The sequence below is a fragment of the Carassius auratus genome, chromosome 18 (assembly GCF_003368295.1).
Source record: "Carassius auratus strain Wakin chromosome 18, ASM336829v1, whole genome shotgun sequence".
NCBI classification, from domain to species: Eukaryota; Metazoa; Chordata; class Actinopteri; order Cypriniformes; family Cyprinidae; genus Carassius; species Carassius auratus.
In genome coordinates this window covers 18,532,379-18,603,857 of record NC_039260.1, presented here as the reverse complement: position 1 = coordinate 18,603,857, position 71,479 = coordinate 18,532,379, and the positions used below count along the sequence as shown (strand labels likewise).

Below are 71,479 nucleotides of genomic sequence, written 5' to 3'. Positions count from 1 at the left end.
ATGTCTTTTCACACTTTAAATTGTATTTTATTTTTATTTTTTTGTATTTTTGCAATTATTTGGCAGCTTAATAATAAAGCAGATAAAAAATAAATGGGCATATTTAAATAATCATATTGCTCACACAGTCTGTTAATCACTATTCCACATCTCTGATTTAAATCAGACTCAATTTAAATTATGGACACTTTTATAACTACAGCACAGCTGTGGTAAGTTACCATATTTTTATTTGATTGGTTAAAAGGGTTCTTCTGGCAAACGTTTTCTGCCTAAAAACAAGTTCACATTTACTGGTCACATTTTTTTGGGATTGAAATCCAGTCATTTAAATATTTCCCCATAGAGAAATTTTTTTGGCAATTGAATCCTGACAAAAATTCACAAATGTGGCCATACCTTTACTGCTGGTTTAAAACAAGCTCCAAAAGTTGCGGCACTGCACACAATTTGTGTACTACTAATAGCATAAAAATGCTCTTGCAAAATTATTAATGCAATTTCAGGCTTCTGTACATGAATGCATTTGGTATGAGTAGCTATGAGTAGGACATTATGAATTTAATTTACTATCTGTTTATTATCATTAATAATAATGTTTATAAGAAGAAAAAAAATCAGGTTACAGCAAAACAATCTGTTTTGTCAGTGGAAAAAAAAACTAAAATATTAAACATGTAACAAGTGTTTGACGCAGTCCGCAGTGATGTGACCTTATGTATATGTGAACTATTTTGTGTTAATATCCCTGGAAGCAGTAGAAAACTGAAATTATTTTCCAAATCACCAAATCTGGAATGAGACTGTAATTCCAGAACATGCTGCACTCGTCTCTCTCTTTTTCTTTCTCTCTCTCTTTTCCTGTCTAGTTGTTTTGGTTACCTTGATAAAGACTTTACATGGAGCTAGTTGACTCATGTCTTGACTTGACTGAAATGTTTTGAATGGCTCTCAGAGAGGCTTGACTTGACATGAAACTTGACATTTTAGTCTTGTAAGTGTTGCTACAGAGAGTATTCATTATTTGTTTTTCTATGTTTGCAAGAATGTTTCAAGTATGAAGTCACGTTTTATATACACGGGTTCATTTGAGGCATCTCAGAGTGATTTAAAATATGTAAACCCACCAAATAATCGGCATCTCATCCCACATCTACTGTAAAATTAAGTTAAGTGACAGACTATAGGTTGCTCCTATTGAATTTACTGCTTTGGACTTCAACTCAAGAGTCAACAAAAAAATCAAGAAGCCTGTGTGAACTCGTTATATTTGACAACAATGAATTACTTGGCATGACATGCACGTCATGGGATTTAATGTCCATATATACATCTTAAATTTTTTTTTACCTTGTAATTTTTAATCATAATGTCATAAATAAATCAGACTTCATTTATTCTATTAAAACCCACTAACTTATTTACTTGAAGTAACACCTTTAAGTTACATTTTCAGTAATTTATCAACAAATTTCAAGTTTGTATTTCTTTGATATTGGTCACAAGACATGCAGTTAAATTTAAATATTATTTTTAGTGTTTTATTTAGATTTTATTTTACAATTTGTTTCGTTTAATTAATTATTACCTGATCAACTCACAAATCTAATTTCAAATTGCAGTGTCAAAATAATTGCAATGACTTTGTCTTTTACTGCAGATTAGAACAACAGAGGATGGAGCAGCTGGAGCGAGAGAAACAAGAGAGAGAGCGACAGGAAAGGGAAAGACAAGAAAGAGAACGACAAGCAGCTTCAGGTCAGTTGAAAGTGTTTAACCTCAACAACAGACAAGATTATTTTGTATCTTGCTTTAGATCATTGCTGTCTTCTACAAGTAGAGACCAACTATGTTTTTTTTTTTTTTTTAATGATATTCTATTCTATTAATTTGTACAGCACATTTAAAAGGAACAGACATTGGCCAAAGTGCTTTACATATCATCATCAGGGCTTATGGCATCCCCTTGGTAAAACCACCATCCCCCCTAACTATCCCCTTTAGAATAATGTGTATTATTTAAAACTTACCATGCAAATTAAATCTATAAATTACTTACGATAATTCACAAACTAAACAGCGGCAATTGGCCAATCAGAACTCTGTACTGTAACAAGCTGCTTGTTCCCCCTTTCCATTTTGCGCATTGTTTTGCGAAAATGGTTCATGTGCAACTTTTGAATTACTTTAAAAAGAAGAAAACAGAAGTCTATTTTTTTGTAATTTAAAGACATTCCCCAACATTGTTATTGTGCTGTATGTGAGACGGATTGAGAGGCGATAGTAGAGCTAATATATATAAAGTCACCGACTTTGCAAAAAACAAACAAAAACAAGTTTCTTGAAAGTAAAAAAGCATTCACTACGCGATGAAGCCTGTTAGATTACAGTTAGAATGCCCTTATAATTCAAGCAATAACAGAAAAAAAGTTTGACACTTTACGTTTTTATATTAGTTTGCACAAGCAATGTACTTCTCTGAATATCTTGTAATTTATGCATGAGCACAAATGTGCTATTAATTTTATAAAACAGTGCATAACAACACGGTGTTTCGCTCCTTGAATGAATCAGATTTTGAACGAATCAGGTGAACAAGTGACTCCACAGTCCATTCAGATGGACTCATTTGTTTAGCTTCTATCTGAATCAGCCGTTTTGAACAAATCGTTGGATTCTATATCATTTATTAAAACATGGACTTGCTGTCCCCTACTGGCGGGTTTATTGTCATCAATATTTACCCATTATATTCCTAAACCAGACAAGGTGCCAGCACTACCAGCACAAAAACACATTCAGCAAAATATTGACCAAAATTATTCCATTTCAGGCACCAGAAGGGAAAAAAAGCTTATTCATTTAATAAGGAACAAATATTGAAATCATTATGTAAAATTAGCTATAGAACTATATACAGAAGCACATTTAAAACTGAAATATAATTTATTTTAATTCACGTGTTTCATATAATCTTTCTTGATTACAATCCGCCATCAAAATGATTATTATTATTTTTTTACATATAATTATTCCAGCTGCTGTGGGAACAGGCTATGATTAAAGGGTCCACCTCACATGCGATAGCCTAGTAGCCGGGACAACTTCTTTATGTTTACAGACATGATGTAATGACGCAGTGCCATTACATTATTAGAAAACATTATTATAATCTAACTGTTGTGAATCGGGCTAAAGTAAGGCAATAGTTTTGTACACTGGCTGGTTATTTACTTGCTCAAATATTGATTTTTGATTATTTTAAACCAAATAAAATTACGAACGGCAGCTTTAAATAGAGCATATCATTAAAGGATGATTAATGTTTATTAACATTATTTGCAAAAAATATTGGTTAAAACAATTTCTACCTTTTGTTTCTGAGATGACTAATTTTGACAAATTAAAAATTGTGCTTTTGTTCAACAGTAGTCATTCCTCCTGCACCACCTTTGGCCCCTGGAGGTCCTCCACCTCCCCCTGGACCTCCACCTCCTCCTGGGCCCCCTCCATCTGGACCTCCCCCACCACCTGGACCTCCTCCCATGGGAGGAGGAGCTCCACCTCCACCTGCTCCTCCTCTGCCCTCTTCAGGAGGAGGTGGAGGCGAGAGAGGAGGACCAGGTGACGGTGGTCTCGCTGCTGCCCTGGCAGGTGCTAAACTCCGCAAAGTGCCCAAGGTGAGACAATGAGGGAGAATCACAGTAAGAGGATATCCAGATGTCAAAGCAATGAGTCACTTCCTGGTAATGTTATTTACAGTCTTGGTGACATCACCTGAAAATTTAATTCCTTTTTAGAGGCAGAAGTTTATTTTAACCTGTTATGCTCCTTAAACTCCTTGGCTTGTGTGTGTATGTTAAACATGTTTTAAGAAAGAAATGTGATCAAATCAGTATTTCATGTTGGAGAACGCAGACAATGAAACACTGGGAAATCTAAAACGTTTACGTTTACAATCTTTTACATTTATTCGTAAATACTTAATACTTTATGTAAAACAAAAACAAATACAGGCTAATAAATCCATTCACAAAGATGACATTTCATATAAATTTACTTATTTAGCTTGTTGAGTAGTTAAAATGTGGAGCCTGTTTTCCCATGATGTCCACCACATTGGTTCCTGGCTGCTGTTATTGACTCAGTGCTTCCTCCTGCAGGATGATGCTGGTAGTGGTGGAGGAGGAGGTGGCAGCAGTGCTGCGGCCAGTGTGGCACCAGCTCCTAAAGCAGACAGCAACCGCAGCAGTGTGTCTATGCCCAGCGGAGGAGGAGGCCTGATGGGAGAGATGAGCGCAATTCTAGCACGGCGGTCAGTAGAAAAAAAAAATCACTTCAAAAAAATTCATAAAGACATTATACATACGTCTTCTGAAGAGACATGGCCTCTTTATAAAAGGAAAAGATTTAATTGAGGCTTTTATTCTCTTATTAATAATGATGAATAAATAAGTAAATCACGTCAAAAATGGTAAACAGAATTTCAAACATGCTTGTACTTTTTTATGACACTTGAGAACAATTTTCACTAGTTCTTGCAGAAGCTCAAATGTACTTGCATAATGTGAGAACCAACCTCATTTGCTCTTGCATGTCAAGCATGCATATTTAAGCTTCTATTTACCATATTTGATGTGATCCGTGTATGTGGACTGTTCTTTTTAATCCATCAGTGTTTGGGTGTAATGAGCTTTCATTAGAGGGACATTGTGCTACTGATAAAGTTTTAGACTTTGAGTAGTAAATAACCCATACTATTCTTTGAACTCTTTGCCTTGTGTGTGAAGATGTGCTGTAAATGACTGATGTGTTTAGAACTTACTGTTGTCATTGTGTCTGTTGGCACAGGAGAAAAGCAGCAGATAAAGGGGAGAAGGCGCCCCCTAAACCAGAGGAGCCCAATAATGTATGAACACCTTCCATCTTTTCAGGCTCATTATGGATCATTTTGTCAATTCCACAGACAAGCATTTGTGTTTTTTCCCCTAAACTAAACTTCTAGTTACTTGCTAATCATGTTAACAACATGCTAGTAACTTGCTAATCATGTTAGATACATGCTAACAAAATGCTAATAACTTGCTAATCATGCTAGAAACATACTATATACTTGCAAATCATGCTAGAAACATGCTAGCAAAACATGTTAGCATCATGCTAGTAACATTAATCATGCTAGAAACATGCTACTTACTTGCTAATCATGCTAGAAATATGTTAACAAAATGTTAGTAACTCGTAAATCATTTCAACAACAAGCTAGTAATTTGTTAGAGCTAGTAACATGCTAGAATCATGGTAGAAACATGCTAGTAACTACTAATCATCTTGTTAATGTTAACAACATGCTAGTAACTTGTTTAACATATTAGCATAATGGTAGTAACATGAGAATCATGCTAGAATCATGCTAGTAACATGATAATCATGCTAGCCACATATTAGTGAACTTCGTAATCATGTTATCAACATGCTAGTAAATTGCTAATCACGCTAGAAACATGCTAGCAACTTTGTTAAACCTTCTAGTAACATGCTAAAAACATGTTAGCGACGTTCTAGTGACTATAATCGTGCTTGCAAAATACTAATAACTTGTTAGTCATGCTAGTCACTTGTTAATAATGCTAGAAGCATGCTAGAAACATGCTAATGACATGTTAGCAACTTGCTAGGCATGTTAACGACATGCTAGTCACTTGCTATTCATGCTAGTGACATGCTAGTCACTTGCGATTTATGCTAGTGACATGCAAGTCACTTGCGAATTATGCTAGTGACATGCAAGTCTCTTTCTGGTTTTGTTAGGAACGTTAGTATTATGATAGTAACATGCAAATCATTCTAGAATCATAGTAACAACATGCTAATAACTTGCTTATCATGTTAACATGCTAGTAACTTGCTAATCATGCTAAAAACATGCTAGTAACTTGCTACTCGGGTTAGAAACATGTTAACAAATTGTAAATGACTTGCTAATCATGCTAGAAATATGCTAGTAACTTGTTAAACATGATATAAACATGCTATAATTATGCTAGTAACGTGTTAATCATGCTAGAATTATGCTTGTAACATAATCATGCTAAAATCATGGTAGTAATATTCTAATCATGCTAGAATCATGCTAACAAAATACTAGTTACTTACTGATCACACTAGAAACATGTTAGCAACATGTTAAACATGATAGAAACATGCTATCATTATGCTAGTAACATGCTAATCATGCTAGAATCATGATAACACCATGCTAGAAATATGTTAATCATGTTAGAAACAATGCTAGTAAACTTGGTAATCATGATAATAAAATGTTAACATCATGCTAGCAACATGCTTATCATGCTAGAATCACGCTAGCAACATGTTAGTAACTTGTTAATTATGATAACACCATGCTAGTAATACATTAATCATGCTAGCAACATGATAACCATGTTAGAAAAATGCTAGCAACATGCAAGTCATGCTAGAAACAGCCCAGCAACCACACCAGGTACCCTAGGAATGTGTTTTTGTACCTGTACATTTATATCTGTTTTTTTTCTTGATAGACTGTATTGCCTTGAAAACATTTAAACTTTAATCTTTAAAACTATTTTAACTTTTAAACTACTCAACACTGAAAATTTTCAGATTGCAAGCTTTTAAAACTATTTCAAGCGTTCTTGCTAGGCTTTTTTTAAACCAATGTAAAGTTTTTCAAACTTTACTCATCTAGTTGTGACTGGAATTATCAAATGTTCTTCTTTTTTTTTTGAAAGTCTAACATTCTCTTAATAGTAGACATTGAGTTGATCACTGAAATTGGCTGCAGAGTGGTATTTGTTTGTGGGAAAAATCCTGCAAAAAGTTCCTGTAAAATTCCTCGTAACTTTCATGTAAATCGACCATTTAAAGTGCATGCCAAAGTGTTAAGTTACTTAAAGATGTTGTCTACAGACTTGAGATTGAATATAGCCTGTATTCCTGTAAATGTAAGTACTAAAATTGAGTTAGACTGGAAAAGCCAGCACTAATACTGAACGCTGAGGAAACACTCTTTCATTCTCCTCTTGGTCTGTTTCCTTTCCATTGCCTGATGATCTTCAGGATGATTCTGAAACTCAAGGCCCAGGCGGTAAGATAACAATGGATTTATGATCGAGATTTGTGACATTTAGATACTCATTGAATGTTTTCTAATTATCTGTGATTTTTTTTTTATTAACAGAATTTAAGAGACCATGGGAAAAATCAGCCACCATGCCCAGGTAAACATTCTTTTATGCTTATTAGTTATACATAGCACTGAAAAGTTTGTTTGTATCAAGTTCCACCACTGTCTCCATTAGTTTGATGTTTGAAGAACTCCAGCTGTTGAGTGTGACTGTCCATAGGGCCCTGTAGTTTAAATTTAAAGTGAAGTATATACACAGTACATGTCTCAAACAGGACAAACTCAGCACCCAGAGGTCTGGAGTCACCCTCTTCCTCTAGCCCAATTACCAGGTATTTTTACTACAGTATGCTCTCGTGTGGTTATGGACTAACACTGCTGGCATCCCCAGTTCCCCTGCTTTTACACACACATTTACCTACACATGCAATAAAGTAGTAAACCACTCAAGTCCATGGATTACACTGATATTACATAGTTTAAAAGGGGTTTTAACATATTGCTTTGCATCATGGCCAAGAACACCCTTTAATCTTGTGAAAATCATGTAACACATGGCCCCTTGCAGCTTCTATAAAGTGCGTGTGTGTGTGTGTGTGTATATATATATATATATATATATATATATATATATATATATATATATATATATATATATATATATAGTGGGGATCGAAAGTTTGGGCACCCTTTGCAGAATCTGTGAAAATATGAGTGATTTTCAAAAAATAAGAGAGATCATACTAAATGCATGTTATATTTTATTTAGTACTGTCCTGAGTAAGATATTGTACATAAAATATATTAACATTTAGTCCACAAGACAAAAAAAATGCTGAAATTATTAAAATAACCCCATTCAAAAGTTTGGGAACCCTTGGTTCTTAATACTCTGTGTGGTCACCTGATGATCCAGGACTGTCTTTCTGTTTTGTGATGGATGTGCATGAATCCCTTGTTTGTTCTGAACAGTTAAACTGAGCAGCGTTCTTCAGAAAAATCTTTAAGGTCCTGCAGATTCTTCAGTTTTCCAGCATCTTTGCATATTTGAACCCTTTCCAGGAGTGACTTTATGATTTTGAGATACATCTTTTCAGACTGAGGACATTTGAGGGACTCAAACACAACTATTTAAAAAGATTCAAACATTCACTGATGCTCCAGAAGAAAACAAGATGCATTAAGAGCTGGGGGGTGAAAACTTTTGAACATGATGAAGATGGCCAAATTTGTCTTATTTTGTTGAAATATAATTTTTTTCCATTTAGTTCTGCCCTTCGTAAGCAACAGAAGATACTTGTATGTTTCCCGGTACACAAATTAAGTACAATTTACCTTGATCTTCAAATTCCAAAAGTTTTCACCCCCCAGCTCTTAATGCATCTTGTTTCCTTCTGGAGCATCAATGAATGTTTGAATCTTTTTAAAAGGTTGTGTTTGTGTCCCTCAAATGTCCTCAGTCTGAAAAGATGTATCTCAAAATCATACAGTCACTGCTGGAAAGGGTTCAAATATGCAAAGATGCTGGAAAACTGAAGAATCTGCAGGACCTTAAAGATTTTTCTGAAGAACGCTGCTCAGTTTAACTGTTCAGAACAAACAAGGGATTCATGCACATCCATCACAAAACAGAAAGACAGTCCTGGATCATCAGGTAACAGAACACAGTATTAAGAACCAAGGGTTCCCAAACTTTTGAGTGGGGTTATTTTAATAATTTCAGCAATTTTTTTGTCTTGTGGACTAAATGTTAATATCTTTTATGCACAATATCTTACTCAGGACAGTACTAAATAAAATATAACATGCATTTAGTATGATCTCTCTTATTTTTTGAAAATTACTCATATTTTCACAGATTCTGCAAGGGGTGCCCAAACTTTCGATCCCCACTGTATATATATATATATATATATATATATATATATATATATATATATATATATATATATATATATATATATATATATATATATATATATATATATATATATATATATATATATATATATATCTCACACTGCTATTCAAAAGTCTCTTTAAGCCCAGTAAGGGTCAATTTAGAAAAAGAGTACAGTAAAAAATAAAATCTTGCGAAAACATTAATATGGTTTAAAAAACAGTTTAGAAATACTTTAGTATGTAATTTAAAATGTAATTTAATTTTTAGCAGCCATGACTTCGTTCTCCAGTATATCATGATCCTTCAGAAATTACACTGAAATGCTGATTTGGTGTTTAAGAAACATTATTAATCATATTTTTATAATATTGCTGTGCTGCTTAATATTTTTTCAGCATTGTTTATATAGAATGCTCAAAAGAACTTTATTTATTTGAAATATAAATGTTTTGCAACAATGTAAAAGTCTTTCAGTTTTGATCAGTTTACATTTTTTCTTAATAAAACATAAAAACATTATAAAACATCTACATATCCCATGGTCTGTAGGCTACTGTGGTCTTTCTGAATACTTGATTCTGATTGGCTGCGAGATGTGCATTAAAACCAAAGTTCTATACTGAAGCGCACACACAGAATTGTGTCAAAACTGCCCTTTGACTTTTAGTAATAAAATGCCATCAATACTGAATTTTTCTCAGCAGTGACGTGGTAACATCGCTTTTTTTTTAAATAATAAAACTGTCGATTTGAGGTCCTGGTAATGGTGTTTGTGCCATCAGCCAAAACAGTTGTGTGATTCTGTACAGGATTAAGACAGTCTTTACTACTGGAGGGTGTTTTCATAAGATCAGTTACTGACACGACATCGAGTCAACCAATGAAAGGATAATTTTACTTCATGGGGCACTTTTATTTTTGAGGACATTCTCAAAATCAGTCAGATTTAGCTAACATGTAATTTCTAAGCAGATCGTCCGCAAGTTTGTCACCAGTGTAGAGATAGATTAAGTATACCATACACACACAAACACAGTTGGTTCAGGCAGACTGTACTTAACTTGACCCATCATGTGACTGGGGTGGATTTTAGTTTCTGAGCTTGTTTGGCTTCAACTTGTGGGCTTTGGAAAACTCTTTGGCTTTCTGTAATGTCTGTAGATCTGTGCAAGCACTGTCACAGTATTACATGCTTTTTTCAACAGGATTACATGCTTTGAAGATTTTTGAAATTGCCTTCAGGCTTGGATTCATTTAATTGATTCTGCTGTTGTGCTCTTATTATCCACTGGGGGCTCTCTGTTACTGAATATATTTCTTTTGTTCCCAGATCTGTGTAGGAGCCCATATTAAAGCTGTCTCCACATCCATGACTTTAAACCACAGCATCACTTTTGGTCCAGATTTATATTAACTCTAGATTAGAATTAGCACCCAAAATTGGTCTTCAAAATATGAAGTTAGAGGTGCACAGATGATGGGCATTTTTCTAAATGTATATTCTTGCAAATTTGTCCACTTGAAATTTTCATATATGACCTTTTCCATTGAAAGAGGAATTTCTGCTTTTCAGATAAAGGAATGCATGAATATAGAAATGAACTGCACTCATAGCAGCCTTTTTGCAATAACATTCCAGCTGAAGCCATGGAAGTGGATGAGACTTTGATGTTGGTCTTCCCTTTGAATGAATCTTAAAGTCTCTTTGGGCTTCTTTAGACCGCTTTATTGCATTTAGGGTTGGTGAAGGGAACATTGCTTTTGCCTTGCCTTTTTGTTCTTATTTTTCCTATTCTTTCTTCCTATTTCTATTTAATAAATACTTGTCTTCCTGTATTTTCAGGATGAAACCCAATAGCCAGTCAGCAGAGCCCGAGAGTGGAGAAGGAGAGTCAGAGATGGAACGAATTAAGCAGGTCAGAACTGAGGACATTTTAAATTCTGAACATGTCAATGGCATGTTATTTTTATTTGGTACTGTCCTGAATAAGCTATTTTATATATAAACATCTGTTATATACTCCACAAGAAAAAATAATTACTGAATTTATGAAATGACCCGTGAATCTTAATGCTGTGTGTCGTTTCCTGGATGATCCATGACTGTATTTCTGTTTTAGGATAGTTGTTCATGAGTCCTGCATTAGTCCTGAACAGTTTTGTCTGCTGTTCTTCAGAAAAATCCTCCAGCTCCTGCATGTTCTTTGGTTTTCCAGCATCTTCTGCATATTTGAACCTATTTGAAAGTGACTGCATGATTTTGAGATCCCTCTTTTCACACTGAGGACAACATGAGGGACTCATGTGCAACTATTAGAGAAGGTTTAAATGCTCACAGATGCTCCAGAAGAAAGAAAACATGCATTAAGATCCAGGGGGTGAAAACATTGGAACAGAATGGAGATGTGTACATTTTTCTTATTTTGCCTAAATATTTAATTTTTTCATTTAGTACTGCCCTTCAGAGGCTACAGAAGATAGTTACATGTTTCTCAGAAGACAAAATAAGTTAAGTTCACCCTGATCTTCAATTCAAAAAGTTTTCACCCCTGGCTCTTAATGCATGATTTTTCCTTCTGGAACATCGGTGAGCATTTAAACCTTCTGTAATAGTTGCGTGTGAGTCCCTCATTTTAAATTTAAAATGAAAAGATGGATTGTGTGAAAAGATGAATCTCAAAATCATACAGTCACTTTTGGAAAAGGTTCAAATATGCAGAAGATCCTGAAAAAATTAAAGAATGTGCAAGAGCTGGGGGATTTTTCTGAAGAACAGCAGGCAGTTCTGCTCCGGACCAATACAGGATCATTGTGGATCATCCAGGAAATTACAAAAAGTATTAAGAATCAATGGTATGTAAACCTTTAAATGGGGTCATTTTTAAAAATTGCATATTATTTTTTGGAGTATATGTGTGATATATATATATATATATATATATATATATATATATATATATATATATATATATATATATTTGTTATGTGAAACCGCTTATTCAGGACAGTACTAAACAAAAGACAAAGTGTTTTTCATGTGCTCTCTTATTTAGTTAAAATTATTAACATATTTGCAGATTCTGCAAGGGGTGTGTAAACTTGTGAGCACAACTGTGTGTGTGTGTGTGTGTGTGTATATATATATATATATATATATATATATATATATATATATATATATAAAACCTAAATATAACAAATATCATTTGAACATGAATTTGTTTATGTGTGTCTATCTGATGTTTAGGAACTGCTAGAGGAGGTGAGAAAAGAGCTTCAGAAGGTTAAGAATGAAATCATTGGAGGTAAGAAAATACATTTTTCCTCTGCATTTTTCTTCCCTTTTCAAGTGATTATTTGCTGTGTTCATTTATTCCTGTGTGTTCTTTCACAGCCTTTATTCAGGAGTTACAGAAACGAGGATCTACATAGTCCCACAGAAATTGATGGGAAGGGATTACTTGGTCCTGAGAACCCAGGGATACACACACACACACACACACACATGCACACAGAACACTTAATCACTACCTTTCAGCCCAAGATGAGCTTTCTTGTACCTTTACCTGCCATTGTTTTCTTTCACGTTCATCCATTTCCTTACTCTCCACGTTTAGTTTTACATATTTTGTTTTACACTTAGTGTTTTACATACAGTACACATTGTCACCCTAACGCTTGATTCCTGTAATACAAAGTGCATAAATCCTCACCCAACAAACTCAATACTTGCCTAAACTTATTGTATTCAGGGAATAGAGCATATCAACTATCCCAGTGACTGTAACGGCCATATACAGACCCGCAGAGCTATGATGCAACAATAATGAGGCAAAAACAAGATGGATTTTGGAGAAAAAGACCTGCAGTAGTGCACACACCATCTACCACACACACACCTCATGACCGGACCCTCATGTCAGGTCCCATTCTTGTGCTTTTAGCTGGGAGATTTTCACATCAGACCTGGTTTAGGGAAGACACTTTAATTTGAAGCTCAGAGCTTTGTGTTTCATGTGTGGGGGTGCTTGCCTCTCTTTATCAGTGCCATCTTGTACGTGGTCACCTGACCGCCACTATCTGGTGGTGCGAAACAACTGTTGTCATAGCTTCAGCCCTCATTTGAGATGTTTTTAAACTTTGTGTTGAGGTATGAAATAATATGGCCATGATCATTTTTGTCTGTCGGCCATGCCAAACTGCCTTGGAAAATACATATAAATATAAATATATAAATAAGGTATATATATTTGTTTTGAGGGAAAAAAGATAGACAACTTGAGATAATGTTTCTATTTTAATGAAAATGATCGGTGAATGGGGACTTATTGTGATTATTATGTTTTCTTTTGAGAAATTATTTTCGGATTTCTGTTAAACTTCTGTTCCTTTTTTTCTATAGAATATAGGCTTTTTACACTGAAATATATGAATAAAAATTGCGTAGAGACACTGGATTAGATGCCTTTATAGTCAAATACAGCTGCTTCTTCTACTGCACTTGTGTCTGCCTTTTTTTTTTATCATCGTACAACTACATATACAAGAAACATATTTCATGGCCTTGCCACAAACACATTTGGCTCATTCATTAGATTTTATTCTGTTCATTTAACTGTTGGTTCAGATACGAAAGTGGATCTGACAATACAGGTAAGCTAGCATTGTTACATAGGATGAGAAATACTGAAGTGAAACCTGAAATCAGCATTATTTCAATGCAGTCGTGTATAAATAGGATTACAAAAGTAGAACTTACTCTTGAGCAATGGAAACATGTTTGCAGCACATGTATTGTCATCCACACATACTGGGCATAATAAAAACAGCCTTGCAATGAAATCCAGGAAACAATTTCTTTGACTATATAAATGTTTATTTAGCCGTGGCTGAGAGCAGCAGCAGAAGGATAATGAGCTGTTGTTTCCTGTTATGAATGGACCCAAGTAGAGTTGTCAACAACTGCTACTATCTCACTCCGCGCTTAGTAGCCAACCCTGATAAACACATTTGGTTTCAGAATAGAGGATTAGAATAACCTCAACAACAGACCAAGCGGAGTGCAAAAGCAATACACAAATGTGGCAATTCTTCAGATAATATCTGTTCTTTAGAAATAGTTTTCTTTGTCACGCATATTTTTCACTTGCCACGGGGCCCCGTCAGATGGAAATAAACACGGCCATAAAAAGAAGCACAAATAAGTATCGTGTTAATCATTCGGTACAAAGAGTCCGATTGCCATGAAGTTGCTTTTAGAGACCAGTTCAATAAACAATATTTAAGATAAAATGTAACCTGTCATTGCATAATTATGGCTGCTATAGTCAGTCCTGGGAAGTAACTGATTACATGTAATCTGGATTACATAATCAGATTCCAAAAATCAAGTAGCCTGCTTGTAAATGGAGTATATTTACGTTCATTTTATAATAATAATGCTCATAATCAGATTAAAGTTACTTTTTTATTCACACCCTGGCAGTAAATCATTCATAATTAATTGATTCTTCCTAATTCTTCCTATTTTTATTTTCTTTTAAAATGTAAAATAACGAACCTCCTCTCGAGCAATTGTCATGTATGAAACAAACAATCACGCAGGTTTTAAAAACACTGGTGATGTATAGCTGTGAAACACTATGTCTTAATCATATCCAAACTGACCCGGAGTAACCGTTTATTCGAAGTTGGACTAACATCTTTCAAACTTGAAAGACTTTGGGCATGTGATGGTGTTGTTTTCATGTTTATTAATGTTTGTTCATGAAACGCAGGGATTCCCAAATTAGTTTGTGAATGAATCGGTGTTTTTTGGAACAAATAAGCGAAATCAACGAATCACTCTTCGCTATGTCCAAAATTGCATATGGTGTTTCTTTTAAAGAATTTCATTTGCAACCATGAAAAATTATGTGTATGTGTGTATATATATATATATATATATATATATATATATATATATATATATATATATATATATATACACACACACACACACAGTACAGACCAAAAGTTTGGACACACCTTCTCAAGGCATCAAAACTATGAATTAACACATGTGGAATTATATATGGAATTATATACATAACAAAAAAGTGTGAAACAACTGAAAAACTATCATATTGTAGGTTCTTCAAAGTAGCCACCTTTTGCTTTGATTACTGCTTTGCACACTCTTGGCATTCTCTTGATGAGCTTCAAGAGGTAGTCACCTGAAATGGACTTCCAACAGTCTTGAAGGAGTTCCCCGAGAGATGCTTAGCACTTGTTGGCCCTTTTGCCTTCTGTCTGCGGTCCAGCTCACCCCTAAACCATCTCGATTGGGTTCAGGTCCGGTGACTGTGGAGGCCAGGTCATCTGGCGCAGCACCCCATCACTCTCCTTCTTGGTCAAATAGCCCTTGATACCTTCAGTGTGACTCTACAATTTTCATAGTCATGAAAATAAAGAAAACTCTTTGAATGAGAAGGTGTGTCCAAACTTTTGGTCTGTACTATATGTATATATATATATATATATATATATATATATATATATAGTATTATCTATGTAGTATGAATTAAATCAAGACACAGATGGTGTCATTATTATGACATGAACAGTTTGCTTTGCTGCAGTAGTAGGTAATCTTATACTTTTTTAATGATATCCCTACTATTTTGTGAATACTATGAATTGGTATATACTATCTCTTTACAGTTTTCCCCTACTATATTTTGACTCAAGGAATACCTTTTATTTTGGTTTTGAACTAATGAATTAGTTGAATAAGAGATTAAATGACTCACTCATAAGGTCAGTCTCTTGTCACCATCTAATGATGAAACTTGCATTTCTTTCTTTATTTTTTTTAATTGATTTCTATAATATTCTTACTTGTATATTTTTTAACACATATCTGTTGTGATATTTAACTACCCCTCACAAAAATAATGGGGTGATACCAAGGAACAATAATGGTATCAGGCGATAACCATGGTACCATATAATATTAATATGATATACAGTAGTCAACATTTGAAGTAGATCAAAAAAGTTAAACAAAGTTGTCCTAAGACAAGAACGCATTTTGGTGTTAGGACAACTTTGATGAAAGGTTTTGACCCACTTCAAATGCTAGTGTACACACCTGTTTTTATACAGTCTATGGTACACACACACACACACACACACACACAATGATAATACTCCAATGGTGTGAAACTCCAATGCACTTCAGAAAATAGCAGCAAAGAAATGTAGTACCATAGAGCTTTTTGATTATTTTTAAGAATATTTATAAAAACAACCACAAAAAATGCTCACATTGGAGCATACAAATATTTTATTTTAACTTCTAGCTTTTAACTTTTAAAAATAAACGCTGCACAGGAACTGTGGCAGATAACCAGTAGAGGGAGCTTCTATGCGTTACTACAGTCTATGGTTACAATATTGAAATAGCAACCAACGAAACAATCCGGACATGTATGTTTTTATTATACATTCATAATCTCGCTAGCATTACATAAATGACAAACAGCAACACAAAAAAACGGACTCGGACGTTGCCCGTGACGTCGCGGCGAGGCGGAGCGTGAGCTGAGGTCATTTCCTGTTTGTGTTCCCGTCGAGTCGCTAGACTGTCTATGAGGCCTATCCGCAATACCACCACTACCGTAACATCGCTCACAGACCTACGGGACGGCCACGGCGAGCTTTTCAAAGGCATTAAACGCGTCAAATAAGCGTAGTGGGATGAGTTTGGGCGACCGGGTTCGAGTTTCGGGCCACTGAGGGGTGTTTTGTCAGGAAATTCGGGCGGTTGGGTGTTGTTATTTCTGGGGAAGCTGAGTGGTCATTGGCAGAGTTCAATACACAGCAGCTCGCGAGAAGAATAAACGCATATTTCACGTCTCTGAACACCCTTGTTTCACTCCACTTGCATGGGCTTTTGAGGATTATTACATTTCAGTCAACCAACACATCGCAGGAGAATAAAAGTGGAGGTAAGGGACTAAAACGTGCATCGATGATTGTTGGCTAGCGTGATGTTTAGCCTAGCCCGAGTCTCTATATTTAAAGTGCACTTAAATGTTATGTTTTGTTGCGCTTTGGCATACATTCCCCAAAAACCTGTTTATCAATATATATTTCAGGTTTACCGTACGTTACATATAAACCATATCTCCCGTCGTAACGCATGTTTGTCACTTCGTTTTTCTTTATAAATTAGTTTATTAAATACAAGTACGCTTATAGATTAATTTCAACCCATTTGGCGCTTCTGCTGATCTCTCCCGAGGGGTCCTTGCTTGCTGATCCATTGTAAGTGCATCATTGTGTCTTGACGGAGATGTGTTAAGTTAAATGAGTGGAAGTGAGAGTATATTGTCGATCAGGCCCTTTACACTCTGAAAACCGGCACGATTGATCTATAGTGTGGAAAAATTGTACATGCTTATCGATCAAACTGATGGCTTTTTGTCTTTGATTTTAATAATAGAGCTCCACGTGGATTTCATTGCAATTCTGCAGGCATGTTTAAAATATGGAAACTTTATTGAAGGTTGAAGTAGTCAGATGTTTGACAGATATTGAATGATGCATCTGTCAGGTTTGTGCATGAGGCCTGAAGGTTATTGAGGTTGAGAGAGGTCAGATTTAGGACATCTATGTCTGGAATTATCCACTTGGTTACAGAAAGTGTGCAATCATTAGTTTGCTGAAATGGTCACCGCTCTTGTTTGTCTTTCTACTGTGGACTTCAAAGTGCGTGTGTGTGTGTGTGTGTGAGAGAGAGAGAGTTGTTTATGAAAAAGAGGAACAGGCATACCACTGACCGATTGATACACGCACACTAGATGCATGTATATATGCCAGTGTAGAATCAGATGGCCATCGTGTTTTTAATGCCAGTGCATGTGTTAAGCAGTTGTGTAATGGACTAGCAGGGGCGTCACAAGGTGGGGATTTTATTTTGCAGGGATAATCCAGTGTTGTGCCCATGGTGATGGGACAGCATGCCAGAACTGTGCCAGAGGCACTGCTATGCCAGAAAACTCCTCTGGCACAGACCGATCGTATACTCGCAACAAACAGACAAAAAAAAAAAAGTGCTGTTTTCAAAAGCAAGAATCTCTATTACTAATGTATAGGTCTAGTGATAAGCTGAACATGAAACCATCACATGCTTTTTATCCAGCACTGTTTGTACTACATATTTGATGTTTTTATTAAGGATATTTATTAAGAGATCAATGATCAGAAAATCCCACAGATTAAGACTAAAAAAAGGACTCGAGCCATATCAAGGCACCAGAAAATAAAATCAAGCTGAAACTGGGCTATTTGGACTTGGCCAAAAATGAACAAACTAAAATCTTTAAGACCTTTTCTTGGTCACAACAGCAACAACAGTTAAAAGTTAAAATATTCTGTGACAAGCTGGTATTTTCTTCTTAGATTAAATTAATACAATTTTAAGCTTAGTAGTTATTTATTTATTTATTTTAGAATATATCTGGATTATACTATACACTGACAGATATAATTGAATGGTCAACAGATTAAAAGAGAATATTTTGATAGTTTTGTCCCTCATGTTGTTCCGAACCTGTATAGACTTTCTTTTGCGTTACACAAAAGAATATATTGTGTAAAAGCTTCGGCTACTTTTCGACCATACAATGGAAGTGTGTAAAGGGGTGGAAAACATCACTGGAGCCCACTGACTTCCATTATTAACAAAAAAGAGAGAAAAAAAGGGTTGTTGGAGCTGATAGCCTTGTGGGCATGTTGCAAGTGATAACTAAACTTGTATCTTGTAACTAGTTTTTAACTCTTCCTTTAAGTATTTTTTTAAAAGTTATATCAATATATAGATATTTTGTATTAATATTATATTTATAATGAGTTGCAATGCTTAATAAATTCCCAGAAATGCCTTTGCAATGACCCACAACATCATCTTATACATGTACAAACTATGCTCAGATTTTCTTCAGGTGGGTGAACATTCTGTCCTCCAGTTATCAAGCATTGTTTTTTGCTGTAAAAGCTTGTGCTTTCTAATGTCGCCTCTGAAAACAGCAGGTGTCTCGTCCTGTTCGGCGTACAAAGTGGCACATTCACCTGTGATTCAGATTGGCTTTACTGCAGTCTAATTGGCATCTCCATGGTGATAGAACAGAGCTCTCTCATTTCCTGTCAAAAATGGTCTAAAAACACTTTGCGGTAAAATAAGCTCATCCTTGTCCCATGTTCATTAACTTTGTGTTATTCTCTGCACATGGGTTGTTTTTAAAACCCCAGCATTTACAGTATATTATATAGATTATGAGAGTAAAAGCTTTGGAAATAAAGACAGGGAATGTAGGTTTCACGGTTATTTTCATTATACATTTTTATTTTGGCACACATTTTATATATCAAAGCACAACAACGTGTGAATTAAACATGTTTGTGAATTCAAATTAAGTTCCACAGGAACAAAAAGAAGAACATTTGTATTTGTTCCTTTTTGTAACCGATGGCAGTCTAAACACATGCAAATCAATCGACGTAAATGGTTTTAGAACAAACAGTATAAGCATAATCCCCATCAACATTAGGGTGATGCATTTAATTATGTTAAGCACATGAAGAATATAATCTTATATCAAATATTCTCATATTTTGGTTTTGAATGTAGATACAATAAATGATTCTTTAAAGCATGAGGCATCTTTAAAAGATAATGTGGTGATGTATCTGTCTTGTCTTTTTGGATTGGTTGTGCTTTCCGAATGTCATGACAGATATGAGATTAATATTTAGGAATCCATTTGATTATAAAAGGTGATCAGTTGTCCACTCATAGACTGCACATAGATGACATCTTATTAAAGATGGACAAAAAAAAAAGAACATGGATTATATCCATTAACATCCACCCGGATCGAGACCCTGATCCTTCATCAGCACTTTTATCCCACATATAAAGATACCTGTTTGTGAATAATGACTCAGCACTTTAGATTCATTCATGCAGTGTATAATGGCACTGAAATTTTCCACAGTACATCTTGCACTCACCTCTTTGTCATGAGCGGTTCATTCATTGCTTTCCTCCTGCCCCCAGTTAGATCTCGATACTGGGACACACATGGGACTTTGATTTATTCAGGAAGATGATAACAAATGAGCTGTCCCTCATCTGTTAAATGTTAAATTGAGGCTTATCTGTTGCGGAGTGCTGAATCCTGCGTTTATGTCAAGTTGACATTGCAACCATTTCTAAACGGGTGGCATTCCTGCAGCTTTAGTCAGGTGACGTTTGTGCAGAATCTTTCAGTTGTTGAGTTCAGATGTTTGATACAGTATTGATACTAATAAATTCAAATGCAAAATGCTGTTATTAATGGACTCATTCACCCGAAAATGAGTATTCTGTCATTTATTCATCCTCTTTTACTTTAGTCTGTGGAACACTAAAAAGATACTATGAAAATGCCTTTTTTGCCATACATTGAAAGTCAGTAGTGGGTCTAATGTTGGCATTGTTCTCGTTTTGTTCATAAACACTGTTTGCTTGAGTAACAGAAAGTCTGTTGTGCTTCCTGTGTTATACTTTATTGTGGTTAACATTGGTTTATTTGCATGATCCCAGGTGAGTCTGGCTCTGGTACTGAACGTGTCTGCCTGACCCGAGACTCAACACTCCCCCTTCCCCAACCTCCCTGCCACCCTGCCCTACGCCCTGCACACCCCTAACCCAGCATGAACGAGATCAGCATCGTCAGAGAGGGCTGGCTCCACAAGAGAGGTAAGAAACACACACTCAATCTTTATTACAGTCCATATCATATTTTTGGATTGTAAACAGAGTTGTTGTCTTCCTTGTCTCTGCCTTTTTGTTTTTTCCCTTCTTTCTACCTCCTGCCATCTACTTCCTTGTATCTCTTCCTCCTTCTGTCTGCAGGTGAATACATTAAGACTTGGAGGCCCCGATATTTCATCCTAAAGAGCGATGGCTCTTTCATTGGGTACAAGGAGAAGCCAGAGACGTCAGACCACAATCAGCCCCCTCTCAATAACTTCTCTGTTGCAGGTCTGCCACACTTTACCGCCCCTCTCCCCACACACCAGATTGTGTTTAGTATTCTAAAATATGTGTTTCCTTAAGGTAGTTTAGTTTTTGAGCTATGGGTTTGAAACTATAACATGCAAAATTAGCAAAAATGAAAGAATTCAACTTAATTTTTTGAGTTTGTGTTTTTCAATCAATGTTCGATTGTTTGTTTAAATATTCTAAACCAGTATATAAGGATATTCATACAAGAAGAATTGACTTATTAAGAAAACAAGAAGCCATCTAATCAATATTAAATAGTAGTTGACTTTTAATATATGAGGTTTAGCAACTTTTGACACATTCAGCAAATTTAAATCCAAAATACAGCTTTTCAGAACTTGAATATCCTTCACAGAGTGTCAGCTGATGAAGACTGAAAGACCTCGGCCGAACACGTTTGTCATCCGCTGCTTGCAGTGGACCACTGTTATTGAGCGGACCTTCCACGTGGAAAGCAACGCTGAAAGGTGAGGAGATGAGATGGAGGGTCCTGCTGGAACCAGTGTCCTCGTTGTGAATGAATGAGTGGAAGAGAGATCTTAAGAAGCAGATACTGAATGGTATTTACTGGAAAAGCAGATTAAGTTGAATTAACCAGATTTCTGCCAACCAAAACAGGTTATTACTCGTTGCCTGTTGCTTATATTGAATCTTAAAGGAACACTACACTTTTTTTGAAAATAGGCTCATTTCCTAACTCCCCTAGAGTTAAACAGTTGAGTTTTACCGTTTTCGAATCCATTCAGCTGATCTCCAGCTCTAGCATTAGCACTTTTAGCTTAGCTTAGCGTAGATCATTGAATCTGATTAGACCGTTAGCATCTCGCTTAAAAACAACCAAAGAGTTTTGATATTTTTCCCATTTAAAACTTGACTCTTTTATAGTCACATTGTGTACTAAGGCTGGAGGAAAATGAAAAGTTGCTATTTTATTGGCAGATATGGCTAGGAACTATAAGAAACTTTGCTGCTGTACCATGGGTGCAGCAGGTGCAGTGATATTACACAGCACATGAAAATAGACCCTATTAGACTATTTTCAGGCGCTGCGTAATATCACACTTCATTATGTGACTAAATAGCTAAATTCTCCCAAAAGATGGCAATCGTGTACATGTGATCAGCTCAAGATGATAGAAAATAACAAGAGGAAGTTTCCTTGGATTTAATGGATGATTAATGATTTAAGTTTGATGTCAATGCAGAGAGGAGTGGATACGTGCAATACAGGCTGTGGCCAATGGGCTCAAGTCCCGGGAAGAGGAGGAGCCAATGGACATCAACTTTGGCTCCCCTGGAGACAACAGCCTGGAGGGAATGGAGGCTGCCATTGCAAAGTCCCGCACCAAAGTCGTAAGTGCCTTAACCCCATGTGTTTGGATGTTTGGGGAACAGTCTTCACTTCTCTATAAGAAATTTTCACAGTTGTCTGCAGTGTGTTTTTTTTCCCCATATGTTTTATTGACTGTATTTTATTATGATAATGAACCGGCTGCACTGTCAAGGTAGCAATGCTTAACTGTGTGTGTGCAAGCCACGCCGGCACAATCCCTTGAATTTTTTCCATTAAACAGTGGAAGCAACTACTCCTTATAGTCATAAAGATAATCGGAATTGTAAAAGGTTTGCTTTTATCTGTGTACATTCACAATAACAATAAATCTTTGTGCTTTGGTAACATAAGCTTAAAGGAACATAGGATGCCATTTTCTGCCGTCTGGTTTCCTTTTGCGCAGCACAAAAATGAACCGAGACTCTGCATCCTAGGTTACTTGTTGTACAGTTTTTCTTTCAGTTTTCTTAATTTATTATTTAAGTTAAAATATATTTCTTGTATATACCTATTTATTTGTTCTAATTTAATTCAAATCTAATTTAAGATCATTTTGTTGTTTAACAGTTAATAATCAGTTAACGAGCATCGATTGTCAGTTAAGAAAAATAACCGAAATGAACATCCCTAATCTGTGCATATTTCTCTCTTGATTCAGCCGAGACAACCTTTTTCACTGGAGAAAGAAATATTATGGATAGTGTATTTTAATCATAAGCAACGGTTTGAAATTACCGTATTTTTCGGACTATAAGTCGCACCTGAGTATAAGTCGCATCAGTCCAAAAATATGTCATGATGATGAAAAAAAACATAGATAAGTCGCATTTATTTAGAACCAAGAACCAAGAGAAAACATTACCGTCTACAGCCGTGAGAGGGCGCTCTATTCTGCTCAGTGTAGGCTACAGGAGCAGTGAGCTGCATAGAGCGCCCTCTGGTGGCTGTAGACGGTAACGTTTTAACTTGGTTCATGTCTCTTAGTTCATTTATTTTGATAAATATGTCGCACCTGACTATAAGTCGCAGGACCAGCCAAACTATGAAAAAAAGTGCGACTTATAGTCCGGAAAATACGGTAAAAACCTCTAAATGATGGATTTGTTTAACAAGATATTACCGTAATCAATGGGACTGAGGCTGACAGTCACTGTACCATATCCATTACTTGGCATAATTGTTGGTAATATTGCACAAAGCAGTTAAATTGGGAGTTCACCGGTGTGTGACAATTAGTTTATGGCGTTATTTTAATGTCAAATGACGAGAGCGCATTATTGTAGCATAGAGAGATTTGTTAGTGCACAGGACACAGTTTGAGCGAAAGGAGAGACACGTTTTAAGTGCGCGCATTCTCTCCGGGCGAGAGCAGTTTGTATCTGAGCACAAGTGTCAGGTTACTCGCGCATTATATTAATGTGGATTCCCGCTACAAAAATTTGCTCTCAACATTTGTCATTAAAATAACGCCATATTTGTTGTTGATGTTTGTGTGACTAAAATTTATAGTCTCTATTAATAAAAAAATATAAAATGTAAAAAAGTTTTAGGTTTATTTATAAAAGCCTTTTTTAATATTGAGATGTAATGGCTGAGCAGATCTGTTTTTCATATTTTTAGACAATGAATGACTTTGACTACTTAAAGCTGCTGGGTAAAGGCACTTTTGGAAAGGTGATTCTAGTGAGGGAAAAGGCTACTGGCATGTACTACGCCATGAAGATCCTACGCAAAGAGGTCATCATTGCTAAGGTGGGCGGCACACACGAATAAGAACTTTAAAATGCTCCTGAATAATTAGTTTGAGAGTCATGACCAGTTGGTTCTTTTTCTTTTCTTTTTTGTGGTCTATTTCAGGACGAGGTTGCACACACAATCACAGAAAGCAGAGTGTTGCAGAGCACACGGCACCCCTTCCTTACGGTATGTTCATTTCTGTCAGGGTTTTTTATTATTACACAATTCTCTTGCTTTTAGATTTGTTAATTCACTTTTTTTTTTTCAATCTCTCAACAGACACTAAAATACGCCTTCCAGACACGAGATCGATTGTGTTTTGTCATGGAGTATGCAAACGGAGGCGAGGTCTGTCACATCCTGTCACTCCTTACAAAAACAAACTAGAAAGGCCTACACCATTCTGTCTCTTTTAAAATTCTGTTTTGTCTCCTTTTTACGTGTTTCCAGCTGTTCTTCCACTTGTCTCGAGATCGCGTGTTTACGGAAGATAGAGCTCGCTTCTATGGGGCTGAAATAGTTTCAGCTTTGGAATATCTGCACTCTAAAGATGTCGTCTACAGGGACCTAAAGGTTTTCTGTGTTCTCAATGCTTTATGTTCAGAATCAGAAAGAGCTTTATGTTCGATATGTAATTATTATAAAAATAGTTTGAATTGCTCTTTGAAAATTGTGTCATAGACCACAGACATGAAATCTGAGTTCCTTTTTTTTTACTTCAAATGGCAAAACGCTATTTCCTTATTCTCTTACAATTGTATTTCTCTCTGCAGCTGGAGAATCTGATGCTGGATATAGATGGTCACATTAAAATCACAGACTTTGGCCTGTGTAAAGAGGGCATTACTAATGAGGCCACCATGAAGACATTCTGTGGGACCCCAGAGTACCTTGCTCCTGAGGTACTGCAAACTCACTTCATGAACTTGTTTTTTCAGTCGATTTTTGGATCATAGTTTGATAGATTAAAAAGTAGAAAAAAGATTGGAATTAGTCCCAGCTCTGATTCGCTCATTTTCTGACGTATTATAATGGAATCTCACAGTGTTTTAAAGCTGAAAACTGCCTTGTTGGTTGTGTGTTTTTAACCACATTGAAAGGAGAGCAGATGCTAAAAAAAAAAGCAATCACTAGATGAAGGTTTAAGAAAATATTTTGGCATGACACATTTCTTCAAGTAGTAGTTAAAGGGTTAAATAAAATTGTGTTGAGGCTGAATTTAGAAAGTATCATTTTATGTGTAATTTAGCATATTCAATTTAGTTTCTTTAAATATTAAAAGATGAAAAGAATATTTAAAAATTGTTCTTTTAAGCAAGTCTTATGAAGCAGAATGCTGTAAAACAAAAGACTTAAAACTGTTTTCTGTTACATTCGATGTGATTCTGTAATTGGAGATACATATGGCATTTCATAAAGTTAAGAAAAAAAACCCAGTTCACTAACAAAAATTCTTTCCAGTATTTTATTGAAAACATCACATATTTTAATAATTCAGTGCTTGCCAAGCACAGATTACTTCCTTTTTTTTACTTTTAATGAAAAACAGATGTCTTTATGGTATTGTTTGTCAACTCTGTTATGGACAAATTAGGCAATGTGTAGAAATAACAATGAATCATGAAAGGAAAAATCTTTCTTGTAGCATTAGACAAACGGTCCTTACATTCCAACATTTGTAACTGAGATAATATTTCACTTATGCATACCTTATAAAGAAAAAAAATACCCATGACTTCACAGAATTTTCCACTTGAAGCGAATGGTTTTTAATCTGAAAATGTATTATATACAATATCCGGAACAAAAATAATATTATTGAAATATTATAAGGATGCATCATATATCTGTGTTTGAGGTTTTAAACAACAATAGTATTGTATTTTTTTTGTGTGAAAATAATTCATAAACACAGTTGACCCTTTAAAGGCACAGTGTATTTTTTTATAATAAACAAAAAACGTAGTTTGATGACGCAGTGACTGAGTGTGGAATCATGGGAGCTGTCGTCTTCATCCCTACAGCTGATGCAGTCCGAAGGGACTCGTGTTCATGGATGAGCTCATGATTTATTAACATAGTAGAATGAAGCAGGGTGAGACTGAAAGCTGGCGAAGCAAATAGTCTGCTGAACGAGTGCGACACACGGCTTGAGAGCAGCAGAGCTTTTATTAAGCCACAGTGGACCGCTTCTGCTCCTTCCAGGTGGCGTATTTGGGGAAAAAAAACTGCACTGTTTTATCAGACTAGATACGTTTGAAAGTTCTATTATAATGCTACTCTGTGCGGTCGTCACTGGCCTATTAAAACGTCTTCGGGGTTTCCATATGTTTTCTACATAACAAAACTGGAAATCGAGGGGTTATAACGTCATTGGCAGGCGACATAATGACACGGTCTGTGTCACTAGTTAAAATTTCTTATTTCTCTAGATTTAAACATTCTTCGAAGCATTTGGGATAATGTAAGTACTCTTGGATATTTTAATAAAACATCTTACATATTGTGCCTTTTAAGGGGTCATATTATGCTTTTTTTAAATAAATTTTTTTGTGTATTTGGTGTAACAGAATATGTTGACATGCTTTAATGTTTGAAAAAAAAAATTGCTCTGATTGGCCAACTGACCCAGTGCATTGTGATTGGCCAAACAATACAAGCACTCATCGTGTTTGCAGTACACAAGCTACGGTTGAGACAGCTGACTCCACTGTGATGTGGATTCAAAAATGTGCAAAATTCCGCATTTGAACATTCAATATGAAATACTTACAAATTGTCATAGCAAAGTCAGAATGACCTCCTCTCCTAGGTTCACGAAACGGTTGTCCATAAAATGCATTGCTGTTCTGTTGTAAGTAATCCTAAATATTCCTAAATGCATCTACTTTCTAAAGGCCAGATAAAGTGATTTTGCTTTCGCCCCGATTACACACATCTCCCTGACATGGCTGCTTCAACACTGTGGTTACTGAAACCACGCCTTCTTTCTTTGTGTGAACATTGGAAATCGCATCATATGACCCCTTTAAGTAACAGTTTTAAAGTAACAGAATTATCCGGTGGAACTGACCATTTTATTTTTGCCAGAAACTCAACTTGCTAGCATAAATGCTAAGAGCACATGGCACTAAAGAAATCATGATTAAAATACCTTTAAAGGCGCAATATGTAATTTTTCTGCTTTAAAAATAGCAGAAATCACTATATCTATGTTATATATATTTTTTTGTTGTGTACTTACATCATCCCGACAGTTTCCACGAACTTTCAAATCCGGAGAAAATTATAGTTTAATTAGAAGACACGGCACGTTTCTTTATTTCCGTTTTGTCGCCCGTCTATGGCGTCATATAAACTTTGACCCCTCTACTTTATCTAACTTCCTGCGGAACCGCCAAATACAAAGGTGAACAGAAACAAAGACGAGACGATGAAGAAAAAGTGGTAGCCTTTATCGAGACTATTATATTTTATATTTATATTGTTTATATTCGTATTTAAACGTCAATCAATAACTTAGTTATGGATCATGATTATGCTTTGCCTGCACGTTCTGTGAAGCGCAAACGTGCGGGTGAAATAAATGACCCGAGATGGTTTTGGGACAAGAGAAGCAACAAGACACGGGTAAATATTGGAGTTGCATTTCCAAGATAGAGAGAGCTTCGTGACAAGCTGAAACTACAGAGAGATGTCGAACTCGCTTGCATTCTGATAAACAGGTATGCATCCATTCAGCTAACTGTATCTATCCGTATATTTTGTGAAACGATGATGTCTTGTGTAAAACGCAGACGGACTAGCTCTCATGTAAATCTACATTTGTTCTATATCTAGCTGAATAAAGTAGCTTCAAATTATAATTATTAACGAAAGGCGGCCGTGTTTTTTAACATATATTACTACTAGCTAGATGGAATATTGATTTGATAGGGGTCTCATAATTCATATAGACGGTTTCATCGGGCGCACGCGCCTGGACCGAAGTTAACTTCCGGTCTGTGTTGTTTATATCGGTCTGGCTGCAGTGCCTTCTACAAACGCAGTTAAAGGCAAGGTGATGAGTAGACTGAAGTTGGGCTCAGGTGGTTGTGCTGCGGGATGTGTTTCCCATACATTTATTTATTTTTGGAGACTCGCCTCAATTTTAAATTTCAATAAAATTGTTCAATAATAATAATTCCGTACATTTATATGTTTAAATATCAAAGCGAGGCACAGGTGTTTTTATATCGCTGTATATTTTATATTCTGAAGGAAGACTTGCATGTTATATGCCTGATAGCAGCGTGTGAGCGTAGCTCTGCTTCGTTTACAGCTGTTACTGGGGAAACCTCTATTTCTCGCGCTTTATGTCTATGCTTTAAAACATCTCCTGTTGGCAAATAATGAATTTGTCCGCCTGATCCACGCAGCAAACATTTTGTTTGTTATCAAAAAATATCTACTCTAGAGGGACTTGGCTGTTGTTATTGATTCTATTTGGAAGTCTACTGGAAGTTAAGTTAGGTCCACAAAAGCGCTCATGCGCAGTAACGTTTGTTTATGTTGTTGCCGTTGAAACCGTCTCTCCGTTCGAAAAGACGTGATTGTCAAAATACTAAGTTAGAATGAGTGAGGAATGATAGGGAGCGACAGAGCGCGTGTTCCAATGAACAACAACTCCCATGAGCCTTACGCTCTTTCCCGACGTCATCAAAGTACGTCTTATGTTATTATTTTGATTGAGTGACCCCTGGTGGCCAAAAATTCCATACTGCACGTTTAAATAACCCAATGTGTGGTCAGTAATATATTTTGTTTTCCTTTTGATATTGTGATAACTGTTGACGTTCTCTTTAGATTAAAATATTTTCTCAGAGAGAGCACACAGACTTTTCAGTGCTTCAGATGTTATCAGTGAGGGAAAGTGACATAATATCCAAAGATTTTATTATTTTGGCTGCTTTTTTTTAAGAGCTGCCGCTGTTGAACATGCCGCAGATCTGACATGCATTGTATTTTCTCTCAAATCTCTTTACCTTTTCTGATCCACTTCAGTTCTTAATGTCTCTACTAATGAACTGATGAGTTAAATCGGGTGTGTTAGTTTGAGGGAGACAGTTCTGGGATGCTCCGGGACAGTTTTGAAAATTTCTTTGAAAATTCTTTAATGTGACTCATATATAATATTAGGGGTGTGTGATATGACTATTTTTGATTGTGGATGATAAAAATGTCTCCATGATCTGCTTTTGAAGAAATATCGTAGTATCGTGCTACAGCGCATATTCTATCAGCTGCAATTCTGGTGCCTCCGTCGTATACTGTACAACGCCACATTATTTGCATGTGCTTTTAAATGTTTCATTCGTGCACTGGTCTGACCTGTGCTTTTTCTGAGTGCTGCATACATTATTGTCAAGGGATAGATCACCCTAAAATTGAATTTGTCATTATTTACTCAGTCACATTGTCCCAAACCTGTATTAATTTATTTCTTGTGCTGAACACAAAAGCCGATGTTTTTGAAGAATGTGGGCAACCAAACAGTTGCTGGTCCACATTGAATTTGATGGAAGCTAAAAATACTATGGAAGTCACTGTGGACCAGCAACTGTTTGGTTTTCCACGTTCCTCAAAATAGCATTCATGTTCAGTAGAAGAAAGGTTTAAAACCACATTTGAGTGAGTGAGTTTTTTTTTTTTTTTAAACCTTGAAAGGCTTTGTCTTTTTATAATAGGGAAATAAGTTTGTCTGTAATGCTCAGACATCTTGCATATATATAATATATGCAAATATATATTTTTTTTCCATATTGCCCACCCCTATATAATGTATTACATGCATGCACAGTTTTAAGGCAACTTTAATTGCATTTTTGAAATTCTTTTCTATTCTATTTAAGCTTGTTGTTTTCTCCTTTTTTTTATTGCCATCTCTAAACAGACTACTTAATTTTTCCTCTTTTTCCTCTTTCTTTGCTGTAGGTATTAGAAGACAATGATTACGGCCGTGCAGTGGATTGGTGGGGTCTGGGGGTGGTCATGTATGAAATGATGTGTGGTCGGCTGCCGTTCTATAACCAGGACCATGAACGTCTGTTTGAGCTCATTTTAATGGAGGAGATTCGCTTCCCCAGAAACCTCTCGCCCGAGGCAAAGGCCTTGCTGGCTGGCCTGCTCAAGAAAGACCCCAAACAGAGGTAAGAAGAGCGTCTGTTTCCACTTTTGTTATGAAAGAGGATCTTGCGTATGTTTTAATAAAATGTTTTGGTGTTTTTTAAGGCTCGGAGGAGGTCCTGAGGATGCCAAAGAAGTGATGACACACAAGTTCTTCAGTTCCATGAACTGGTATGATGTCCTTCAAAAGAAGGTAAGAGTTTAAGGCAGTGGGAGTGGATTCATTGGATGTAATCCTCACACAAATTAGAGAATGTACACAGCTAATCACTTTGACTGATTCTCTCGAATCGCGTTTACATTCATGTTCCAGTATTGTGTCAGTGTGATTGATTGCAGCATGATTGGAAGACATATATCCTCAAACCCAACATGTTTTTTACTTCATTAGACATTTAACAGTAATCAGTCATTTATGCTGATCTCTGCATGTGGTTAATGAGGGATGTGTGAAAACCAAATGTTCTCTAGAGCTTTTTGTTAGACTCACCTCTCACCCTCCTGTTTTTTCTGCAGCTCAGCCCACCCTTCAAGCCGCAAGTGACCTCAGAGACAGACACACGCTACTTTGACGACGAGTTCACTGCACAGACAATTACTGTCACGCCACCTGACCAATGTGAGTACTTCAGTTCTTCCTCCTTGCCTGTCTGCTTGTGACGTCACGTATCTTTGTGTCTGAGAAAATGGTTAACAAGTAGAAAATGACTGCAAATATTTTAGCCCTAAAAAACTGCACAAATTGTGCATGTGTCAGGCTTATCCATCTACGGTTGAGTATACATTGAAAGCTGTGTGGACGCGGCTGGGCACGAGATGGAACAGAACGTTGTGAAGTATACCCAGGCCTCAAGTTTAACCGAATCAAAAATGCATTGTTGAGAAAAACAAAGAGATGCATTGGTGTATAACTCGCTTGATAAATGATATTACTACTTTCAGAAGTAATGTAAAATATCTGTTAATGATGTACAAACATGAGCAATACGAAGATTATAGTGGCATTCATTATACAGTAAACAACATTTAGGCTATTATAAAGGCCAAACCTGCTTAAAAGGATAGTTCACCCAAAAATTAAAATAGTCATTAAAGGGATAGTTCACCCAAAAATGAAAATCTTATGTTTATCTGCTTACCTCCAGGGCATCCAAGATGTAGGTGACTGTTTCGTCAGTAGAACACAGTCGATCAGTCTTATAACGGAGGTGAATGGTAGGGATGCACGATCATGATTTTTCATGGCCGATTCCGATACCGATTTTTTTTACAAGCAAACTGGCCGATTCCGATACCGATTTCCGATTTTTGTTTATCTTTAAGCAACAAATAAGAAAGAAGGAAAGTATGCATAAACAAGATGTTTATTTGGTATTTAATAGGCCAAACTGGCTTTTGGCTATTGAAAACAATAACCGTAACCATCTGAAATTAACGGCAGTATCTGCACAGTAAGTAGCCTAAATTCAATACAAACATAGATGGTACAGACATCAGCATTTAGCTTTTGTTTTTGAATTGGATTGAAACTACATAGAACTGGCCTTAAATTAAAAGATGAACTGTAACCATGTGAAATTAAAGGCAACAACTGCATAGTTCTAGAGTCCAAACAACACAATCAACACATATTCAATAACATGTTTCTTAATCAGCATTCAGTATTTGTTTTAGTTTTTAAATTTGGTTAAAAAAAAAAAAAAAAGCTTTACCAGTGAGAATAAAACAGTATGCTATATAAGTAAATTATTCCAAAATGTTAAAATCAAATAATGTTGGTCCGAATAAAACACAGATGCAAAGCGTTTCATTCGTCCAAAAAAAAAAAAAAAAAATTAGGGTAATGATTCACATATATATATATTTTTTTACTTGAGCCAATGAAAAATAAATAACTATTGTCTCCAGTTAAAGAATTATATAGATGTGAATCATTACGTTTCAATTGGATGAATGAAATACTTTTTTCACCGAGCTACAGCAGGTGATTTTTAAATCAAATTAAGTCGATGTATATTTTAGGTAAAATAAAAATAATCCTATACAGAACTGACGTTTAGGCTACTTCTGTCTTTTCAAACGTGTATGCAGGTTCTACTTTAGAAAAAAGAAAAGAAAAAAAACTTCAGTTTTGTCACAGTTTAGTCCGTTTCGTTTCTCATCCAACACGTGAGAAGTTGATCTGAACATCTCTTCCCTGTCTACTCATGTTCAGTGCGTGGACCGGTACAGTATACGCTCGCGATCCGCCGTAAAGGAAGAAGATGCCTCACACACCTGCTTGAGAAAGCACTTAGGAGAGTTTAAACAGTAGCACATTGTGTGAATCAGAGGTAAAAAACGATATAAATACTGTTCAGTTTCTTGCACACACCGATCGTTTTGTGTCTTTACACATCAGTGTATCCTCACGAGCCGCAGGGTTCCATTTGGTTTTGTTTAGTTTTAGTGTATGTTTTAGCCGTGATTCCCATTCACCTCCATTATAAGACCGACAGACTGCAACGTTTTGTTAAAAATCTTAGTTTGCGTTCTACTGAAGAAACAAAGTCACCTACATCTTGGATGTCCTGGGGGTAAGCAGATAAACATCAAATTTTTATTTTTGGGTGAACTATGCCTTTGATTACTCGTTAAACCTGTCAGACCTTTGTTCATCTTCAAATTAAGATATTTTTGATGAAATCTGTGAGCTTTCTTATCCTGCGTAGACAGCAACAAAACTGACATGTTTAAGGCCCAGAAAGGTAGTAAGGACATTGTTAAAATACTCCATATGACAGAATTTTCATTTCTTGGTAAACTCACTGTTTAAGAGGAATAAATGATTAAATGAGATTATTTGGTTTTTTTTTGTTGCTTGCAGATGATAGTCTTGATGTGGAGGACCCAGATGCACGCTCACACTTCTCACAGTTCTCCTACTCAGCCAGTGTGCGAGAGTGACCCCTCCCCTCCCCACCCTCTCACCCTTACCAGCACACCGGACGCCCCTCACATACACAAACGCAAACGCATACAAGGACACGTGCACCAGCAACCCAAGCCCACCGAGGAGTGGGTTCTAGGGGGGAGTGCGGCATCTGTGAACGATCCTGAACAGGTGGTACCCTCTGGTCAGTCCTGGTTTCCGATTGGCCTTTCATTCAGCCAGTCGTAGCCTGACACTACACACTGCAACACAATCCATCAAAGAATCACTGAATAAGTCTCAACCAATCAGGTACCATCGAGAACACCGCTCAGCACCAGCAGGTTTCAGGACACACGCTCGCACTCAAAACACTGGACTACGGGACTCAAGCCTCTTGTAAACACAGATATCAAACACACTCTAAATCATCTTGTGGGGACAAGAGAAATCAGTTTGGACTTATTTCCCACTGATTGTTACAGTTTTAAAGCCATATTTCTGCAAATGTACAAGTGCTCTTTCTGGAACTAGATGTTACCAACAGTGTTTTTACAGCGGGAGGACCGACGATAGGGTAACACAGAAAGGAATAGTGCTGTTTCTCTGCCTGGGTTTGTGTACCGAATGCTATGTGTGCGTCAACGGATGCGTGTTCTTCAACTGTGTGTCTTTTTGTGTTTCCATTTTTTACAAGGGCATAACATTATGTTGAGGAGTTGAACGGGGGTGGGATTGTTAGGGGTTTGGAGACTCACACACTATAGATGTGAAAATGTTTGTGCTTTAAAGGGAAAAGAGAGAGAGGAAGACAGCTCTAGTGTGTTAACAGAGAGCCTGTGGTTTCCTCCACATCAGGAACATTGAAACCGGCTTTCTGGAGAGGCGTTTTTCCAGTTTTCATCTGCAGCCCCAGAGGCTGTGTGTTCTGAGGTTAGTGTATCATCATGTTGTTTTCATTCTCTCGAACGTTTTGCAGGCACTGATGTTAAAATTTAGAGACGAACGTACAGGCAACAACCATAACGGAAAAAGGATTTGAATGTTCTGTTATTTAACTGCAAGAGCTACTGCATCAGCATGACCGACTGGTTCAAGTAGCAAACAGTGGAAACCGCCTTGACACTTTTTTCTTTTCATTTTTTCTTTTTTTTTCAATTAGTGTAGTCAGAAAAAAATGGTTAGGATGTTTGAAAGAAAATGTTCAACTTCATCTCCAGCTGTGTAACGTAGGTGAGCTTCTCCAGACAGAAGCTGTCTTCTTTTGCCTTTTGAAAGATGATTCATGTGCAAGGAACATCAAACTATTTTGTTTATTGTTTTATTCCTTATTTTATTTGGATCATTTTTTCTTCATTCGCCCACTCACTGAAATTAAATTGTCTTGGTAAAAAAAATATAAATATATATATATAAAATATATATTACAATAGTAAAGTTTTTTTTTGTTTGTTTTGTTTCTTTTGTCCATTTTTCCATTTGTGTGAATGTGTGGTTCACTTGTGCATGTGTGGGTGTGTAACAAGGTAGTCACAGTATATATTTGCAAGGGGAAATGAAAAGCTTCCTTTGTCGAGAAATGACGAGCATTTGTGTTTAAACATGATATATTACCATCCCTCCTCCATAAACTTTCTCATACACAAACGTCCTCACAGGTACCAACAGCAGGGCCAAACTGAAGTACTTCTGCGGGTCTTAAGTGCATCAAAACCAAAATACGCAACTCACTAGGTTTGGAAACAGCCCTTATTGCCTTGACTGAGAGAGAGACCACCAGATGGTGCCATTTGCAAGTTTCATTAAATAATACATTGCTCCAGGCACATGCACACTAGTTCACACCATGATGCTCAATTATAGTTTTTTAAAAGAAACTCCTGGGTGGAGACATGAGGGGTGAAGATCTAAAATGACCTGCTGTAGTGCTTTCACCCATTTTTCTTGTGTGTGTGTATATACCTACATTTGTAGGACAAATCAGCTTTGAAGTGAAATTATTTTGCAAATTTAACCATCGACTGTTCTGTTCTGAATGTGATGAACAATCACGAATGTCATCATTGATGCTCGGTTTGCTTTTTTAGTGCTGGGGATGCAAACGTTGGGGGGAAACTTGAAATTTCATCAAACTCAATTTTTTTTTTTTTTGGGCTACAGAGTGCTATGGGGGTATGCTTTGCTATTAGGAAATACATGCGAGTAAATTCTTTTACCAAAAACTGTATGATGTCTGCCTCTTTTACTAACCCAACAGCATGGCAAATTAACCAAGTGGACAGCAGATTTTGATACATTGTGTTATTCGGCTAAGGTTGAGCCTAAAAATGTGCACAGTTTTTGTTTTATTGAAGACAATTTATACTTTAAACATTTAATTGTACAAATATATTGGGAATGTGTGTATATATAATTGACAGCGTTTCAGCAGTGGTCTGAATAATAATGTACAACAGTCATGAGGATTGATCTTTGTCATCTTTATAGCTGAGAAGTACCAGAAAAAATACATGAACTTCTGTGATCTCAGACATGGAGTCAAAAGATTGAGAACCAGTGCTGCTGTTGAATCACAAACAAAGATTTATTTGTATTTTCTTTGGGCATGTCATTCACAGTGCTGATTTCCTATACAACAACCCCCGAAACTGCATTACTAACCCCCTATGGTAAATCTTAATCTCTAACCTTAAAGTGATAGGTCAGCAAAAATTACACTTGTTTTTTTTTTTTTTTTTTTTTTCAAATCCTGGGTATGTCATGTCTTTCATACATGTGACTGACTGACTTAAGTGGAAAATAACCGAAGATATTATAAATATGGTCTGTTGTCGCCAAAACTTTATGGTTACCAACATTCAAAGTGATATGCTCATGTGTTCTTTAGTAGGAAGTAAATCATACAGGTTTGGGGTGACATGAAGAAAATGACCAAATTTTTCATTGAGACTAAACTCTTCCTTTAACCTTCGTTTCCTGTAGCATTGGGCAACACATATTGGTAGAAAGCATTACTAGGTCTGACAAGAAACACACAGAACACTGTACCTTTCAACATTTTGTAGAAGTTTTTATTTTATAAAAAAAAATATTTTGATGACAAAATTCCTGGCACACCACCTCCAAAGATTCCCACCTCAGCACCTGGGTGCTTTGCAGTCACTGAAGAAGTGATGAATCCTAAATTGAATCAAGACATTTTCCAGGAGAATGTCAGAACCGCAGATCATTTCTTCAAGCTTTAGATTGGGTTGGGTGATGCAACAACATAATGACGCAAAACACAATTAAATAAATAAATACTGAATGGATGAAAAATAAGGAAATGTGTGTTTTCCTGTGTCTTGACCTTAATTCAGTTGAGATGCTGTGGCACAAATGGACAATGATCAAGACGATACTGATAAACTGTAACAGATTTATGGGGAAGGATTCAAAGCTGGTAAAATTCTGCTGCAAGAAACATTTGCTAGAGGTTGAATTGTTGAAGGAGGAACACACTGTGAATGCATTCGATAAAAATGTGCAAATTACAATTGTTTCTATGATGTTAATTTAGTCAGATTGTGTTTGCCTACATTTTACAGGTAATTAATGCAGAGATCCAGTTCCTGTAGCTCATTTGGTAGAGCATAGCGCAAGGTTGTAGGTTCGATTCCCCGAGAACACATGATAAGTAAAAATTGATATATAGCCTCAATGCACTGTAAGTCGCATCTGCTAAATTCATAACTTTTTATTTATTAAAATTTATTTTTGAAGGATTCCATTCTTGTCATTGAAATGAACTTGAAATAAATCGGCGCTGATAAGAATACCTTTAACACAATGCACTTTCCATGAATAGGCTATTGTAAAAAAAAAATTATATTAACATGATCAAATCTTTGTTTTTCTACAAACCTGATTCCAAAAAAGTTGGGACACTGTACAAATTGTGAGTAAAAAAAGATTGTAATAATTTACAAATCTCATAAACTTATATTTTATAGAATAGAATATAGATATATCAAATGTTGACATTTTGAAATGTCATGGCAAATATTGGCCCAAATTGTATTTCATGAGAGCTACACATTCCAAAAAAGTTGGGACGGGTATCAATAAGAGGCCGGAAAAGTTAAATGTACATATAAAGAACAGCTGGAAGAACAATTTGCAGAGTGGCAGATTTTCTTAGAAGCCAATATGGGCAGAGGATCACCAAATCTCTTAATTTTAATGTTAATTAATTCATTACAGTGTTCCTGTGGCTCAGTGGTAGAGCGTTGTATTTACAGCGCTAAAGGTTGTGGGTTCAAATACCAGGAAGCACTTATTAGGTAAAAAATATTAGCCTGAATGCACTGTAGGTTTTTTTTATGTGAAATAAAAAGCTTTAGCAACATTATACACTATATCATTTAAAAGCTTAGAATCAGTATAATAGGCTAGTAAAATATTTCAAAACGTTACTGTTTTTGCTGTAACGTTAGCTACTTTATGATCAAATAAACGCAGGCTTGGTGAACAGAAGAGACTTAAAAAAAAAACATTAACAAGCTTACTGTTCAAAAACTTTTGGCCTGTATTGTATAGGTATAGGCAACTTTATTTTTTCTTTAATTTCTAGCTTTTAATTGGCTTAGAAATCTATAACTACTCGCCATTAATAAATAATAATGATTTGTTTATATACTACAAACACTTTTTTTAATCACATAAGGCGGCAGAATAGTTTCTATACTGTATTACATTCTATGTCAATTAGCAGTGCATTGTTCATATAATTTATTTATCACCTGCCTGGAGATGACTTGAAAATCCATATATTGTCGCAATCGTACAATCTTCGTGTTTCCAAAAGTTTCAGTTTTTCTGTGAAAAAAGTTGTTTCATACAGCGATAGCTCAGAGCCGTTAATATATTAAAAACGGCTCTGCGATAGCGGAACGCTTTTGTGCATATTAGGAGTTTCCTGTAAGGACTTTGTGCGCGAGAGCGCCCTCTGGCTTCGAGTATGAGTGAAACACACACTGCAGGAGAGTTTAGTGCTCCCTGATGCACATCTCGCCTTCTGGGTCCAAATAAAATATCAGGTCATGCGCAGACTATCATGTCTCATTGAGTTTTAATCTATATTTATTCACACCATCTCTTGAAAACCTTTATGCGAACCAACTGGACCGAAAACTGCGGGGGACGAATTTCGTGATATTAAAAGTGGGGGGGACACGTCTGCGCCCCCCGCGTAATCTACGCCCCTGCATACAGGATGTATTTTCCAACATGACAATACCAGACCACATACATACTGCATCATGGCTGTGTAGAAGAAGGACCCGGGTACAGAAATGGCCAGCCTGCAGTCCAGATCTGTCACCCATAGAAAACATTTGGCGCATCATAAAGAGGAAGATGTGACAAAGAAGACCAAAGAAGACAGTTGAGCAACTAGAAGACTGTATTTGACAAGAATGGGACATCCTATTCCTAAACTTGAGCAACTTGTCTCCTCAGTCCCCAGACGTTAAAAAAATTAAGTAATCAAAATTAAGTAATCAAATCCTAGATGTTTATTAAGATCCTTCTGTTATCTATTGAAACCCATAATAATATTTTACTATATGTATAATGTTTTTTTAAAGTATCGTTTAAATTATTTTTAAAGTAAAATTTTACACGTTTTCTTTGTATATTATGAAACTTTATTTAAAAAATGTATTGCATTTTTCATGTCACTGCTGGTATGTTTTAGTTCATTGGCTGAGACTGATTTTAACTGCACCCCTAAATTTATGATCAGGAAACCCCTCTCTCATAGTTACAAGTAGTCTAGATAGGTCACATCTTTTTGAGGTAAATTGTTTTGAAATGTCTGAACATCTGTGTAACATTGTTTCAGGGAACACATAATCCTCATATTTGGAGGAAGTAAACTACATTTTAGTACAGTTGTGCATTTTTCTTTTTTTGTATTTTAGTATGTCTTAGTGTGTTTTATATGCAAGATAATTCTGTAAAATTCGCTACCCGTCACTGCCAAAACATGGGATGTTTTGTCAAAAATTAAGTATAATGAATTATTCACAAATAAGATGTTATGATAGTTTTTGGTTTGCTATTCAAACCAATGATAATCAGTATGATCAACTTTTTGCCTTTTACAAAGACAATTAGACTCAAAATGCAACAAATCTCGTAAGGTACACTTGAAATATGGTTAAAAATGTAATTTTTATTTATTGACCTTAAAAAAATTAATAATCTAATTAAATTATTATTACTGTGTTTCAGTAGTGACAAGTTTATGGAGAGGACAAATATTCCAAAACTTTATGAAAATACAATATTAGAATTAACTGCACAATTAGAAATATGTATCTTGCATATTATAAAATTAACATTTACATTTTTAGGAAAAAAAGACTTTCCAATTCTGTAATGGCCCATATAGTTTAGATAAATTAACACTTTTATGCTCAATAATAATGACTCCTTGCAGGGATAAGTAGCTATCTTCAATCTAATTGTAATTGTAAATTGTAAGTCAGTAATATTTATTTATTTGTATATTTTATATGTAAACGACAGAATTATATTATCTTTTTTACTGAATTAATTTATCTTAATCATTTGGGAAAAAGACATACTCTTACCAAATATTTGATTAATGTCTGTTCAACTCTAAAACAACCCAAACACACAGAACCTCCAGTGACTTGACAAAAGCAAACTTGCGTCACATGGGCGGGGCTTAGTGAAGGGACAATTAGTACGCTTTATTAGTGCCACTGGTGTTAATTAGCTGATGGTACATGCCAGTGTACAGCTGCAGATTCAGCGTGTGCAGGTAGCTGCAGTGTCCAGGTGAATCATGGCTCGAACTGGGTTTTGTGATTCCAGGCAACTGTTGGACCTCCATATGGTGAGAGTGCTTGTAAAATCTCCACTTCAGTTCTTAGACCCGATGTGTAGATTGAATAATGACCAAAATGTTACCAACAGGAGATTTTGCCAGTTCACCAGTCTCTGCTACATTATTATGGATAACTGAACACATACTCAACGTATATTTAGTCGTGAGATCAGTTTGAATACTGACCTGGAAGGCAAGCTCTCATGGTTTACTTCAGTGCCGCCTTAGAATGTCAGCTTTTATTTTGCGTAAACCTTTGCCACCACAACCAAGAATGACCCATTCCTGCAGGTCTTCTACATGCATTGAAAACTGAAGTGCTAATGCCTTACAAGCTTATTTTGAATAAATGAAACCTTTTTGTGCTTTTGAAAGACTGACGACAGACCAGTGCCCCTGCGGACGTGGGCGAACTCCTGTGTTCTGAGGGAGCGCAGGGTGTTTGCTGAAGGAGAGGAGGTGGCACCCGGGCAGCACTACAAACCTGCACAGGAGAGTCGATGGGTAACTAACAGCTGCTCTTGTGTCATTATGTGCCAAGGTGTGGCTTTGCTACCATTTGTAACCTTCTCTGAGTGTAATGGATAGAAAACCAGCCCATTAGACCGGTAGATCTTCAAATGATGTGCCATCACAGGGTAGCATTTCTGTTTTTCCTCAAGGTCCGAAGAATTCCCATATCCGCAGAGGATGGGATCATAATGGACTACGCTCCACAGCATGAGTCAGGACCCTCAGGTAACCCGAGATGGCACTGCTCGAGTAGTCCATGATTTGGTACATCATTCTCAATTTAGTACATTTAAGTCTACCGCATTGATTTTTTTTTTTTTTTTAAACGAACTGGTTTTACACTGAAATCCAGAAAACCTGTTTATAGTTTTTCAGTAACGTTTATTTTTCTTGTGCAACAATGCTAGATGTCTATGAAGAGGAGGCTTTGCTGAAGTATCTGAACAGGTTGCCAGGTCCACCTAGTCTGCGAGAACTGATGCCCGAGCTTCTGCGCAGAGAAATGGAAGTAGCCATCAGTAAGCTGGGGCTCCTCTATGACAAGACCTATGCATGGGACATCTTTTCAGACATGATGGTAAGGATGACATGCAAAGTACTTTTTGCCAAGCCGATTTTTGGTCATCATTGTGGTCATGTGTTGGTTTCCTCTGCTTGCAGAGAAGTCAGCTACTATGCACTCTCCCAAACGCTGACCTGCCCAAGCATTTCAGTGACACTACGAGAGCCATCTTGGTGGACTGGATAATTCAAGTCCATGTAAGTGCAATATTCAGATTTGTTTTTCATTTCTGATCGTGAGTGGCTATGACTGAAGAGGAGCTGGCAAAGTTATCCCAAGAAAGTCAAAAGTTTGGAATTTTTGTGAGCGTGTACATTTGAATTTTTGCTTACAATGGCTGTAGTATTTTAATAAGCCAATATTGTGACTTAATATTTAAAATAAGTATTTGGTTTTAATTTGTCCTTGCTGAATAAGGATTAAAGTCCTTTTAGTGTTTCATGGTTTCCAGAAATATTAAGCAGCACTTTTTTTTTTTTTTTTTTTTGTTCAACATTGAATAAGAAATGTTTCTTAAACAACAGTTCTTAAATGATTTATGAAAGATCATGTGACACTGAAGACTGGAGTAATGGCTGTTGAAATCTATAGTAAAATAAAAACTTTAAATTAAATCATTTCACAATATTGTTCAGTGTTTTTAATCTCATGCAGCCTTTGTTTTTAAATCTTAACAGTGCTTAATATTAAGCTAAATATGTAATTGTTTGAATAAGGTGTTCTCACAGTCTCTGATTTTGTAAAAGATGCTTGTTTTCACCGCAGGAAGTGTTCCAGTTCTCGGAGGAAACGTTATATCTGGCAGTACACCTGATGAATCGAGCGCTAAGGCTCATCAAAGTGTCCATCTCTGGCCTGCAGCTTCTGGGTGTGGTTTGCCTTTTTCTGGCTGCTAAAAAAGAGGAATGTCTGTTACCAGAGGTACTTGAGTATTTAAACGAATGTTTAATGGAGAGTTGACACGGTTAACATGGTAATGTTTGTCAGGTGTCGGAGCTCTGCTATCTGATGGAAAACACCTACAGTAAGAAACAACTGCTGCGGATGGAGAGGAGGGTTTTAACTGGGCTCAAGTTTGATCTCTATCACTGTCCTCCTCTTCATTTTCTCCTCATCTCTGCTTCCATTGCACGCTGCAGTGACAAGGTCTGTTAGCTTCCCTTGTGTAAAGTACACTTTAGCGTACTTTTATTACAGATGTTTTGAAATGTATTTAATTGTGAATGTAATGCGATCTGCTTTTATTTATATGTGTATATATATATATATATATATATGTATATTATTATTAATAATAATAATGTGTGTGTGTGTATGTGTGTTTTGTTTTGGGTTTTTTTTTTTTTTTTTGGTACTATCGTTCTTCAAAATATCGTCTTGTGTAATACAGAAGGATGTTGTTCATGCATGTTTAGTCTCCCCATTGTTCAAAACCAAACTGTTAATTTTTGGGTGAACTGTCCCTTTAAGCTGCTTTTTAAGTACTTAGAAGATTATAGAAGTACACCTTTTAAAACAAAGGAAATGCCTGATTATGCTGTCCATTTATATTTGTATGAAAATATGGTCTTCAAACGTGTCTGTTCAGGTGGTCTGGATGGCACGATACCTGTTGGAGCTCTCTCTGTTGGAGGGGCATTGTGTGGTGTATCTGCCTTCCCAGCTGGCAGGTGCTGCCCTCCGCCTGGCCCGCAGTATCCTGCAGGAAGCTCCCTCTCCTGATGGAGAGATGGCCTGGTGCATTGCCTCCAGTATCCACATAGGAAGGTCAGGACCAGAAGCTCTTCAGTACTGCTCTCAAGAACTGTTACAGACTGATTTCTTTAGAATTGAGGATTAAGATTTTCCTTTATATTCTGTTGAAAAGGACTCACAGTGACCTCTAATGATCACTATCAGTCATTATCAAGTTTAGACCTATTTTTTTTTTTTTTTTTTTTTTTTAAATCCGCAATTTAAAAATTGTTGAAACGGATTTGAAATATAGCTCCATCTTTACTCTTTTATTTCCTCCCACTATGTCTGATGCAGTGAAGCAGCTCTCCTCAGTATAATGCAGATCATGGCCACTGCAGCAGCGAGAGCACATGCTCGTGAGACCCGTGCCACTTTCATCAAGTTCTCCACTATACAAACTCTTCATGTCAGCATGCACCCTGCCCTGAAAGCTGCCCCTGGCCTACTGGGCCTGTCGTGCCCTCAGACGTGATGCTCTCTCAACACCAGAGAGGATGCCAAACGAGGTTGCATTACTCTGCTACTGTAGGAAGGGGAAGAAACGCTGAATATGGCCAGTCGGGAGGACTGTGTTGCACTGGAAATCAATGAACATCAGAGCTGGAGAGGTGCTTACTCTATTTGAACTGAATTGTTTTCTGTAACTTTTTATAGTAGTCTTAAGTCAATGAATGTAAAACAAAAAAGAAAAGCTTGTATTTATGTCTTTTTGTAGCTTTTAAGTGTTTATCAATGCTTCGTTGAAGAAAAATTAAATAATGGAATATTATATCCTATGGAATTAAAGCAATTTGTAACATGTACTATTTTTAAGTGTTTTTGAATGTGATTTTCCAAGTTTAAGACTGAAAAATAAAAATGGATCCATCTTCACAAACTGCAGTGCAGATTCAGTTTTTCACACTGTATATTATATTTTTTTTTTGTGCACATGCTTCAGTGCTCTCCATTTTTCAGTGACCCTGCAAAGTTGCCAGATCTGTATGCTAATGTCTGATTAAATGGGTATTTTTTTTTTTTTTTTTTTTCAGTTGTAGCTCTTACATACGATACATGACATTCAACAGACCCTCCCCCCCCCCCCCCCATTAAAAAATTAATTGTAAAAATATGGGTAAAGGGCCAGACAAGATTACATCGCTGGATTTAACTAAAAAGGGCTTGTTGCGTTGAGTTTGTGCTTGACCTTTGCTGCCAGGCCTCTGTTTGCCCGTAAATGTTAAGTTTCGTACAGAAGACAAAAATCTACATTCCGAGCAAAATCAAGAAAATGTACCTTCATTACGCCGGAAAATATGGACTTGGCAACTCAGTGTATTTCTGACATCAACCGAAAAGAACGCAGTTTATCTTTGGGCGTCTGTGCACAGTACCGAACATGTGCGCGCAGCTCCTCTATTCTCCTCCCTCACATGTCCGCGCACACCCGCGCTGCCGATTGGCTGACGGGAGCGCGCTGCGTCATTCCGCGCTGGGAAAACCACGTGGCGATGTAGTAGAACTGCTGACCTCGCGAGCGCTGGCACATTTTACAGGCGCGTGTGAGAGACAAGATTTCACGGAGCGAGGCGTTAAGCGTTTCCTCCGCGCGCCTTGATTTCTCCGGATTTTTGCTCCATAGTTTAGTCTGCCGCGCATATTTCTTTGACTGCCATTATGTTTCAAACATTGCACTCTTATCAGTTTCATTCATCAGTTCCATGCCCCACTTGCCCATTTATAATGGCCAGAATGACAATTAGTAATCTAAATGCACTCATAAATGATAATCAACAGTAACCACAACAACAAAAAAACCGTTACGATAATGCATTTGTTCTTAACAGCAACAACCAGATAAATATAGGCTTTTTATATGGATATTTATTTCTACATTAATTTTTAATGTAAAATCTTTGTAGAATTATTGTATATTTTGATTAGCATACGTTGCTCGAAACGGATCAAGCTAAAATATTATAACTGTAAGCGAGTGCAATGAAGATACATGAACACTTAATGGCAAAACAACAACAACAAATATTATAATTGTTAAGCTGTAAGCGGGGCATCAGACAGGGGGCAATAGTAGGGCCCAAGGGGGATATAGTGATTATTATTATTAATATGACTTATAAGGTGTTTTGTTTTTAGGGGTTAACCCCCTTGGAAGTGTCCTGCAAGTGTTAACTGGTCCATATGCTTCCTGTATTTGACTCAACAGATAGTCAGCGGTCAGACTCAGGATTACAAAATAGCTAACACTCTGACAGCCAAATGTAGTCACACTAATACGTGTATTCTTCGCTACTCCTCCTCTTGTTATGTTTCGTGTCCGTTCAGTCCCGTCCCGTCAGACCGTCTCGTTCCTCCTCTCCACGTGCCTGATCACAGGATTGGCCATGCCACTTATTCCCTTGCGTCACTGGTGTTTGGGGCGGGGTAACGTGGAATCTCTTTGCCGCTATTGGTCCGATGGCGTGCCAACCAGCCAAACGGGCGTGCCCCAAGCATGCGGGGCGGGGCTTACTGCAGGTGGAGCTGTCAGTCTGCAATTTTGAAGAAGGGGCTGGAGGAGGTTAAACAACCCGAGCTGGAAACGATCAGAAAAAGTGCAAGCAAAAGTAATGTGTCTCGTCCACGCTGGGTGGTCACCCCTGTCTGCGAGATGACGGGAGGTGCAGATTGCCCCTGGACAGGTAGTTAGGAGTGTGTGGTGCTCCCCTGGACGGAGAAGAGCCCAATACTCGCGACCAGGATCAGTGTTGTACATAAGGTAGGCAATGCTGATGTGATATTCAGATTTGACTCATCCTGCGAACAAACGCGGTCTTATGCTCTATAGCAGCTTATCTTTGCCCATTTCTACTGATAGGTTATCTGTTTGACTGGATATCGCAAGATCTGTCGTTAACTGCACGTAAATGTTGTCTGTGCAGTTGGTAAAGCAAGTTATTTGTGGTGTCAACAGGAGGAAGTAGAGACTGAGCTCTGCTGTTGTTGTAGTATTACATAACGGTCAGGGAAGGGAGGGCTCAGAGCTCCATGTGTGTGAGTGTGTGTTTAAGTTTGTCTGAATAAATAACCTTCCTCCTGGCAGGACAATTCATGCCACAGACCTACCGAGAACTAGTATATGAAACACAATGAAAAACAGTAAAGCAAAACAAAGTGCTTAAATCACTGTACAATATGTGGCGTATTGCTTATATAAAACGGATTGAATAGCATTTTGACGGAATAGCACAATTAAATAATAAAAATTGTGATTTATTTTATTTTTATTCTTGTCATTAGTCGAATAGTAAAAATATTTCAGGGGGGATGGTGTGGTCAGTTTCTCGGAGGGGGCGGGGGCGTGGTGGTGGGGTGGGGGGGGGGGGGGGGGGGGGGGTTGTCCTATAGCCAATAGCCAATTGCCAATTTTACATAATGATTTCAATATTTGTTCCCAAAAGGTTTTTGTTTAATGAAAATTTTGCCTTATTAAATGAACTATTATTTACAAGCCTTTTTTTCTGGTGCCTGAAATGGAGGACTTTTGGTCAATATTTTGATGACTGTGTTTTTGTGCTGGTAGTGCTGGCACCTTGTCTGGTTTAGGAATGTCATGGATAAATATTGATGACAATAAACCCGCCAGTAGGTGATAGCAAGTCCATGTTTTAAGAAATGATATAGAATCCAACGATTTGTTCAAAACGGCTGATTCAGAAAGAAGCTAAACAAATGAGTCCATCTGAATGGACTGTGGAGTCACTTGTTCACCTGATTCGTTCAAAATCTGATTCATTCAAGGAGCGAAACACCGTGTTGTTATGCACTGGTGTATAAAATTAATAGCACACTTGTGCTTGTGCAGAAATATTTGAAGATACGCAGAAAAGTACACTGCTTGTGAAACAAATATAAAAACATAAAAACTCATACATGGGTATCTTTTTCTTTCATTGCTTGAATTATTAACTAACTGTATTCTAACAGGCTTCATCACGCAATTAATGCTTTTGGACTTTCAAGACGTGTTTTTGAGATTCCAAAAAGAGTTTTGTTTGTTTTTTGCAAAGTCGGTGACTCGATAATGTCAGCTTTACTATCGCCTCTCAATCTGTCTCACATACAGCGCAAGAACACTATGTCAGGGAATTTCTTTACATTACAATCAAGGAAAAATCATACATTTTCTGTTGTTTTCTTTTTAAAGAACTTCAAAAGTTGGACTTCCGCTTAGGAGCAGCTTGTTACAGTACAGAATTCTGATTGGCCAACCACCGCTATCTAGTTTGTGAATTATCATAAGTAATTTAGAGATATCATTTGCATGGTAAGTTTTAAATAATACACATAATATTCTAAAGCGGATGGTTAGGGGGGATGGAGGTTTGATCAATGGGATGGTTTTTGTCAATTTATTTGAACCAGGGGGATGCCACCCCCCGCATCCCCCTCAATTCGAGCCCCGGTAGTAATAGAGTAATACTGTAGTTGCTTTTAATAATGAGAATGAGAATGAACAACAAATAAATTCCTTTAATAAGTATCTATACTTATTTATGTATTTATTTTTGTCATAACTATGCCATGATGGCAAACATATAAATAAATACAAATAAAATAGGGCTATAAAATAGAGTGGAATGGATTTCGACAAGAGATCACATAGCAAACGTTCCAGAATTGTTCCAAAACATCTCTCCATTAGAAAAACATGCGATGTTCACCCTTTGTTGACATATAAATGAAGCATTGTGCAATTAAACTTTTCAGTTTATCAGTGCTACTGATCAAACATGTTTGTATGTAAGGACCTTGAGAACTAACTCCACGTCCCATGTCAGAAATAGATAAATATATTCTGCATGAGGCCACTGTCTGCCCAGCTCTATCTCTCTGTTTTCAGGGCCCGGGATGCCCAAGGAGCCAAGAGGAGATGCCCAAGGCTGTGAAGGGGAGAGGGAACACACCTCCCGTCCAGCAAGTAAAAACGCTAAAGACAAAAACAACAGCGCTGCTCTTTTGGCCTCTAGAGCAAGAGCACACGCTGAACAGGAAACAAATGGACGTGACTCCCGCTGCTCTGAGAAAGACTCTGGTTACTCGGGTGAGTATTGATTGACAGTACTACTGTTATATTCACTCCCGAAGAGACTCAGTCAGTTCACACTGACCACAAAGCAATCCCTCCCCAGGTTTCTGTTAATGTCTCAACTTCTGATTTTCCGTACCACTCAGTTTAGTATATGCGTTGTCACTAAAATCAATCTCACCTGGTAGTCGAAAGATCTGGCAATTGGAATGACTCCTGTAGTGAATTCTCTGTAAAGAAAATCCAAAAAGCAAAAAGTAAAATTCTACATCAGTGGTGACAGTAATCCAGTAGGGTCCAGGTGTAATTCTTTTTCCATGTTCCGCTCCATTTTGCACACAGCCAGGTCCTCAAAGCTTTCAAAGTATACTGAAGCACAGATGGATGAGTTCGACACATATGTATTACCACCTTCTGGACTCGTTCTGTCTCAACATTCATCTCGCGGCTGTGCTGTTGTTCGCAGACACATAAGGCCAAAGTATACTTCGGCCGTCTGTGTTCCAGGACGGTCCTTGCACTGTCCGTGTGACATAATTTTGGATGATGTCAGGATGTCGCGCTCATGTCGTTCCAAACCCGTAAGATCTTTATTCATCTTCAGAACACAAATTGAGATATTTTTTTATGAAATCCAAGAGCCTTCTAAACCTGCATATACAGCAATGCAAATGACACGTTCAAGGCCCAGAAAGCTAGTAAGGGATATCGTTAAAGTAGTTCATGTGACTAGAGCCCGACCGATATGGGTTTTTGGGCGCTGATGCCTATACTGATATTAGGGAGTAAGAAAAATCCAATATCAATAAAACCTTTTGGTTTATGATATGAAGAGTTTATTGCAAAAACCGATAAACATCACTTTAAAAAAATTGCCGTGCAAAATTCTTCACATATAGCACGATCTGAAACCTAAACATATTTTGTCAAAAAAGACAGTATTGTCCAATTTCAAGGCAGCTTACAGGTTTAGTTCCCCCAAAAATGAAAATTAGCTTGTGTTTTACTCGCCCTCGAAGTACCTTAGGTGTATATGACATTCTTCTTTAAGAGGAATCTAGTCAGAGTTATATAAAAATTATCCTGGCTATTCCAATCTATATCGTTGTTGTCAGCGGTTGTTGCAGTTTAACAGTCCACATCTCGTCAAATAAAGCTTGTGCATTCATAATAAAAAGTGCCTCAGATAAATAAAGGCCCCCTGTAGCGAATACATTTGCGTTAGGCAAAACTTAACTCAGAACATGAAACTCTCAACGGAGAAGAAACTAAAGTAATAGAATAGAAGTAACATTTGACGAGACTAGGTGGCGTTTCTTCTCATCGTGGCTAAGTAGCAGCAGGCATGCACGCCAAAGCATGCTGGAACCGCGCTCAAAGAACGCCAAAGATTAATGGCAAACATGGCTGAAAGTGAATACTAAAAGCCAAAGGGTAAGTTGGTAAAAGCATGGCTACATGCCATGACCAAAATCTAAAGAACTAAAAGGCCAAAAGCAAGCATGACTAAAAAGCAAAATTGGATAGTGTCCTGAGTATTTAAACCGGGCTGTGGGACACCTCCCAAATGGTGTCTTAACCAATTAGATATTGTCTTTGTTCAGGGCATTGTTTATTCCTCCTTCCCATCCATAAATCAAATGTTATCTTATCAATCACCTTGTCCGAATTTTACCACTCTTACAGAGTATAATTTTGGACATGATTCCTATAACAAGAATATGATACATTTGACAAAGACTTGATTGGCAGAAACGTTTCATGCAAGAAGATTTAAACAAACACATACTAAACATGAATACGAACCTTTAAGCTATTCAGTATTAGTTATTAAAAAGACATACACAATAAGTGATTAGAAACATGATAGTCAGATGTGTGGGTTACATGATATGGTATGATATGGAGTTAAGCAATGACCTGCTATTCGTTTATAAGTCTTTTTGAGTTCATTTTGGTGCATCTAAATCTGTAAAAGACCGTTTCTGTGCCATTCTTTGAACATGTTCTGTGGAGACCAGAGGTTAAAAGGTCTTCTAAAGGAATTTCAGTCTGGTTCTTTTCTTCTAGGTGGGGGAAAGTCAATCTAAAGAGCTTGTGATCATGATTACTATCATGGATTTACATGTGATGGTCATGCTGTGCATCAAATTTGCCCCAAATTTGACAATCTCCTTTCTGAATTGGAATTGTCAATAATTGTTCTGTTGTTCTAATGTTGAAAGCTGCTCAAAGCTGCTAGTTGGTCAACTTGCTTCAGACTCGTGACGCTAGGATTTTATTTACAACATCCTGTGTCTTGAGTCTTTCTGTGGAATTCAGCTCCTCATGTTTCAACCGTGCTCCCGATCGAATCTTTAATTTGTCTGGTTTGCTCTGAAACCCTACAACCGGCGCTGCTTCAGTGTATGACAGTCAGTGGAAGTGAGAGAATAGTGCCTTTATTCATCCTCCAGAGCCGTCTGTGGCACGTTTTATTATGAATGCGCAAGCTTTATTTGACCACTTGTGGACTGTTCAACTGCAACACCTGCTGACTACAATGATATAGCTTGGAATAGCCAGGATAATTTTTTTTAATAATTTCGACTAGATTCATCTGAAAGAAGAAAGTCATATACACCTAGGGTGCTTCGAGGATGAGTAAAACACAAGCTAATTTTAATTTTTGGGTGAACTAACCCTTTAAGTTCAAGTTTTACTGTAGAAGTCGATAAAGGGCACTTGTTGTTTTTGAACAGAAGCTGATAAGAATCTTGCAAAAGCAGCACTTTACAATGGTGAGGTAAAAGCTGTTCCCTGTATTGCGTAATCACAACCATACCATCTATGATCACAACAACAACGTTTGTCAGGCGTCTACATGTTCAGTTGAGGAGATTACAAAGATAAAATGAGTGTTTTTGTTTAACTCTAAACATGAAATATGGGGTTATCTGCTTTTGTTATAAAATACAATTTTAATATATACAAAATTATAATTTCAATTAACTTTATTTCTGTAAGTTACCTGTAGGCATATTTGTTTAAGTTATTATTATTTATCAAAACAACCCAACTGCAGTGACTGATACTGGGATGCAAAAAAAAAAAAAAAAAAAAAACCAAGCTTGATTTCTGATTTCTTTTATCTGTTTTTGCTAATTAACTCTTCATATATCGGCAGGTATTCTGTATTTGTATATTATATTACTCTCCGTTCATGTGTCAAAATTTTTGACTGGTATTGTATATAGAATACAGTATATACATAAACAGAACACAAACACATTTTAATAATAATAAAAAAAATATTTTCTGTAAAATAGAATTTCTGGTAAGACAAGTCAAAAAAAGAACATGAGAATTTGTATTTTATTTTTATTCTTTTTGCAGTTTAATATGCACAGACACTAGTCTATATTGTGATTTGATTTAAGTGTAGGGACCTGCTTTTTATTTATTCGTCAAAAATATGACAAATTCTGTGTTATACAGTAAATTCTGTTTTTTTGACTAAATTCCATCGTGCATCGTGGAAATCATAGGGCTCTGTTAATTTATCAAATGAATATGATATGATAAGAGTAAAAGACGGGGACATTGTGTATTTACTTTATAGCATTGAGTCTCACTAACTAGATGACAATGTAGCATTTAAATCACCATTCAACCTCTTGCTTTTGTATTTCTCTTTCTTTGTTTCCCATCTTTCCTCTTGCCTTTTCCCTTTTTTTCTCTTCCATCCAATGCCCTTTCTCCTCCTACTGCTCTTTTTCTTTCTCAGACACTGGCTCAGACTCCTTGCAGACTTATGCAGATGGCCAGCAGAGCAGTGTGAATGAGCCTCAGGTCCACAAGGGTCCCCTGCAGGGAAGCAACATACTGGTGTCCGGGACGAATGAACTCACCCCTATATTCATAATTAAGAATGTGGTGTTGAAGCAGGTAAGTCAATCCTGAGACTGTCCAGTTCCAAAACACTTTCAGGTTTCCTTTTCATTGTATGTAGAAAGTAGACAACAAGGCAGCCCATTTTATTTTAAACCAAATCTAAAGATAAAATTAATTAGGCAGAAGTATAAAAAAGGTATAAAGGTAAGAGGAGTACGAAGGTTCTAAGTGCTAGTGATGAAGAGAGTGGAAGTGCGTCACATAGAAAAGAACAACATCGTATAAAATAAGTAGTTGTGGGCCGTTATCGGCGTTAACGTGCTGCGTTAACGCGAGATTCTTATCGGGCGATTAAAAAAAATATCGCCGTTAATCTATTCTCAAAGTTGGGTTGGGAGCTGGGTTTATACTAAGCAAGCTATTATGACTTTCACCTTGATATTTTATATAACTGACTCGCTGAGGTGCGCACGAGAGATAGAGAGCCGCGTATCACGGACAGCGACACTGAACCGAGCTCTCTTCTGCGAAGTTCACCTCATAGTTCCTCCTGCTCCTGAACGAACAAATACAAATCGCAGTTTGAACGAACAAAAAGATGTGAAAGAGCCCAATTCAGTACTCGCGGTGTTCTGGTGTTCAGGGCTCACGCAGAGAAAGGCGTCTCAAAACACTTGAACATCGAATTTGATTATTTTGCTCTTGTGCCGACAAATACATACAAAATATGTCAAAATATCCACCTTGGAAATTATGCTCGAAAAAACGGTCAGTTATTTCTTAAGTGAAAGTAAACAGTTGAGGAAAAAATGGGATGTGTATTATATTGGATGCGTCTCTTAAAGGGGCCGCGCCTAATTTAGCTACTGGCTGCTGTAATGTTAATCCAAGAAAATGAAAATGAAAATCACTCACTGCTCTTGACTGCATTACTTTGTAGTTTTAACAGTCAAACCAAAAATTATTCAGACACAAGATATAATTTTTGATATATATATAGCAAAAATGTAATAATGTGAGAAATGTTGAAGGTGTCTGAATAAATGTAGGTTTGATTGTATATTTCATTTTTACATTGAAGACTATCCAGAGCTATTTTACATTTAATTATTTGCCTTCTGTACCTTGACACCTAAAAACCTGAAAAAAACTTAAACATTGGTGTGAAACAGGTGTAAGGTTGTTCGTGGAATTAGTTTACAGCTTTTTCAAGCACTTTGTGATGCATTTTGGAAACAGGAGATGAGCCCCTTTTCTAATGCACCACCTAGCTTGATAAACCCCTTCTCAAAGACTTACTGTTTGTCAATTTTATTTGGGTAACATATATTCTGAATGCCTTCGTCAGAATTCCAATGAGCCATTTTAATCTAGATTAATCTAGATTAATTTCAAGATCACAGTGAGATTAATCAAGATTAAAAAAAATTAATCTATGCCCACCTCTAAAAATAAGACATTGCTGTGAAATGTGCTACAAAAGACACCTTATTTACTTGTGATTTCTTGTTGTCAAACTTCTCTGTACAAGAAGGAATTCTTTCTCTTCTCCTCTTTTTCTTTTTCCCAAGCCTGGGCAGTCTGGTCAGGACCACATCATTCCTTCATCTCTGTCATGGGATGGAGGTGCTACAAGCAGTCAGGCTCCCACCCACGTCCTCTTGCTGCAACAGCCTGGCATTAATCACAGCACCCCATTGCACATCCTCAAACCCCAGCCACAGAGATCTGAAAGCAAGGGTGTAAAGAAGAGCAAAAACACTTACCTCCCAATCCTAAACTCCTACCCTCGGATTGCACCTCACCCATGTAAGAAAACCCCAGAGAAACCCACGGCCAGTAGAGGAAGTAACACCGAGGAGCACAGCCTGAGTAAGAGAGTATGCACAGAGGAAAAGAGAGATGAGGTGTCCACAACCACACAAGCGCCCAAGCAACATCTGCACAAAAAGCCAGAGAACAACTTGCTGTTGCAATCTCATTCCCTCCCTCTGTCTGCAGGCCGTGAGACACTTTCTGCCTCTCACCAGCACCAGAGCCCATGCCGCCCATCTAGTCCCTCTGCCTCTCTCAACGTGAGCTCTCCATCCATCTCAAGCACTCAGACGCTTTCCCCACCCTCTTCCAACGACCTCATCCAGGGCAGAAAAGAGCCCCATAAGCATTGCCCAGAACCAAATACCGGCTCTGGCAAAGGGTCATACAACCTCAGAGGGACAGCACGTCAGCGTCGCTTCCTCAACACAGTGGAAATTCTGAGTCAGCTGGGACTACTGGACATCACCTTAAGGACGCAGGATCTGCTGCGGCAAAATGCGGCTACTGAACGAGACATAGCCCAGCTCCGCCAACATGCCCATCTGCTTTTCCAGGCCGCCCAAGCAGGTGCTGATGCTCCGGCTGCCTGGGAGAAGCTCCAACAGGTCATGGCTGAGTCTGGGCACTATCCCAGCCTCAAGTGTCTACCTACAGACAGCAGCAATGGAGGGTCTCAATCAAAAGTACAAGTCGAGGCAGCCACCAGCACCAAACCTGATACTCCTGTGGTGTACAGATATGGACTTAATGGCACTGAAGAGGTGGCGCCCCCATCTCCTCTTCTAGCTCCAAATCCAGATGCAGAATGGCAGTCCACAGGTCAATACGATTTTGTCAGTTATAACACCACCACTTCTGAGCAAATCAGAGTCTATAGAGGAACCGTGAGTCCACCAGATGATCCAATAATGCCTCCAGATAGCTCTACACATGGAAACCTGCTTTAGACTGCACCCAGAAACCTGTTGAGTTTCAGCAAGGGAGACTTCTCCCTAGATAGTATCTCAAACATGATTTCAGAGATGTTATCATTTCCCCAATATTCTCCATGGTAACTCAGGGCTGTGCTCAAAGACACCCTCTTGGCTGCGCAGCGTGCCATCTTCCCGTCTGTCACATTTCTATTTATCTGCATCAGCAATCACTCAAAGTGTCTGATGAGAGCTATGCGGAATTTACTGCTCATGCTACAGACTGCCACTCATCTATCTGCATCAGTCATCCTGCCCCGTAATGGAATCAAGAAGCAACTTCAGGTTTTCAGTGGCCATTTGCAAATGTTTTTGATAGCAGCACTTCATGTACAGTCGATCACAGAGTAATCAAAAATGACAGCCTGTTTCCTACTTTGCTGATTTATATTAGAGACTAGTTTAATAATTTGTTTTTGTCACAGCATGTAGCATTTCTGAAGAACGTGACTGTGAATGGTAATTTGCAACAATGTGGTAATAATTAGTGATGAGTTTCCCTCCGTGAGGCCTTGTCACTTAAAGTAAAGAAGGATGGTGCTCGAAGGTCCCGAAAAGTCCACACATGCAAAGACTCGGTGTAAGAATTATCCCCAGAGTGATCTTGCTAGAGACCATGGAGCTTTTGTTCTTCTATGCAGTGCGCACTTCATTAATCTCATTGCATTGATCTGTTTGCTTTATGTCTTCGTCTTTGACCGTGGACCAAGACACCCATTACTCAAGCCTTTTGAATTGGGTTCACTGAGATGAAGGGTCAAATTTGAGTGTTAATAAGAGCTGTATTTTCCATTCATTTGATCACAGATCATGACGTCTTTGTGAGCTTTCTTGTGTTAATAGTGTTTTGTGCCAGCCTTAATGTATTCTGCAACATCTTTATATTTCTTCCCCAATTGTCTACTAAAGCACCAAGCTTTTTGGCACATTTTTTTGATACTCTTGACATGACACTAATATTTTATTTGTTGTTGTTGTGGTATATTTCCTTTTATTTACTTACTGAGTATTTTTGAGTAACAGAAGTTGTGTATGAATTGGTTTGTGTCTAAAGAAACTGTCAGGCGCACACAGATATTTTATAGCATTGTGCTGTCACTCACAAAATTGTGCAAATCATCATTGCATATTTGTTTATGAAAGTTGGATAAATTAATTAGGTTTTCAGCGTTAAGTACTTCATAGGTTAACACGTTTTATGTTTCAGTAGAGCAGACTTTTAGATATTTAGAAAGGTCTGCAGATTCCACTTGGGCAAGACTGTTTAATAACCTCAAGAGTTCTTCTTTGTGACTGATTTTTTATTCCTTCATTAGCTCTTTAATTTTCTTTTTTATAGATATTGATGGTGTGTTTGTACACAGCAATGATCTTAAGTCCAAATAAATGGCAGTACAGGACGGAGGTTCTGAGCTGTGTGTGTGTGTGTGTGTGTGTGTTTGATGGCCTGGTGAAGCGAATAATGAGTTTGTGTTTGAAATGAATGGCATGCTATGACATGATCGATATTTAATCAATATCTGCCCGTGTAGCAGCACAAGAAAATACAGTATGTTATGCAATTCTAATACATTTGAAGAATGTTTGTGTAAGCTACATTCTGACATAAGTGGCATCAAAAAGAAGATGAAAGTGTGTGGTGTATGATACTTTCAGTGTTTCCGCACAGAATGTTTGATGAAGACAGAATCATTGCAAACGTTACTCTATTAAACTACATGCAGATGCAAATAAAAAAGCTTAATTAAAAGGCCTTTGGTTTGTTTGTACATACATTTAATGCCACATTTGTTGAAAATGAATACATTTGGTCTTGCTGTGCTCCTACTTGGTCCTTTTCAGAACTGTGATGGAGTTTTCAGGGTCACATGACCCCCCCCCCCCCTCCCCACCTGAAGAGTTTAACAGTTTTTGTGGTCTTAGATAAAAGACACATTTGCATGAAACTTACATTAATTGTCTAAAGCTGTCTTATCTGCCCTAACAGTTACTTAACATGATGAATTCTAAAGATTAGACTTTTTGCAAGGACCTGTGACTTGAAAAATCATCACTATCGAAAGAGAATGGCAAAATACTTGAAAAAGACAAACAGCTCGTCTTGTACAGCTTCTCCTCAACTGCAGCTCTTCACATCTCCTTTTCATCAAACACACTTTGAAGTGTTTGATACTGAAATCCTGTGAACTGTTTCCAAGGCAACCCTCAGAATATAACAACAGGCAGATTTAGTTATAAAGCTTTTATTTATTTGGCTTCATTTACTTAAGCGTGCACTTTCAAGTATCTAAATGTATAGTGCATCAACCATACCCTGGTCTCCCCATATTATAAGAAAACCCAGTCAACCTGCAGTATAATTTTACATGCATTTTATTGATGCTGTGTTTCCCCTCATATTAAATGTTTTCCAGACATACACTTACAACATAACTAATTTTTAAACAGCATGATTGCAAAATTAATAACAACTTTGCAAGGCACTGTCTGGATGTCACTTTATACTGTAAAAGTATATAAATATAAAATGTTAAATGGTATTGTTGGAGATCTTTGATTTGCAGTTAGACCACACCACTATTGCATGATTCAACCGTAGCATATTTGTCAGCTAAACATTAAACCATTCGATCATCCAAAATTGAAATGGTCATCATTACTCATGTTGTGCAAAATCTGCATGAGAAGCAACTAAAAAGAAGATATTTTGAAGAATGTTGGTTATCAGCCAGTTGACTTCCATAGAAGGAGAAAAATACTATGGAAGGCAATGGCTAGTTTCACCCGTTTGGTTACCAGCATTCTTCAAAATATACATACATGACACAATTTTCAATTTTGGGTGAATTTGGGTTAATTCTGTGAACTTTACTTAAACGTACAGTATGGGCTTTTTGGCCACCAGGGGTCACTCAATCAAAATAATAACATAAGACGTACTTTGATGACAATTAGTATTTTGACAATCACGTCATTTCGAACGGAGAGATAAATGAATTATGAGACCCCTATCAAATCAATATTCCATCTAGCTAGTAGTAATATATGTTAAAAAAACACGGTCGCCTTTAGATAGTGATAGTGAACTGCATTTGAAGCTACTTTATCCAGCTAGATATAGAACAAATGTAGATTTACATTATACTATACATGAGAGCTAGTCCATCTGCGTTTTACACAAGACATCATCGTTTCACAAAATATATGGATAGATACAGTTAGCTGAATGAATGCATACCTGTTTATCAGAATGCAAGCGAGTTCGGCATCTCTCTGTAGTTTCAGCTTGTCACAAAACTCTATCTTGGAAATGCAACTCCAATATTTACCCGTGTCTTGTTTCTTATCTTGTCCCAAAAACCTTCTCGGGTCATTTATTTCACCCGTGCGTTTGCGCTTCACAGAAAGTGCAGGCAAAGCATAATCATGATCCATAACTAAGTTATTGCTTGAGGTATAAATACGAATATAAACAATATAAATATAAAATATAATAGTCTCGATCAAGGCTAGCTACTACTTTTTCTTCTTCGTCTCGTCTTTGCTTCTGTTCACCTTTGTATTTGGCGGTTCCGCAGGAAGTTAGATAAAGTAGAGGGGTCAAAGTTTATATGACGCCATAGACGGGCGACAAAACGGAAATAAAGAAACGTGCCGTGTCTTCTAATTAAACTATAATTTTCTCCGGTTTTGAAAGTTCGTGGAAACTGTCGGGATAATGTAAGTACACAACTAAAAATATATATAACATAGATATAGTGATTTCTGCTATTTTTAAAGCAGAAAAATTACATATTGCGCCTTTAAGCATGGTATAACAAAATTGGATTTAAGATTAGTAAAGTTATGCCAAATTTCTACATAGTTATTGAAAGTAGTTTTACCTTTATGAAATTTGACTGTTCTTGATATAGGTTAGTCCATAAACTTTAATTTATATATATATATATATATATATATATATATATATATATATATATATATATATATATATATATATATATATAATGTTTAAGTTTTATCATTTTAATAAATTATTTAACAAACTAAATTATACTAAAGTAATTATATATGCTGAGACAGGCAGCTGTAAAAAGTCAAGCTATTAAAGAAACATTCTTTTTTAAAGATGCTTTATTTAAAACAAAATAAAATATTTTACAAACGTGAAGGCACAAGGACAGTGCAATAACCAGCTGATTATGTGAATTGCTGATTATATTACAAAGATCACTAAAAACAAGTGGAAATAAACAGCAAGAGTTTGCACCTTCAGAAATAGGGAAAATAATGTTTTTCGGTTTATTCAAACTTTTTTTTTTTTTACTTTGTACAGCACTTGACAAAGACTTCCATCTCTGTGATGAGGGTATTTTCTTGTATTTGAGTTTGTTGCTTACAGGTGACAGGGAGGTTTTTGTCAGGACTACACAGGTGACGCCAGCGCTGTCAGGACATGCAAACACAGTTAAAAAAATATTAAGTCTGGTTTAGTTATGCAGTTAGGGTTAGCTTTAGTTAAAGGGATAGTTCACCCCAAAATTGTAACTGATGCCAATTTTCATATGCGATCATGACATAGTTCCAATGGATGACATTGGGCATATACAAAGCTCCAGTGAGAATGCTAGTCTTGCGAGAACCAAGTTTTGTTTACAGAAGTGGAAAACCAGTCTCCTGTTGTTTTATATTGAAATCCTCTTTTGTTTTGCTTTCTCCTCTGCGCTTCCGCTTCTGCTTCCACATTTTTAATTTTTTTTTTTGGGAGAACTATCCTTTTAAATATTTAAACCTACAGTCCTGCCTTCATGATATATCAGTGGCTTGTTCATCTTTTGAAACATTAGGGATGAACATGATTAATCTCACCTGTTTTAAGCTTCCTTTTACAACAATCAGTTGCCCCAGTGCCCATGCAGGCACCAGTATGATGGAGGACAGGGCCAGTAACCAGCCTAGCACATACGCCCAGTCCGGGTACACATACCAGCGGTTAAAAGTGAGGGGTTTGTACTTCACAAGGGAACAGACAAAAGACACCTGAGAATAGACAGAAGAGATGGAGAAAGTTGAGATCAGACAAATGTGGGAAATAGTTTTATCCTGGCATATAAACAACTAAATAATGACCATTAAGACATTTGTAGGCTTTTCGAGAAATGTAAAAAAAGTCTGTGACGGTCAAACCAGTGAATGAATGCAGAGCCTCACCACAGATACGAGAGGAGTCAGGTATTTCCAGCACAGCATGAATATGTAGTTAGGTCGTGAGCTGGTCATGTCTTCAATGACGTCAAACATTCTCTCAGCCCCTGTGGGGTAGGGAAGAATTTGCTTTAATAGTAAAAATAATAAAAAGTAAAAATGGTAAAAATAAATGATTTAATAATCAGTTTAAAAAAACCTGACAAGAAATGTTCTGTTGCTCATTTATTGTTAGAAGTAAACGAGCCTTCACAACATATAATAATAGTATATATATATCTTCTTCTAATCTTCTTCTCCTAATTACAGTACCTCAACATGACTAGGCAGAGGCTAAATTTTTGATTACAGAAAGGTGGCATTGACATATAAGTGTGGGCAGTCCTGTTTGAATGAATCTGTTGTTGTTGTTTTTTCTCAACACATCAGGGAAATGCTATTCTTTATTTAAATGTCAAATAGCAATAGCAAAGAATTTGCTATATTAATTTACTTACCAAAGACCCAACCCATGGCCAGAGACTCAAACACACAGAGGAAAAGAAGACAGGCTCCACTGCAGGCATAGTAGTCAAACAACTGGAATACATACATCCCCCCCTGCAGGTCACAATACAACATTACAACTCAAGCAGAACAAAAAGGCTATGCTTGGAATGTATGCTGCAGAATACTGCCTTCTATTCTCAGAAGTGGTAGCTTGTAACAGCATGTATACAGCATGCAAACAAATTATAAAATGTTGTTACACATCTGCATGCTTAAGTTTGATTATTTTTGGACATTTCTTTACTTTTAATTAAATAAGGAAGCGTTTTATTTGTTACAACTCATTTTATACATTTCAGTGTATTTCCTTCTCACTCACACATACCTCTGTAACCATGATAAGTTGGCTGAAGAAGCAAAAAAGACAGAAAAGCAGGAGGAATATTTCTCGACGTCCAGCTTTGCGCAGCACCATGGGGTACAGGTCCATCATTGATGTCATGAAAACTTCCATCGCAACAAACTTTTTAAGGAGTGCAGCAGAACAAAAGTGCATTAGAATAGTGAAACACTTCTGAGTGAAACATGTGAGTAAGGCTTAACATCTATGTCTATGTTCAGGTTTGAGTTTTAGCTCACCTGTGTATCTAGCCCGAGCAAAATAATCATAATGAAGAAACAAGCAGCCCACAGTTGTGGACAGGGCATCATAGCTACTGCCTGTGGATAAGCTATGAATGCTAGTCCTGGACCTGAAGGAAAGAAAGAAAGAAAGAAAAAAAAAGAAAGAAGGAAGGAAGGAAAGAAAGAAAGAAAGAAAATCATTTGTTTAGTATTTTAGTGTTCTAAAGCTTTGCCTTTTTTATTTTTAAGAATGTTGCAGTACCTGATTCTGCCACCTCATCAATGGGGACACCCTGTTTTTGAGCCATGAAGCCCAAGACTGAGAACACAGCAAAACCTGCTACCACACTGGTACCACTGTTCAGAAGGCAAAGCCATAAGCTGTCCCTGATTAGAAAAACATAAATTATACAATATATACATACACATGTATATGTGGTGCAAAAATCACTGCGCCTGTGCCCACATTATTTTCTAAATAAAAGAGAAATGAGAAGGGCCAAACACCGAACTCTGTGGTACCCCATTGATTGGTAAATGTGACTGATATTCCTATGCCCCCAAATATATGCTGAAGACCACCCTATGAAATAGATACCAAAAACAAAGATACTGGAAATAATACAATAATACTGAACTAACCTGTAGCAGTTGTTGTTGTATTTATTGTAGCTGCCTAATACAGTAAGAGAGGCTGTACCCAAAGCATAGGAGAAAAAGATCTGAGCTCCTGCTTCCATCCAAACCTAGGGTTCAGTGTGGGGTTCAATAAATTGTAATAGGTTAATGCTATTTTGATAACAGCTTTAAGTTTTTATTGGATTTTCTTTAGCTACTTATAGAGAAAACATACTTTTTATTGATTGTGAATGCAGTTTACATAGACTACGTGAAAAAACAACAGAATTAAATTTTTTATTTATATTATCAACTGATCTAGTCCTTGTATATGGGTTGTTAAGTCACATGTCAGGAAAGGGCAGATGGTGTGGTTACCTGCGGGTCAAAGAGACGGGCTGGTTCAGGGTACAGGTAAAACACAACCCCCTGCAGAGCTCCAGGAAGAGTCAACCCACGAATCAGCAACACAAGCAGCATCACATAAGGAAATGTAGCTGTGAAATACACCACCTACAGGCACAATAAGAAAGGGCCAAAATTATGCATCTGTCCCCTCAAAAAAAAAAGTAAAATGAAGCAAAATACTGTATTAACATACAGAACACATATAATAACACATTAAAACATAATTTATTGTTTAAAAGCTGTCAGTGGATAAGACCTCAGACCAAACAATCAAAGTGTGAAAATGTGAATTTTGATGTAAAACATTTAAGAACAGTATTAGACTATATTCTCTTCAGAGATAATGTTGCTCACCTTGCCTGTGGATTTGACTCCTTTCCAGACACAGAAATAACATATGATCCACATTGCAATAAGACACAGAAGAATCTCCCAGTTGATCTTACCGATCTCCTCAATACCTCCAGAGAGAGACAGCACTCTGTTTCTATCAAATTTGACAAGTGAGAACAACAGTCTTTAGTTTTATTATAGATGTGTGTATGTGTATCTATGTTTTTTGAATTGCGAATGCATAATGTTCTTGCAAGGATCGATTCTGTTGTAATATAATTTATGCTTATGTATTTACTTCCAGAATTCAGTAACCGAAGAAGTTGAATTAATCAGCATTGTCCGGTTGAGGGTCAGATTGTTTGCAGCAAGATTCACACAGTCATCTAAAACAGAGACGACGAAAATAAAGTTAACTAACCACTGGTCCAGCATATTCTTCTACTGTATGATATTCATAGATAGTACTGAGCTCTTTCTGAGAGTTTTGTTTCAAATGTTCACCTGTGTTCCAGGTGTTGTCACAGCTGGCCCATGGCAGTTGGGAGCTAAAAGAGAAGACGAGGTAGAAAAGCGCCCAGGCCAGAATAATAATGTAATACATGCAGCTGTACAAAATAATCAGTTGTCCTCCATAGCCAATACCTGACAAAAGCAAACAGATCCATTGATCAACAGGGACATTCAGCTAATTTCACAGAGACCCATGAGAATGGCTGCAATGCAAAGTTTCATTTGCCACCAGGAGGACTGTTAAGGCACTCATCACAATTAGTGTGGCACTAACTTTTACCATACAGTTCTAGGGGCTGATATGTATTTCTATACAGATGAATATTGACTCAACTGATACACTGTCTCACATTTACTTTAGAAAATGCAAGTGGTGGTAGCCTGTACCATGACAATGAATGCAGATAAAAATGCATTTGTTTAAATCTTTTGACTCACCCTCAGCCAGTGGACAAAGCCGACGCCAACAAGTAATGCCCCCTTCCTGTGTGTACTGTCCCATAGCTGTCTCTAGCAGGAACAGAGGGACCCCACAGGTAACCACAAACACCAGGTAGGGTATCAGGAATGCCCCTGAGAACACACCAGTTCAATAATACATTATTAAAATACCACAGAAACCTAAGGTATAGTATTTATTTGTGTAACCATAATGATATGTCCAATAAACAAACATTTATGTCTTTAGTCTGCTTCATACCTCCGCCGTTCTTGTAGCAGAGGTAAGGAAATCTCCACACATTACCCAGACCAATCACAATCCCTGCAACAGCTAAAATAAACTCTGTTTTACTCCCCCAGTATCCTCTCTCCTCTATTTGTCCTTTGATTTTTTTCATATCTTCACACTGTTTTGACAAGGTTGCTCTGATCCTGCTGTCCAGACTGCAATAAGTTCACAGTTTGTTCTAAATTTTGCTCAGCTGGACACTTATAAAAAGTATCAAGCTATTCATTGACTTATCCTCTCCAGCTGAAATGACAACCCGAGTTCAAAACAGGAAATGTGGCTGGTCTAAAGCAGATTCAGATCAGGTTGCTACTAAGTTATAAAGTGGCATGCAAAAGTTTGTGAACCCCTTACAGAATCTGAATAATGTGAATAATTTTCACAAAATAAGAGAGATCATACTATACGCGTATTATTTTTTATTTAGTACTGTCCTGAGTAAGATATTTTACATAAAAGATGTTTACATATAGTCAACAAGGCAAAAAAAAAATGCTGAAATTATTAAAATAACCTTAATACGGTGTGTGTTTATCTGGAAGATCCATGACTGTCTTTTTGTTTTTTGATGGTTGTTCATGAGTCCCTTGTTTGTTCTGGACAGTTAAACTGAGAACTGTTCTTCAGAAAAATCCTCCAACTCCTGCAGATTCTCTGATTTCTGATTTCATCCTGCTTAAATGCATCGTGTTTCCTTCTGGAGCATCAGTAAATGTTTTAACCTTTTTTAATAGTTGTGTTTGTGTCCCTCAGTTGTCCTCAGTGTGAAAAGATGCATCTCAAAATCATACAGTCACTGCTGGAAAGGGTTCAAATATGCACAAGAAGATTCTGCAGGACCTGAAGGATTTTTCTGAAGAACATTGCTCAGTTTAACTGTTCAGAACAAACAAGGGACTCATGAACAACCATCAAAAAAATAAATAAATACATAAATAAATAGTCATGGATCATCCAGGTAGCTACACACAGTATTAACAACCAAGGGTTCATAAACTTTTTGAATGGGGTTATTTGAATAATTTCAGCAATTTGTTTTGTCTTGTTGACTAAATGTAAACATCTTTTATTTACAATATCTTACTCGAGACAATACTAAATGAAAATGTACATGCATTTTATTATCTCTCTTATTTTGTTAAAATTATTCACATTTTCACAGATTCTGCAAGGGTTTAGCAAACTTTTGCATGCCACTGTGTGATATACTTCAGGTAAAAATTCTATTTCAGTTTTTTAGTCTCAAAAATATTGTTAGCATGTGTAAAACCGACAGTCTCCAGTCTTGGACCACATTTGCTTAAACTCATGAGGCTCTATCAATGCTAAAGACACAGGTTCGGTTCCTAAGGAAATGCATCAGCTTTTACAATGTAAAAAGTCACTTTTTGGTAAAAACATATTCCAGATGTGTAAATGTAAATATATTTAATTACAAAAAGCTCACTGAAGGTGTTAACTGTGGATAAAATACAGGTATAAAGGTATAATTTTATTTTTCAAGGTTCCACATAATATGATTGAATGAGTAGTAAATACATCTTTTAATAACTTTATTAATTTTTTTAAAATAGATAAGATAGACCATTATGCAGACATTCTGTTCACTGCTGTTAGTAACATTATTATTTATCATTTATAAGGAGGTTTCAGATTGAATTCAACTGTATAAAACAAGTTTGAGCTTTTCTGGGATTTTGTCATGCTTAATTGTAATACGTTTCCAACAGCATGCTAAAAATATGCTTCCTATTTGTCTTCTGCTTTTTTAAACCCTGCTGAAAAGTTTAATCCTGAAAAGTTAAACTCATCTTGAGCATTAGTGAATGTTTGCACCTTTTGCTTCAGTTGGCATGAGTCCAGCTCTATGCATGATATAGCTTCCACATTTGGCCTCAGTGACCAGTGCAACTTCTGATGCAGAACAGTATATGGAAATTATGAGAAAAGATGGATCTCATAATCATAAAAGGTTCCAAATACTAAAAAGATGTGTTTAGGGCATTTTTGTTTTTAGCCCAGTCTAAAAGATTCGGATTAAAAGCTGCCTCGGCTCGTTAGGCTCCCTTTATCATTGCTCTTTCCTTACAGCCTCAGAGTCTCGTCTACAGTTTGCCTTACTGAACTAAGCCTGACTCCTTATCTTGCTACTTACCTGTGTTTACTCACCCTTACATGCTCCTTCGTTCCTCTGGATCACCTGCAAAAGACAATCATCTGTTACTATCAGCTAAGAGACCTAAAACCATACATCTGCATATTACTCACCTTCTGATCCTTGCTTCTCATTACCACAGCACCTCTGTCAATTAAACTGCTGTTTTGCATACTTACCTCTGTGTTTCTGGCCTGTTTGCTGACAGTAGTTGGCTGAGTAATGTCAACTTTCATTTAAAATTTTTATGTTATTTTTTAATGGAATCATAACCTTCCACACATGCAAGCAATAGATCTACAAATGAACAAAGAAAGTAGGCTACAGGGAGTGGGTTTCAGCAATTTCTACCACTGGACACACTAGTAGATGATTTCTGAGACCTTATTTTGAGCCTGAACAAATGTTTAGACAGATGGAGTGATACTGACAATATGTTCCTAAAACGATTTGTGTTACTGTTTTTTTATTTATTCTAACCTGTTCAAGCATGAGTTATAATTTAAGGGATACAGAGCGCACCGTTCTTATTTCACCAGGGAAATATTAACTAGATTACAGGTGACATAGTACTGAAAAAGTTCACACAAGTTTGCTCTACCATTGAGATGTGTGAGATCTGAGTCAAATTACAAAAATGCATTATTTTGTAAATGTATATATATATTGTTCAAATGAACTTACAACAACAACAACAACAACAACAATAACAATAATAATAATAACTAATTAAATGATCAGTCCTGTCAAACTTGACTGTGGAAACAGAAGAGTTACACTTATGCCACAATTCTGTGAGCACAAGATTTTGAATTCGGAAAAGGCATTTAGCATGAATATGAACTGGGTTTTGTTGAGAAATTTTGGTTTAACACAAACACACATACACACACAAATTTATTGAACAAAAATCAGTTTTGCAATCAAAAATGTTTATCTGAATGTGATGTTCTTGGAGGTAAACAGACCTGCAGAGTTTAGCCCTGACAAATTCAGTTAAAGGATAGGATAACACGAGTGAAGACTGCAGACATCTGAAGCAGCAAAACAGGGTATACAGAGGCTATACACAAATACTGATTGATAGAATACACAAAAAGCCATAGGAAAAAAGAAATCACCCATCAATTTTCCAAATCCTTGTCCTATGTAGCTTGCAGGGATGCTGGACAGATAAATGGTTGAAAGTGTCACACCCACACCAGTCTCTTCCTCAAAAACACATTCCTTGCTCCAGCTCTTCTGTGTTCTGAAGTACTGTTTAAAACATGCACTTCCTCCATCAGTCTTTGTCTGGGCTCATATTACATTACATTTACATTTAGTCATTTAGCAGACGCTTTTATCCAAAGTGACTTACAAATGAGGACAATGGAAGCAATCAAAAACAACAAAAAGAGCAATGATATATAAGTGCTATAACAAGTCTCAGTTAGCTCAAAACGCAGTAAACATAGCATGGGCTTTTAAATAATATAATAAATAAAAAGAAAACAGATAGAATAGAAAAAGAAAAGAGCAAGCTAGTGTTAGATGTCTTTTTATAATTGTATAATAAAAAATAATAATAGATAGAATAAAAAAAGATTAGAAAGGTAGGTAGATTTTTTTTTTAAGAATAGAATTAGAATAGTGAGTGCTAAAGTTAGAGGGTTTAAGAAGATTAAAGAGATGGGTTTTAAGCCGATTCTTGAAGATGGTTAACGACTCAGCTCGGATTGAGTTGAGAAGGTCATTCCACCAGGAGGGAACATTTAATTTAAAAGTCCGTAAAAGTGACTTTGTGCTATATTTGGACAAACAGACTCTATATCTGTATAGTGTGTAGTTTATAGTTTGACTACTTACCTTCTGTTTATTTAACTCAATCTCCTCTGTTTGTCCTACAGAGTCTCTTTTTGCATGCTCCAGTGTTTTTTGGTTTGTTTGTTTGTTTTGTGCTTTTCACAATACAAATTATTGCAAAGCAGCTTTACAGAAAATCTATTTTTCTATTTTAAAGTTCCTACATTATATTTAGTAGTAGCTTATCAGTGTTGACTATATCAAGTTGATGTCCACATGGCAGAAATGAACAGTCAAATTCATGCAGTTAGTTAATGACATGTAATCAAACAGACAGTGAACACTATTAACTGCAATTATTATTCTGTATATGTTGTGATTAAACTTAAAGCAAATTGGTAGTTTTGTCGTTTGAGGGTTGGCATCATCTGAGGTCCTCTGACGTGTTAGTATCATAACTCTCAGGACTTCAGTCATCTTAGATCTTCGTAAGTTTTGGGTCCCAACATTTCACTTATTCCCTTTGTTAGTTCCAGACAGTGTTCATTTTCCATTGTGAAATTTCTCTATTTGATAAACACAATCATTAGTGGCAAATATAGTGCACATCATAATAAAGTTACTGTTAAAATTTTACATTTTGTTCTTGCAGAAGTGTAACAGAACGCAATGTACTAGTTTACACATTACGTATTATGGTAAAAGCCTCTTCCCCTGTAATAATGAATAATAAATAAAAGTGTTTTACTGCCACATTTTTGTTCAAACTCATAGGTACACATAGGTACTTTTTAATTATATTATTTTTGTACATGTAAATCTACCTAAAATTCCCCAGTAACAACACAATGGAAGTCAATGTCTGCTAAGGTGGCAACATCTGACCTCAAAAAGGGTGGTTACTCAGCAGGGACACACAGCAAGATGGCTTGCACCAGTCTTAGTTTATGTCTAACTTAAGCACTTGTTGGCTTACAATGATTTATGCAACAAATGATTGATGGAATCTAGAATCAGCAAGAATTAGAGGATTTAAGTGAGAAAACATATGTAACATATTGTTGACCTATACCCATATGGAAATGTAATATTTGACATACTGTATATTGTCCTATATCAAAAGTGATACATCCAGTTGTTACCTATAAGGCAATTTATAATTTTCATGTATTCTCTGTGTAAATTAAGTTGAAAGTTTCTAATCCTCAAAGTAATTTCTTTTAATGTGTTGAGATGTGCTGCGTTTGGTCTCGTACTCTATCGCATACGTTGTCAGTGTCATGCGCTTGCTTAGACCTTTGTTGTGATAAACAGTAGAGTGTATTCAGCTGAATTAAATTTCCATTTTGTCCAATGGGTATAAAAAAGGTTAGTATACCACGGCAGCCCTCCTGTTAAGCCCTCCGCATGTGAAGACCGAAGAGTGTGAAGACCATCGACTCTGCTGTGCGACTCCACCGGGCAGGGACACTTGCAAAGGGATATAAGTATTGTTTTGATTTATCCTTTTCCCTACTATACTTGTTTTACTTCTGTTTCAGTTTTTATAACCAATTCTTACTATGTGTTTCCAGATCCCTATTATCACTACCACTCACAAACCACGCATCACACACTGTAGGCAGCGCAATCCTGCAACCTGCACACTTTGCCTATGTCTGCTAATACACTACTTTATTTTTCTATTAGTCTCAGGAATTATCAGTCTGCTGTAAAGAAAGCCGATTTCATTACTTCTATTATTAGTTATTCAAAGCTTAATCTCATGGCCCTGAGAGACCTGTATCAAACCAGAGGACTGCTACACCTGCAGCGCTCTCCAATAATTTCTCATTTTCCCACTGAGTTAAAAAACGCTAGACACGTAAACTTTTTAATTTAGGCTGGTGAACGATCTCAGCTTCAGCGTGGAAGGTGAGGAACTAACTGATCTCTGCTTCATTACAGTTTGCACATATTTGTTTCGTCGCGAATGTTGATCTGCCTTAAAAACACCTGGTAAAAGAGTCACGCGACAGTTGGCTCTGGCTTTTGTTCACACAGCACTCGTTCAGGGACTGAACCCGGCATTGTTACTAGGTCCCCAACCTGGAATCAATCCCTGACTCAATCCTGGGACGTGTTTGCATTCACACAGAAGGCGACCCTGCAATGTTCCGGTAATTTTCCAACATGTAGTGTGAAAGGGGCTCATGTAACTTTTTGGAAGAATTAGATGTACTGCTCTCAACCTTTCCTGAGGATGGTACTCCTTTAGTTATGCTTGGAGACTTCAACATCCACCTAGATAAACCTCAATCTGCAGACTTCCTCAATCTGCTTGCCTCTTTTGATCTCAACGGAGAGTCAACTACTGCTTCCCACAAATCAGGCAACCAACTGGACCTTATTTACACACGACACTGCTCCACTGCACACCTCAGATCACTTCCTCCTCACTCTTAACCTCAACATGTTTTCAGACACAACACATATCCCTCCACATATCATCTTTTGACGTAACCTATGCTAACTCTCACCCTCCCGGCTATCTACTATGGTTTCATCTTCGCTTCCTTCCCCTGAACTGTTAGCATCTTGTGATGCTAACAGTGCTACGGATACTTTCTGCTCCACTCTTACATCTTGTTTAGACACTGTTTGCCCCTTGACTTCCAGGCAAGTCCCTTCTGCCCCTTGGTTATTCATTGTTCTAAGAAGAGGTCTTCACAGTGCACACGAGACCCCTTGTGAACGAGAACCTATTGGTTTTTAATGTCAAATAGTTTATCCATAATGTAAGACCATTGCTCTAAATTAATACTTTTGTGCTTAATATAGAAAAGGCACTTTTGATTTTGTTGTAAAAAAAAAAAAAAAACTAAAAATGCAAAATGATGCTTGGCTTATTTGGGCTGTGATAAATCTTTCTCTAGTAGTCCATCATCTGTGCTCTTGCTGTTGTGGAGCATGTGTCCATCTTGGAGATCATGTGTCCCTACGGTTCAAATAAACCAGTTCAGTAATTCTCGAACAAAGTGATTCCCGGAAAAGAATCGACGTCTCAGGGCATTTCAAAGTGCGCGCACGCACAGCGAGTGACGTAGGCCGCGTTAGTGAGGTGATTTGATGCTTTTGTGGTTTATAAAGTCTTTTTGCATACAAGTTATATAATTCAAAATGTGTTTTTTTTCCTGTCAGAAAAGCACATGGATACATTTGTGAGAGAAAAACTCGTCGAGTGCAGTCTTATTGAGGCGTCTAATGGTAGGTTCATGTTTATTATACATTTTACATAATTGTTTGTCTGTGATAATCAACTAACGTTAACCCTCACGTAACTTAAACGCACATATATTTTTATTTCGTGCTATAGTTAAAGCTGCACTTTTTAACTTTGTGTTCAGAATGTACATAATTTATGAGCGTAAACATCATATACCCATTTTCCAGATCGTGTTTTTGACTTGTCCTTATTACTTTGATACACCTATAAGTGTTTATATATGGACTGTTTTAAAGGGATAGTAGCTGCATTTGGGGTAAAAATGACAGAATTATTTATTGTGTAAGGTGCCAAGAATATAGGGAGATCCGGGTTAAACTGTCTGTTCTTTAACATGCATCTCTCGGAGTGGCAGCTGTCTTTAGTAGTGCCTTAACCTCCATTATTCAAAGCATTTGGCACAATTGTCTTTGAGTGACGTCACCTCCCAATACAAACACTCTCCATAGTATGGTCCCACCTCTGGCAAAAAATGACAGCTTTCAATGTGAGGCATTGGAAATTCAGATGCTTAAGTAATTGCGATTCCATTTGAGTTTTGGCAGGTAATGTGCGACACAGTGAAAAAAGACATGGTAATTAATAACACCTCATGTACTTGTT

At 36.9% G+C, this 71,479-nt stretch overlaps 5 protein-coding genes and 1 long non-coding RNA gene across 11 annotated transcripts in view; 4 read left to right on the top strand and 2 right to left on the bottom strand.

The window, feature by feature from the left end:
* Positions 1–13,571, top strand: part of vaspb (vasodilator stimulated phosphoprotein b) — a 39,380-nt gene extending 25,809 nt beyond the window's left edge. For 2 of the 4 annotated variants that reach the window (XM_026287882.1, XM_026287881.1), the window contains 10 exons: positions 1,661–1,758; positions 3,430–3,680; positions 4,164–4,315; positions 4,852–4,909; positions 7,102–7,129; positions 7,223–7,262; positions 7,444–7,500; positions 10,915–10,987; positions 12,319–12,376; positions 12,466–13,571. In XM_026287882.1, coding sequence (XP_026143667.1) covers positions 1,661–1,758; positions 3,430–3,680; positions 4,164–4,315; positions 4,852–4,909; positions 7,102–7,129; positions 7,223–7,262; positions 7,444–7,500; positions 10,915–10,987; positions 12,319–12,376; positions 12,466–12,503 — 853 coding nt within the window. In that variant the 3' untranslated portion in view covers positions 12,504–13,571. The remainder of the gene's footprint in view (positions 1–1,660; positions 1,759–3,429; positions 3,681–4,163; positions 4,316–4,851; positions 4,910–7,101; positions 7,130–7,222; positions 7,263–7,443; positions 7,501–10,914; positions 10,988–12,318; positions 12,377–12,465) is intronic. The other 2 variants (XM_026287884.1, XM_026287885.1) reach the window with 2 other exon arrangements.
* Positions 13,572–16,688: 3,117 nt separating this feature from the next.
* akt2 (v-akt murine thymoma viral oncogene homolog 2) lies at positions 16,689–35,773 on the top strand. The gene is made up of 14 exons (XM_026287880.1): positions 16,689–17,062; positions 20,704–20,859; positions 21,016–21,144; positions 21,524–21,635; positions 22,374–22,521; positions 24,122–24,253; positions 24,359–24,424; positions 24,518–24,586; positions 24,689–24,811; positions 25,012–25,140; positions 30,212–30,426; positions 30,509–30,596; positions 30,920–31,022; positions 33,270–35,773. The coding sequence occupies exons 2-14, from the start codon at positions 20,814–20,816 to the stop codon at positions 33,347–33,349; spliced, it is 1,440 nt and encodes a 479-aa protein (XP_026143665.1). The 5' UTR covers positions 16,689–17,062; positions 20,704–20,813; the 3' UTR covers positions 33,350–35,773.
* Positions 35,774–40,086: 4,313 nt separating this feature from the next.
* Positions 40,087–43,827, top strand: ccnp (cyclin P). The gene is made up of 9 exons (XM_026287879.1): positions 40,087–40,221; positions 40,588–40,716; positions 40,875–40,950; positions 41,133–41,302; positions 41,386–41,484; positions 42,053–42,208; positions 42,275–42,433; positions 42,876–43,054; positions 43,319–43,827. The coding sequence occupies exons 1-9, from the start codon at positions 40,171–40,173 to the stop codon at positions 43,494–43,496; spliced, it is 1,197 nt and encodes a 398-aa protein (XP_026143664.1). The 5' UTR covers positions 40,087–40,170; the 3' UTR covers positions 43,497–43,827.
* On the bottom strand, positions 42,047–44,730 carry LOC113118591 (uncharacterized). Its single transcript, XR_003294343.1, has 3 exons — positions 44,301–44,730; positions 42,897–43,078; positions 42,047–42,179 (listed from the first exon to the last, which is right to left on the bottom strand). It is a non-coding gene; the product is annotated as an uncharacterized LOC113118591 (long non-coding RNA).
* Positions 44,731–45,529: 799 nt separating this feature from the next.
* LOC113118588 (CLOCK-interacting pacemaker-like) lies at positions 45,530–56,504 on the top strand. Of its 3 annotated transcripts, XM_026287876.1 has the most exons (4): positions 45,530–45,779; positions 47,904–48,104; positions 51,856–52,016; positions 53,534–56,504. In XM_026287876.1, exons 2-4 carry the CDS (start codon positions 47,912–47,914, stop codon positions 54,725–54,727), a joined length of 1,548 nt encoding a protein of 515 aa, XP_026143661.1. In that variant the 5' UTR covers positions 45,530–45,779; positions 47,904–47,911; the 3' UTR covers positions 54,728–56,504. The 3 variants fall into 3 exon arrangements, with proteins under 3 accessions (XP_026143661.1, XP_026143662.1, XP_026143663.1); XM_026287877.1 differs by lacking the exon at positions 45,530–45,779 and having other exon boundaries at positions 46,418–48,104; XM_026287878.1 differs by lacking the exons at positions 45,530–45,779; positions 47,904–48,104 and adding an exon at positions 48,565–48,670.
* A 2,424-nt stretch (positions 56,505–58,928) lies between these two features.
* On the bottom strand, positions 58,929–63,923 carry LOC113118587 (sodium- and chloride-dependent GABA transporter 2-like). The gene is made up of 14 exons (XM_026287875.1): positions 63,642–63,923; positions 63,380–63,514; positions 62,933–63,073; positions 62,727–62,814; positions 62,450–62,582; positions 62,066–62,200; positions 61,712–61,815; positions 61,332–61,456; positions 61,085–61,197; positions 60,831–60,968; positions 60,454–60,556; positions 59,963–60,063; positions 59,621–59,791; positions 58,929–59,197 (listed from the first exon to the last, which is right to left on the bottom strand). Exons 1-14 carry the CDS (start codon positions 63,778–63,780, stop codon positions 59,075–59,077), a joined length of 1,749 nt encoding a protein of 582 aa, XP_026143660.1. The 5' UTR covers positions 63,781–63,923; the 3' UTR covers positions 58,929–59,074.
* Positions 63,924–71,479: the final 7,556 nt, after the last annotated feature.

Coding starts and splice junctions, on each gene's coding strand:
- akt2 (XM_026287880.1), top strand. CDS start 20,814: ATGAACGAGATCAGCATCGTCAGAGAGGGCTGGCTCCACAAGAGAG. Junction 24,425..24,517: donor CACGGCACCCCTTCCTTACG/GTATGTTCATTT, acceptor ATCTCTCAACAG/ACACTAAAATACGCCTTCCA. Junction 24,587..24,688: donor AGTATGCAAACGGAGGCGAG/GTCTGTCACATC, acceptor ACGTGTTTCCAG/CTGTTCTTCCACTTGTCTCG.
- ccnp (XM_026287879.1), top strand. CDS start 40,171: ATGGCTCGAACTGGGTTTTGTGATTCCAGGCAACTGTTGGACCTCCAT. Junction 41,303..41,385: donor ACATCTTTTCAGACATGATG/GTAAGGATGACA, acceptor CTCTGCTTGCAG/AGAAGTCAGCTACTATGCAC. Junction 42,434..42,875: donor TTGCACGCTGCAGTGACAAG/GTCTGTTAGCTT, acceptor GTGTCTGTTCAG/GTGGTCTGGATGGCACGATA.
- LOC113118588 (XM_026287876.1), top strand. CDS start 47,912: ATGCCCAAGGAGCCAAGAGGAGATGCCCAAGGCTGTGAAGGGGAGAGG. Junction 48,105..51,855: donor GAAAGACTCTGGTTACTCGG/GTGAGTATTGAT, acceptor TTTCTTTCTCAG/ACACTGGCTCAGACTCCTTG. Junction 52,017..53,533: donor AGAATGTGGTGTTGAAGCAG/GTAAGTCAATCC, acceptor CTTTTTCCCAAG/CCTGGGCAGTCTGGTCAGGA.
- LOC113118587 (XM_026287875.1), bottom strand. CDS start 63,780: ATGAAAAAAATCAAAGGACAAATAGAGGAGAGAGGATACTGGGGGAGT. Junction 62,583..62,726: donor TCGGTTACTGAATTCTGGAA/GTAAATACATAA, acceptor CAAATTTGATAG/AAACAGAGTGCTGTCTCTCT. Junction 60,969..61,084: donor TGCTCGGGCTAGATACACAG/GTGAGCTAAAAC, acceptor CTCCTTAAAAAG/TTTGTTGCGATGGAAGTTTT.